The following is a 72089-nucleotide window of genomic DNA, read 5'->3' on the forward strand; positions in this document are numbered from 1 at the left end:
TCATCAAAATTCTAAGATTTCCAAAAAAAAAAAAAAAAATCATGCATTCATTTTTAAACTAGGGGCATTCGGCTCCGCCTCATTCAAGTAAGTGCAAATTCCATCAGAGCCAACCAAGATAAGTTTAAATTGGTACTATAATACCTCATCAGGTGAATTCTAAACTTGTCTCAATATGATCAAAAGTAATTCTAAAGGACAAAGAGTTAAAAGCTGAAATTAATACAAGACTATCTAAGGAACACTTCCTTTTGTTTTGCAAGAAAAATTAAAAATACAAATCAAACATCATTGGGACTCCGGGTTTGCCTGCGTGAAGACCTCCTCGACCCACCTCTAGAGGAACCACCTTCAGTATTTTCTTCTTGACTTGCATAGAATTGAGGATCATACTGATAGTTCTTAAGTTCAAGGTTTCTGATCCTTTCCTCCAAAGTTCTTCTAGTGGAACCAGCTACTACCATTTGACCCACCTAAAAATCAGCAAAGTCAAGTGTTAGGTCCATTATCAAGAAAAAGTCCAAGCAAAAGACAACCAGAAAGCATCATTGCATACCCAGCTCACCTCATTGATCACATATTGGGAAGATTGAGTATGAGCCAACAATTGCAAGCCTCTGATCATTTGCATACTTTCCTCCACAAGATCAACATCAACTTGAAGCACAAACCTACCAGATCAGGGGCCATTCAATAAGCTAAGGAGAAATAAGGACAAGGAACTAAAAAAATTCAAGAACACACCAGATCAGGCCAATGGACATTTAGGGTGTGCTCTGGCCTATCCAAAGGCATGGAACTATATGTTCCATCAAGATTCATCACTTCATATTGCCATGCCAAAAAATGGGGATAAGTCTCCATGAAAGAACCAAAAGAGCTACTAGCATGGTGAGGAGAAGGAATCTCTTCTTCTTCTTCCTCTCCCTCTTCCCTTCCTTCAGAAGATGAAGCGTGAAAGTCCAACATGCAAGTATATTCACCAAGCAGAAATATGGAAAAGGAAAATACAAGATCAAAGTTTGACTTTAGAAGGGAAGGGAAATACCGATGCCACAGAAATGCCGGCCAAACAACCTTGTAGTTGAGTTTGAATAAATTCAAAATAAGTCCCTGGTACTCCTAAAACAACATGGCCAACACAAGCCCAAGCAATCTCTTCATTAGTCATAAGGTCAGCCAACTAGATGGAAGGATAAGGAGGAACTAGAATCGTTGTAGGAGGATACACATGTTGAACTTGAGGGAACACCTGATCACCAAGATACCAATATCTCCCATGCCCACATTCAAACAATACCTGACGGCTATTTAGCTCCAAAGCCTGCTAACACTCATCATACTCCTCACATCCAACTCAAGGACTTAAACACATCTGAAAAATCACCAAAGAACCCAGAATGAGAAAAAGACCAAGCCATAATCAAACACCAAAGATCCCACAAACAAAAAGAGAAGGACTTATATCATCAACAGTCAAATTGTCAATCACCATACGCCAAATCTCCAAAGAATGCCTAGAGGGCATTGACAAACGGTATTTGGGCAACCAACGGAGATATCTAGGATAAATGTCATTAACCTCCTCCCGAATTTTAGGACCAACTCCAAAGCACTCATACATCCAGACTTGAAAAATTCACAACACCGTTACAATCTAGCCAAAATAACTTTCCAAAACCCACACATAGCCAAAAATTCCAAACCTCACTTGCCATACAAATGGAGCACCACCCAAGCTTGAGAGACTACGCTTGGAAAGTTGAGTCATGAGGTGTAAAAGGGTAGCATAGGCCATACCACCCCAATCATAATTTTTGATTTGCTCAATATTTCTCAAGCTCCACAAATAGTGTAGGTTCACTATATTGCCTAAGTTTGGACACAAGAATTTCCCAATGAAGAGAAGTATGAACATGCAGGTACCCATTGCCACTGTATCACATTTTGCAATGTTCTCATATAGCCACATCAAAGGGACATTTTTACTCCTCATTTTGGAAGGCACTATGCCCAGAAGTTTCTTGATTTCCTTTGGAGTGATGGAGTCATTGACATGGATTCTTTCACCACCCAACCTCAAGCCGGTGATGACAGAAAAGTCGTAAGGTGTCAACATCACCTCACCAATGCTTGGAAAATGGAAAGTACATGTGGTGTCCTAGAAGCATTCTGACAAGGCAAGGAGTAATTGGAGGTCCTTGTATTCATAAGTCTCCTGATTTAATAAAGTTTCAAAGAAAGTACCAAAGCCTGTATCATTAATGATATTCTTGATGTCAGGAGATAATGCTTCCCAAATGCCTTTCAACATTTGGAGACTACCTCGACTCTTGAGGCTCTGCAACACAAAAATTTAGCACATCATTCCATGCCAAAATTCTCATGCCAACAAAAAATCTCATTCCATACCAATAAAAATTTTCCATGACCAAAAAATTATATGCCTAAAAAATTGTCCCACCAAAAAATCAATGTCCCATCAAAATTTTACCATGACCAACAACCAAAAAAAAAAAAAAAAAAATTTTGTGTCCAAAATCACAACAACAAAAAAATTTTCCTACATGTCCATGACCATAAAAAATTCCTACATGTCCATGCACAACCAAAAAATCCCATCATGCCCAAAATCATAACCACAAAATTTTTCCATGATCTAACATCACATACCCAAAAAAAAAAAAAAATTCCATAGCCAAAATTTCATGCTCATAAATTTATTCCATATCCACAAAAATTTTCCGAACCCACAAATTTATCCATACTCATACCCACAAAATTTTGCCATGTTCATGAAATAAAATTTACACATGCCAACAAAATTTCCCACATGCATCATGAATATATTTGTTAGGACATATGTGATTCGATGTTAGGAACATATGTCAAATTAGAATTGGCTAATCCTTTGACAAAACACACTTTACTTGTAATTGGGTAGATCTAGGATGTGTTTAATACTTCAAGGAACAAGGTTTTAAGTTCAAGTGTTAAAGCCATGCAAATCTATCCAAGAAACAAGTGAAGAAAGTGTTGAATTTTAAAGCTCGACAGCTAGCATCTATCGAGGTTTAAAAAGCTACTAAAGCCTGAAGCTCGACAACTAGCTCGATAGTTACCCTATCTGTCGAGGTTTATGAAATTCAATTTTTTAGAGCTGATTTCACTCCAATCCGTGAGTATGTGTTTAGGATTTCTTTTCTCACAACCCTAAACATATATAAGGATTATTTTAAAGACTGTCAAAGGTTGCACAAGTGTAAAGCAAAGTTTTGTTCATGCAAATTGTGACCAGAGACAGTATTTGCCCTAGTTCATCTTTCTCTTGAAGAAGCTGTTGTGTTTGTACACCTCAGGGTTTTGTGACCAAGGAGCTTTGTGATCTTCATCGTGTGATGAACTAAAGAACTTTGCAGCCAACATCTTTCTCAAGTTGGTGATCAAGTCGCGTACTGGGATTCGTGCATCTATTGGTTAGTCACGTATTAGGAGCTGTGCATTGAAAAGGAGAGATTGCCACTACAAAACAATTCCAATTGGGTATTGGGGTAAGGGTTCAACTGTAGGTTGGTATAAGGTACTGGGATTCCTTTACTTGTAACCGCTTGTTTTGATAATAGTAGATTCTTGGGAGTGGTGACCTTAAAATTATCCAGTAGGGTTTTTGCCGTGTAGGTTTTCCCCATTCATCAACAAATCACCATGTCAATTTATTTTCCACTATATTTAGTTAATTGGCGATTTGTTTGTGCTACCACGCATTTTGTATGTTAATTGAATTAATTAATTAACTTGGCTAAATCAATTGGTTAATTTATCACAAGGGGTCAATACATTCTTGGCCTATCAATATTCATACAAGCCTACAACACAAATTTTTCACAATGTCCATGTCCCCAAAATTCATCCAACATCACAAATTACCAACATTGCCAAAATTCCATAAGCCACCAATATTGTCCAAATTACACCATGACCAAAAATACAACACTTCCAAAATGTTCCAAAGCCAAGATTAAATTCCAACAAGATCACACAATAAAATGACAATGTCTCACCATCAAACTTTCAATGAAACATGAAACAACTTTTTGGCAAACAAAGAAACCAAAGGAAAAACTCACCTTAATGTCCATGTGAGAATATGGAGCATGGGTCTTGGGGTCTTGAAGGAGCCCCTCCTCATTCAAATGATGGATGATATTTATTGCCATGAGAAGTAAGAAAAGAGGGTCCATTGGAAGAAGATGACATTTTGATGCAAAGCAAAGATGAGTTTGAAAATGGGTTTTACCAAAAATGGGTGTGTAGCAAAAGTGCTAAAGAACACAAGGATCTAAAAAATATTGAGGGGGATGAGTGAAGGAAGGTTGAGAAGCTTAGAAAAGTGTTCTTTTTTTTTTTTTTTTTGGAGAAGAAATGGTGAGGTGAAGAAGAAAATTCAAGTGGAAAAAGAAGATGAATAGTGTTAGTGGTTGGAAGAAAGGGGAGGAAGGAGAAAGAAAAAAAGAAAAAAAGGAGACAAGAAAAGAAGGGGGCCAAAGTCGGCCCCCACACTTAAAACTCAGCAAGTTGCTGAGTCAACTCAGTTTGTTAGGACATATGTGTTTCACTTGTTAGGAACATATGTCACTACTTTATGTAATTGGCTTATCCTTTGACAAAACGCACTTTACTTGTATTTGGGTAGATTTAGGATGTGTTTAAATATTTCAAGAAACCATGTTTCAAGATCAAGTGTTGAAGCCTTCAAGTCTGTCTAAGAAAACAAATTGATAGTGCAAGTTCATTAAAGCTCAACAGCTGGCTCGACAGCTGCATCTATTGAGCTTAAGAAATCTGTTCAAAGATTGGTGTGCTCGATACCTGCTTGACAGCTTCTGGACACCTCCTATCTGTCGAGGTTTAAGATTTTCAGAATTCAAATATGATTTTCTTGGGATCCGTGAATATGTCTTTGGGCCATCTTTTCTCCTAACCCTAGACATATAAAAGGATTATTTTAAGGGCCGTCAAACAGTTCACAAGTTGCACAAGTATTGAGCAAACTTTGTTTAAGCAAATTGTGACCGGAGACGAAGTTCTGGCCCTAGTTCATCTCTTTCTATTGAAGAAGTTGCTGTGTATGTGCACCGTAGGGTTTTGTGACCAAGCATCTTCTTGATCTTCATCGTGTGGATGAACTGAAGAACTTTGCAACCAACAATCTTCTTAGTTGGTGATTGAAGTTGCGTACTGGGATCCGTGCAATTGGTTAGTCACGTACTTGGGAGTCGTGCATCAGAAAGGAGAACTACAGAACAAGTCCAATTGGGTATTGGGGTAAGGGTTCAATTATAGGTTGGTAAGGTACTTGGGATTCTTTTACTTGTAACCACTTGTTGTGATAATAATGGAGTTTCAGGAGTGGTGACCTGAAAATCACCCGGTAGGGTTTTTGCCGTTAGGTTTTCCCCATTCGTAAACAAATCACCGTGTTATTATTTTCCGTTGCATAATTAGTTTATTGGTGATTTTTTTGTGCTACCACGTTTTTGCATGATAAATTGATTAATTAATAACTTGGCTAATTAATTAATTAATTTCTATCACAAGGGGTCATTCAGTTTGTGGCCTATCACAGTCAACTCCCAAAAAAAATTCTTTTCTTTTTCTTTTTCTTCTTTTCCTTTTCTTCTCTTCTTCTAAAAATAATCATGAAAAAAGAAGGGTCATATCAATTTCCAAAAAAAAAAATAAAAAGAAAAAGAAAAAAAATTGTTGGAGCGGATTAAGAATAAAAGATTGACTTTTGAATTCCAAATTTTCAAAATCCAAAATTTCAAAGTTTCAATTCAAAATTTTCATTCCTATGTTCAAAATCTCGAGTTTCAAAATTTCAAGTTGCAAATTTCCAAAATCTCAATGTTCAAAATTTCAAATTGCAAGTTTTTAAAATCTCAGGTTTCACAATGTCAAGTTGCAAATTTTCAAATTTCAAATTCCATGTTTCAAAATTCAAGATCTCAAGTTTCAAGCTTCAAAATTTCAAGTCTCAAACTTCCAAACTTTCAATTTTCAAAATTCCAAGTTTCAAATTCCAAATTTCAAGTTCCAAATTCCAAGTTTCAAATTTTAAGTTTCAAAAAAAAAAAATCTTTTTCAAGGAACCACAAAAATCCATCTAGGTTTTCATGCTAATGTAAAATAATTCAAATAAAAAAAGAACCAATGGAAATCACACATCTCAAAAATAGTGGGACCATAAAACCCTCATCATTTAAAGTCTAATCCCAAATTTTGACTTTTTGCAGGCGATAGTAGGGTCAAAGTTGAAAAGCCCTTTGATTGGCATTCCAACAGCCAAATCAAAGTTGAAAAGCCCTTTGACTGATGCTCCAGCAGCCAAATCAAAGTTGAAAAGCCTTTTGATCAACGTTCCAACAGTTAGATCAAAGTTGAAAAGCCCTTTGATTGACATTCCAACAGTCAAATCAAAGTTGAAAATCCCTTTGATCGACATTTCAGCAACCAGATCAAGGTTGAAAAGCCCCTTGGTCACCATAGCTCCGGTTCCGAGGTTGAAAAGACCCTTGGTTCCCTTTCTTTAAGATCGAGGTTGAAAAGCCCCTTGGTCGCCACAGTTTAAGATCGAGGTTGAAAAGTCCCTTGGTCACTACAGCTCTGGTTCCAAGGATGAAAAGCCCCTTGGTTCCCTTTCTTCAAGATCAAGGTTGAAAAGCCCCTTGGTTACCTTTCTTCAAGATCGAGGTTGAAAAGCCCCCTAGTTGCCACAGTTCAAGATAGAGGTTAAAAAGCCCTTTGGTCGCTACAAATCCAGTTCCAAGGTTGAAAAGCCCCTTGGTTACCTTTCTTCAGGATCAAGGTTGAAAAGCCCCTTAGTCGCTACAGCTTCGGTTGTTACCTTTCTTCAAGATTAAGGTTGAAAAGCCCCTCATTCGCCACAATTCAAGATTGAGGTTGCAAAGCCCCTTGGTTGCTGCAGCTCTGGTTCCAAGGTTGAAAAGCCCCTTGGTTCCCTTTCTTCAAGATCGAGGTTGAAAAGCCCCTTGGTTGCCTTTTCTTCAAGATTAAGGTCGAAAAGCCCCTTGGTCACCACAGCTTAGATCAAGATTGAAAAGACCTTTGGTTGTCACAACTCCAGTTCCAAGGTTGAAAAGCCCCTTGCTTACCATCCACATTCAAGATTGAGATTGAAAAGCCTCTTGGTCACCTCAATTATCAAGAATCATTTCAAAGATCATCAACTATCAAATAGGTCAAGTATTTACAATTTTTATTTTTCTTCAATAGGTAAAGCATTAGTTCTATGTTCAAAAGTTTTAGGTTCAAGGGCTAAGTAATCTTTGAAAATTCAACCTCAATTAAATTATGGCCGCTAAAATCAGTGTCTTTGTTTTACATTGACATTCGCTTTCCAAGCTCTGTGAATGAGGGGCATTCTGTAGACACTCGATTTGCACCCATGATTTAATCAAGGAAGATGACTAGAATGACTATTCATATACCCAAAAATCATGATTGCATTACATGCATTAATTTTTTTGTTGCATATCATAAAAATGATCTCGAGGTTCTAATGGTCGGGACGGTATGCCCGATTTCCAAATCGGACCGTCGGATTGAAAGATATTGCAAGATCAAGTTTGCACGGTTAGCATGCATTGTGTCGAGGTGGAGTCGACCACACATGATTAATTTAAATTAATTCTAATTGGTTAAACAATTAAAATTAATTAAAAACAATTTTGATTGGTTGATAGTTAGTGTAAAAAATAGGATTGCTTGCATGGGAATAAAGGGGTTATTAGATAATGACAAAATTGTGGATAATCTAAACTTTATCAAGATCTATTTTAGAGTATTTATCTACAAGATAATTGTTGTTGAAAAGACTTGAATTATCCAGAAAAGAGTTTAAATTTTAGAATACGAATTAAAATCGCATCTGAGTGCAAGTCCCAGCTCAAGAAAACCTAAAAAGGAGTCCAAAATGCACCCGAACTCGAAAGCAAGATCGGCACATTCAAAGTGTTGAATGGCACAGATTAGGGTTTTGGCCCAATGGCATTCGGGTGACATTAAAACACATCCTTTTCGATTTTTTAGTGATAAGGACGCATCTCGGTTCGTATTCTAATCGTCTAAGCTATTTTTTCGAGTCTCCTAGCCTCTATAAACAAGGTTTCCAGACCCAGACCATTCATTGAACCGTAAAAGGGAAAGGTTTGAGGTTTTTAAGGTCGAATCAAGGTTGAACCGGGGTCGAACCGTGATGATGTCATGATTAATTTAATAATTATTTAAATATAAATAAATATATTAAATTAGTATAAATAGAAATTTTAACTAAAATAAGGATAAATAATTTTATATGTATATACACTTAACATTTTTGTTGGAGCTCTTAAGTCATGAAAAATCTCATTTGAGTACCCAATAATTTTTATTTTTAATTTTATGAGACCCATAAAATGGTTAAGGTAGAAATTGGTCTGTCTGACCATGGCCAAGCCTATTTGACAATCCAATCAAAAAAAGTTTTATGCCCAAGCCCATTTGAATAGTTCACCATTTATGAATTAAAAAAAAAAAAAAAAAAAAAAAAAAAAAGGAATCCTATAGGAGTTAAACATAAGTTAAAGGTGCTTAACAGTAAAGCATTGGTGGTTGACAGTAAAGCAAATATTAGTGGCTGAGTTGAAGCAGCATTGGGGAAAATGCAGAAACGGTATCATCAAAAACACAGAGGGAGAAAGCAGAAAAAGTGCGAGCAAGACAAAGAAGAAGAACAGGAAGATGGGAGCGCGATCTCAAGTCTGATAGCGTCTCACGGTGGTTGAGGTTTTAGCCTTCAACAATGGCGGTAAGCCTGTAAGTACCAAAAAAAAACCTTTGACGGTCTGACCTATAAGAACCGTTTACGGTTTTGAAACCTGGAAGGTTCAATCGCGATTGGCACGGTTCACTAACTTTCTTGCATAGGCCGGTTCTTGGAGTTTAAAGAACCCTCTTGATGAATTGTTCCCGGTTAACCTGGTCGAACCATACAGTCCGGTCCGGGTTTAACAACCTTGTCTATAAATAGAGATTGGATCTCAAAATTCAATACACTTTTTCACACTCTCAAATTTCCCCTCTTTTTGACTCCCTATTCTAGTATTTTCTCTCTTATGTTAAAGAGGTTCTGGAGACTTTAGCCTTAAAATTTTCTTTTTTGTAAGCAATGATTTTTAGGTTTCAAAGATAATTGCATAAATTTCTTTGAACCATAAAATATTCTCTCAAGAAAAAAAAAAGATCGTCCATGCAAGAGGTAGCTTTCCTTTACTTCTTCTTCTTCTATCTCTTTTAATTAGGTGATGTATGAATAAATGATTGTTTAGTTTTGATTTTTTAAATGCTCATATCATGTGTTGTCGATATTTTCTCAATTGGAATATGTTTTTGATTTTTTTGTTGTCAAGATCTTTTTTTTTTTTTTTCAAAAATCTGCTTGTTATCATATCTTTTTTTCAAAAAAAAAAAAAAAAAAAAAAAAAAAAAAAAACTGATTTGCATCTTCATTAGATGCAAATCTGAATCTTTTTCAAAATCAAAAACTAATTTGCATCTTCATTAGATGCAAATTGAATTTTTCTCAATCAAAAACTAATTTGCATCTTCACTAGATGCAAATTTGAATTTTTCTCAATCAAAAAATTGATTTACATCTTCATTAGATGTAGATCTGAATTTTTCTCAATCAAAAACTGATTTGCATCTTCATTAGATGCAGATCTGAATTTTTCTCAATCAAAAAATTGATTTGCATCTTCATTAGATGTAGATCTGAATTTTTCTCAATCAAAAACTGAGTTGCATCTTCATTAGATGCAGATCTAAATTTTTTGACAAAAACTAATTTGTATCTTCCTTAGATACAAGTCTGAATTTTTTTTAAATCCAAAAAACTAATCTATATCTTCTTTAAATATAGATCTGAATTTTTAACATAGCAGATTTGAAATAAATAAAAAAGGTCATGAATAGTGTTGTTTGTTTTGTTTGATGCATGTAGCATAGGCTTATTTTAAGAATATAGTCCTTTTCTAAAAAACAGGGCTGATTTTTCTAAACCAAATCAATTTTTTTTTTTAATCACAACATAAATCTAAATTTTTTAACAAAAAAGTGGATGCATTTTATATATAGACTTATGTGGTTAAAGTGTTTCATGTGTACAACATATCATTTGTAGCATACATAAAAGGAGTACATTGGTCATAAGAGTCTAGAAGACCAGACTCTGTCTAGGCGGAATGGGTGCCTAACACCTTCCCATTCCGTAACCTAGCCTCTGAATTTAGTGTCTTTAGATAGGTAGACCTAGGCTTTATCTTTATTTTTATTTTGGATAGATTGTAACTAGGACAAAAAGCCATGTATTTTTGGTAGTTTGTAACTAGGACCTAAAGCCATGTAATATTCAATTTACCAAATGTTTGTATTTTTATTCAATCAATGAGAATGAAACAATTTAGTCATGTATGTATTTACTTTTTTTCCTTATTTTTTTGTATAAAAAAATAAGTGGCGACTCCACACCACTTACCCAAAAAAAGAGGTAACCTAAAAAAGTACCCAAATCTCTTTTTTGAGAACCCCTAATTTTGGCAGTCTCTCACAGGATTCATACATAGTAGAGGAAGCATATGCAATAGGACATTATTGGCTAAAGGATCAAGTAGGTATGAAGGTGTATAGCCCGATTAGCAGAGCTCACCTTAAGAAATATCATGCTTGATTTTGTAAAAAAAAAAAATTTTTTTTTTTTTTTTTTGTGGCCATCATGTCAAAAATGCTTTTGTATTTTGCAAAACACATACTATTATAAACAAAGATTTATATGCAGCTATTTCATATGATGTTGTTCATAATATGCATGAAAAGTCTAAATCATCTGATGAAGTAAGGAATGGTAAAGTTATAAGTACAACACCATGGCCTTTCAAGACCACAAAAAAATATTACAACTTGAAAATTAGAGAATGTTTGTTAGAAAACTAAAATTTTCAAGAGAGAAGTCTAGATCGCTCAGAGCTCCCAGCTCGCTTTCCAACTTCTCAATCTCTTTCCTTAAAGAGTTACATTCTGCGGTGACATCTTTTAGTTGAGTTTGAAGGGCAAAACTTTCTTCTTGTTAGGATGTTAATTCCACCTAAAGTTTGTTGATTGATTCCTAGAGCTGAGTGATTGAAGCGACATGCACCTGTAGGGCTGATTCTGCTTCTTTTGCTTCGTCAATACACAAGTTCTCCTTGGCTCTTAATTCATGAAGTGAGGACAAGGAAGTATGAATATAGGGTCCTGCCTTCTTTAAGTCCCTCAATGCAATGACACAGCTCTTTAGCCAGCCAATATTGACACTTAGGCTCTCAACCTTACTTAGTGTGGAAAGGAAATTATCAAAGGGGAGAGCTAGACATGCCTCTTTATCCTTTGACTGCAGTTGGGATATGATAGACCCAATTTGCTGTAAGAGAAAGCCCCTAAGTGACAATGTCCACTCTCTAGTATCCCTCATGGTTTCAGGATATTTTGAGAGCAATAAGGAACAAATTGTTCTCAAATTGGGAGAAACCAATGAGAGCAATGGATCAGGCTCTATCAAGGTGCTTTCACCCTCTTGTTCCCTGGAAGTAGCTTCTATTAAATCTTCTTTCTCTTGGGGATTTTCGGCATACATCCAATTTGAGTCCCCCCCCCCCCCCTTTCAGTGTTAGACTCTGTTTCTTCATTAGAAGTCATTTCTTGTATGGAAACCTTTGGGGTTGAAGAAGTGACTCTTTGCTTTGGGCTGAGCTTAAGGAACAAAGCTTGTAACCTGTCAAAGGTCATAAATAGAGTAAAGAAGAAAAGTTACTTGAGTTTAGGGATAAAAGAAGAGGTTACAAGAAACAGTCACTATAGAGAAAAGAATGTACATTGGGCTTCTTGATAGAAGGGGTTTTTGCTTTCTTCTGTCTCTTAGTGCTTGAAGATTTGGCTTTTGAAAGGGGCTTCAAAGTCAAATCTCCCTAAAAGATAGGTGGGACATCCACTCGTTGGGCACCACTTTCCCTAAAATTCCTAACACGCTCTTTGATGTCGGACCACCATGACTTAAACCTAGGGGAGGGTAGTCCATTTCTGGTAAGGGAAGTAAAGGGTATCTCAGGGCTTGACACCAAAATCTTGATGAAATTTTCCTTCTTAAAGGCTAGAAAGACCACAACAGCAAGCAAAGCTAGAGTAGAAAAGTGTCCCAGTATGCCTTGGTCTAAACTAAATTGGCGGGCAAACCTATGGGGATTGTAGGTTTGAGTTTCAAACTCATCTTGAAAGCATGCCTGAAGGTGAGAAGGAAAAGCACAAGCAATAAAAGAAAGTTCTTTCTCAGACCAGGGAGTATATCTATAACAAGAAACAGAGACGCTTTCTTGGGAAGTGAATAATGGAGGAAGTCCACCTTCCAACATAGAGTAAGGTCTAGCTGCCCAATCAGTAGGGTCATCTAATACTTTGAAAAGGAAACTATTTGAAAATACTGCCACTTTGTTCCAATGCCAAGAGCGTGGCATACCTTGGGGTGATAGCAGATTGGTTTTATAGGAGCTTAACACTCTAGGGACAGGAGCATAATTCCTAAAGTGTTCCCACAACCATATTTGTAAAAAAGCAACGGGGACAAAGGTTTCAACTTGGAATCTACCCCAAGAACGTTGTAGGTCAATAGTAAAATGATCCAAGTGGGAATATAAAGTTCCTAGAAAATATGGAGCAAGGGGAAAAGATTGTTCTCTAGTTTAACAACTATAGGGAAATGTCTACTTAGAATCTTTTCATGAGGATAGCCCTCAAATAGATGGCAAGAAAGTAAAAAGGCAATAAAAGCTTCAACTTCATAGGAGTTAGAGTTACCTTCCCGAACAACATAGTCGGTGCCTTCTTTCAGGGAGTCTCCATTGGCTTCCTTATCCACGCCATCAACATATTCTCTCCAAAAATATCTGATCCATCCCTAGAAGTTAGCCCTTAAACCTTTGTCTCCACCAATAGTGGTATCTTCTGGAGAATACAAGAATGGTCTCCACAAGATTTACTCTTTGTAGAATTTCCATGAAGGGAGGATGAGCCAACACTCTTCGACACCAGCTTCTCCAACCTCTGGAAACCGAGGTGTGGGATTTGAAAACTACATCTATGGTAGGGGGCAAAATCTCCCCTGCAAGTGCCAAGCCTTGGAATGTGCTTCAATTCCAGATCCATGGTTAAAAGATCATTAGGCTCCCCACATATTGTGTACAGAGAGTCTTCGGAGCAAAGAGTTGAGTCCCAATCGAGACTTTTATCAAATAGGTTATCTTCGAAGAAGGGAGGGATGATCCACTATTCTTCTATGGAAGGATTTTCCTCACCCCTTAGAAGAGGTTGGTTACCTTTTGGGGTAGAAGGTTCTACAAATTTAACGAAACTGGATCGTAGACCGCGTTTTAAACCCATGGTTTAATCTAAAAGAAAAGTTCTAGATTCCGGATTGAAGAAGGAGAAGAAGAAGATAAGGGAAAAGGAGAAAAATATGGAAGGAAAATTTTTTTTTTTTCCTTTTATACTTTGAAGGTTTAATGTTTTTCCCTCTAAAAGAGATTGATTCAAAAAAAGAGATATTTTTTCAAAATCGACACGTGTTAGCATACGGAAGAAACTGAATTTCTGACAAAGAATGGCAGTTAATGGTGCTAAAATCAAGAAAACCGCCTTTATAATCCAAGGGCAAAGGCGCAACCCTTCACCAACAAGTATAATTTAATTCGTTGCGTTTCACATTTTATTAACTGACATATTTATCCTTATGTGTTGTGTAGGAGCTTGATATATAATAAAATAAACATATAATACAACATTAAAGAAAGAAAAAATAAACATGTAATGAATAACTTTCTTTCTTTTATATATTTTTGTGTCTAAAAGTTTCTTTTTTACAAAACAGAAATGAGGGATTTACATGATTTGGCCCTTATGACCTATCACCTCTTTTCTAATTAACAAAAGAACACAAAAATTTATATCCAAAATAAGAAAGATAAAGTTTTCTTTACAACCTAAGCCAAAAGATGGCTAAACGAAACAAACATAAACATAAAAAGTAAAAATAAAAAGAGGGTTCAACAACGAGCAACTCAAGGAGACCTTGGCGCATAGGCATCCATGTCATCCCCAGAGTCTTCTTAGGGATAATCCAGAGCCAAGTACTCCATCTCTTCATCATCATCATCATCATCATTCTCTTCTTCCTCCTCCTCGCCTTCATCATCCCCTGAGTCAAAGCCATCAAAAAAACCTTTAGAAGAGCTGTCAGAAGAGTCTACCTTTTGGGAGTCAGAGAGCCCTGAAGCGCTGGACTTTAAGCTTGAGCGGCCAAGCCTTCACCTTCTCCTACAGCAAATGGGTGCTCTCAAGAATGCAACAGTTGCTACATCCTCAACTTCCTCTTCGGCTACCAACCGAAGTTCCTCAGAGTCCTCTCCTTCTTCATTGCTCTAGTTAAAAGGAGCAACCTCCTTGGGAATGAAGATTTAAGGAGGTAAAAGGTGAATGGGAAAAGGGAGAGGAGGGTGCACAGGGCTTGGCGGTGGGGAAGGAGTGTGATCAGTAGAAGCACTCTTAAAAGAGATTAAGGAATGTTGTAAGGAGTTAAAACCACTAGAAGAAGAAGAGTTGGACATAATTTTTTTTTTTTTTTTTTGTGGAGTTTAAGGTTTTTAAGAGAAAGCAAGAAAATACAAAAGGAATGAAGTTTGAAGAAGAAACATTCCCTATTTAAATCTTCAACTACAATTAAGTAAAGAGACATGACATTTATGAGGAGCAATGTTTGTCTACCAAAACGCAAGAAACAAAGAGACGCCAAAATAGCTAGGAGCACCCTTTTGAGCCACGTGTCCATTTTGAATGTTACAAGGGTATGATTACTAAAGTATTAATACCTGAACCAATGTGACTATCAAAGGCCTTTGCCATTAAACGCCATTGAAGTCAAGGGGCTAATGTACATAACACCACTAAGGCATGGGAGAATGCGTAAGTGGTTGAATCCAAACTTTACACGTGGAGCAGCTGTGAGGTAAGGGAGAGTAGGTGATGGCTAAGAGATTGTGTCTTGGTCAGTGTTAAAGGCATGACTGTCTTGGGAAGGAAGTAAGATTTAAACCTGACATGGTACTCAAGCACTCACAAAAAGGGAGATAGTGACCTTCTAAGGTCAGAGGCTATAAAGACACCCCTTATTGGCTGAGTACACCATAAGTCACCATGGAAACACGTGTACCAATCACAATAAGCCTAATGTCCCTCTCAATTTCTAAGACTTGTCTCCCAAGCAGTGGCAAAGCTACCGACCCAAAGGTCCTAGTGCCACGTTAGCACAATTCTTATCCCTTAGTCAGCAAATAGCATCATAGCTATAATATAAGCTAAGCCAAGCAAGAATGTTTTGTTCTTGCAAAAATCATGGTTTTTTATCCCTTCTCTAGGGTTTTCCACGTGCATCATGTGTTGTTTTCTTGATCAGCGTCTTCTTCTTGTTTAAATGTGCGTCTTTTTCATATCCTACCATGGCTTTCTTTATTTCTTGTTTGAGTGTCATGTCAAAGCTTGCATCTTCTCGAGCTTTCTCATGTAAATGTATTGTTGGATAACTTATTTCACTCACATAAATAAGCTCAAATCTAACTTGCACGTACAACCATGAGGACATTGAAGTTAGAAATAACTCCACCTGACGAGCAGTGATTAAATGGCCGTCTATTCCAATGGACGACCAAAAGCACATTAAAGTCAGAAATAACTCCACCAATCCAGCTAGAAATGAGCAATGGCAAGAGGGCTGTTACAGAAGCCTTCTTAAGCTACCGTTCAGACGTTATGAATTAAGAGGAGATTTCATTGCCATTAATGCTACAATTCACTTAGGTGCAACGTCCAGGGGAGATTAGTGGATAAATGCATTAACTCGAGTATTGGTTATATAAAGCCAACTAACTTAAGTAAGTAAACACACTCACACATCATACTGCAACATATGCTATAGATTCCTAAAGAAAGATTATCTAACTTAAGCATCGGAGGGCCCTTTGTTGGCACCACCCCGATGTCTTTCACCTTTACTCTCTTTGCTCTTAATAGGAAATTGGCTCCGTCCATCAAAATTGGTGAGGAACATACTGGCGAGGTGACTTTATGCTTCATCAAAGGCATTGTTTCAAGTATTGCTAAGTGGATGAACCAACTAATATCTTGCTAGTTACTATTATTTTGTGCTTCCCTAATTCATTGCCAGTTAAACTTACCTTTCCTTCTTTTTCTTATTTCTTTGTAGATATGAGCTGGAATTTATGTCCAATTCCAACCAAGAGAAGAAACAAAAATGGTGATACTATGGATGAAGAAAATGCCCAAGGTATGCTTCTTGAAGATGAGAAAAATCATCCTCGTCCATCATATAGCAAAAGAAGAAGAAATTTAGCATCATCCATCAAGCCAGCATCGTCCATATGATGAACGACTACAACATATGTTAAATGGGTTCCCCATAAATGACATGAGTAACAATGAACGCGCCAGATAGACAAATGCATAACGAACGAACCAACGAGCAAAAGACCATTGAAGTCTATAATGCCTCCACATTCATTATTGATAAGTATTAATTTATCAAGATCGTCCATCTCTCAATGGACGAATTAAATGCTATTCAATGCAAAGTGTAATGTACGGACATCAACGATAGATGAAGCTGTAAAATACATTCAATGCCCAAGATAGCTAAGGAGTAACATACAAGCACCAACAAACAAATAGACATTGACAGACAATAAAAACCAGCCATTAATACCAACGGCTCCATATCCCATAAATGCAAATATTCATTGAAGTCTATAATCCTCCGCATTCATTATTGATGAGTATTAATTTATCAAGATCATCCATCTCTCGATGAACGAATTAAATGCTATTCAATGCAAAGCATAATGTATGGACATCAATGCCAAACGAAGCCGTAAAAGACATTCAATGCCTAAGGCAACTAAGGAGTAACGTACGAGCACCAACGGATGAATAGCCGTTGGCAAACAATACCAGCCGTTAATACCAATGGCTCCATATCCCATAAATGCAAATATTCATTCAAACAATGAAGATAAGGGCTATAAAACCCACAAAAACCAAAGCACCAGAGGTAAACAATTCTCATCCCAAAAACTATTCCCTAGTTGAATTCTTTGGCAATATACTTCAATTTAATTCCATTCTAACTTAATCATTGGAGGGTGTTTGGCAAACACCACACCAGTGTATTTCTTTTTCTTTATTTCATATCTTATTGCAGGTTTGCCTTTGGACGAATCCAACGCCTTCATCCATCTGTACTGACAAGAAGTTAAATTGATGATTCTCTGCATCATTAGCTATAAAGCTAAAGAAGAACAATACCAAATGGTTCGTCTCTGGACAAAGCCAACACCTTCGTTCATCAGTATTGACGAGGAGTTTAAGTGACGATTTTTTGGCATCATCAGTTTGGCGCCATCTGTAGGGAACGTTTGCAAGGTTATACAGTTTCCCTTTTCTTGACGAAAGAATTTTTCTCGATACCAGATGGATTCCACAGTGCAGCAAATTCAAGCATTGACAACAAACATTGAAGAATTTACATGACAGAATTTGGAGTTAAGGCAAATCGCAGAAACCCAAAGTGATCAAAGAAATGAAGAAAGAAAAAAGATCAAGAGACAACTGATCTGTTGAATCATTGAAGAAGAATGCTAGAAGGAGAAAACTCCTTTAGAATGGAAGAAATTTGTCGTAAAATAGAGAGAGAAATGGACAAACTAAGAAACACAATGAAGGACAAATCTACATCCAACCTAGATGGTATGATTCGGAGAACAGATTCACCTTTCACTACAGAAGTCCCAAATTTTCCATTACCTCCCATGTTTCGGCTTCCACAACTCAAATCCTTCGATGGGTGGAAAGACCCCCTAGACCATATTGAGTCCTTCAAAACCTTAGTGCACCTATAGATGACGCCCAATAAGGTCATGTGTAGAGCATTCCCAACCACTCTAAAAGGTGCGACCAAAGTGTGGTTTAGCAAGCTATCACCAGGTACAATTGCTAACTTTGAACAACCAAACAAAACTTTGTTCATCATTTCATAGGAGGACAGCACCACAAGAAGCCCTTAGGCCATCTATTGAATATCCAATAGGTGGAAGGAGAGTCATTAAGGTAGTATGTAGATCGCTTCAACAAAGAAGTATAACAAGTGGATGAGGCTTCAGGTTATCATGACCACATTCCAGCCAGACTACTGCCTGGAGACTTCTTTTTCTCCATAAATAAGTCCCCGCCCAAGACCATGACAGAACTGCTTCAGAAGGTGTAGAAGTACATGAATGCAAAGGATGCATATGCGAGATGATCATACGAATCACCGTCCTGAAAAAAAGAAAGATCAATGGAATACACAGCATGGTTCTGAAAAGTAAAGAAGCCCTCTAGAGTAGAGGTCACAGTTCACTAATTTCACTCCTCTAGTAATGCCTATCAACCAAGTGCTGAGACAGATCAAGGACGAACTTGGTTTAAATTGGCCCAGATCAATTAAAAAACCAGCCAAATCTCGAGATAAAAGTAAGTATTGTAGATTCCATCGAGTTCATGGCCACAATACTGACGAATGAAGGCACTTGAAAGAGCAAGTAGAGTCTCTAATTCACCAAGGGAATCTTCAAAAGTTTGTATGACAAGAAGATTATTAGAGACGATCCTATAGAGAAGCAAGACCAAAGAAAAAAGAACCAAGTCCTGGTCAAGTTAAAGACCCCATTGGAGAAGTACAAACAATCTTGGGAGAAATCATGATGAGAGGACCTTCCAAATCATTAAGGAAAGCCGACATGAGGGAAGTCAACAACATCCATTATTGTCTTCCATCCTCCAAAGCACCCAGAAGAGACAATCTAGATATTTCCTTTTCTAAAAGAGATGCCAGAGGGATTAGACAGCCTCATGATGATCCCTTGGTAATTATGTTAAGGATAGAGGAGTATAACATTCACCAAATCTTGATTGACAATAGAAGTTCAATGGACATCCTCTATATGCCCACCTTCTAGAAGATGATGATACTGAAAGAATAGCTTCGTCCATTCACATCACCTCTTGTAAGTTTCACAGGTGACAAAAATATACCATAAGAGGGTTGTTACACTAACTATCATTGTAGGAACTTATCCAACCCAAATATCCAAGGATATGGAGAAGATATTGACAACCACCTGACAAGAGACACTTGATGGGTAGAAGCTACCTCACCCTTCGAACGCTAAACACTTGAGGAAGTACTACTAGTAGTTCACTTCCTACGACCATGTTTACATTTACTTGGCTTGCATTTCCTTTTCATAAATTGCTTATAAGTGTCATGTTTTGACACAACTTATATCTCCATTTGAGATGCATTGGGTAGAAGGAACTGAACTACTAAAGTCACCTATAGGTGAATTGTCTAAACACAAAGTCGCCTAAGGGTAGACGGACGACCAAAGTTGCCTACAGGTGGATGGTTTAAACACAAAGTCACCTAAGGGTGGTCAGACGACCAAAGTCGCCTACGGGTGGATGGTCTAAACATAAAGTCGCCTAAGGGTGGACACATGAACAATGTCACCTACGAGTGAATGGTCTAAAAATAAACATAAAGTCGCCTTAGGGTGGACGGACGACCAGAGTTGCCTACGAGTAGATGATCTAAACACAAAGTCGTCTAAAGGTGGATGGATGACCAAAGTCGCCTATGGGTGGACAGTCTAAACATAAAGTTGCCTAAGGGTGGATAGACAACCAAAGTCTCCTACGGGTGGACAGTCTAAACACAAAGTTGCCTAAGGGTGGACGGATGACCAAAGTCGCCTACGAGTGGATGGTCTAAACACAAAGTCACCTAAGGGTGGACACATGACTAAAGTTGCTTATGGGTGGAAGGTCTAAACATAAAGTCGCCTAATGGTGGACGGACGACCAAAGCCGCCTACGGGTGGACGGTTTAAACACAAAGTCGCCTAAGGGTGGACGAACAACCAAAGTCGCCTACAGGTGGATGATCTAAATGCAAAGTTGCCTACAAGTGGATGGATGACTAAAGTTGTCTACGGGTGGACAGTCTAAACATAAAGTCACCTAAAAGTGGACAAACAACCAAAGTCACCTATGGGTGGACGATCTAAACGCAAAGTCGCGTATGGGTGGACGGTCTAAATATAAAGTCACCTAAAGGTGGACAGATGACCAAAGTTACCTACGAGTGGACGATCTAAACACAAAGTCGCCTAAGGGTGGATGGACAACCAAAGTTGCCTATGGGTGGACAGTCTAAATATAAAGTTGCTCAAAGATGGACACATGACCAAAGTCGCCTACAGATGGACAGTCCAACGTAAAGTCATCCCTAAAGGGGAAGGACAAAAAACTAAAGTCTTCCTACCTACGAGTTAGATGGACAACCTAAGTGGCTTCATCACCTTCCATATTCCAACCGCATCTGTAAAGACAATGGTAGGAATAGGGGGGCAACTGAAGAGGAGAAAAATCACCCTTGTCCATCATATAGCAAAAGAAGAAGAAATTTAGCATCTTCCATCAAGCCAGCATTGTCCATATGATGAACGACTACAACATACGTTAAATGGGTTCCCCATAAATGACATGAGTAATGGTTAATGCGCTAGATAGAGTAACTGACGGACCAACAGGCAAAAGATCATTGAAGTCTATAACGCCTATGCATTCATTACTGATGAGTATTAATTTATCAAGATCGGCAATCTCTTGACGGACGAATTAAATGCTATTCATTGCAAAGCATAACATATGGACATCAATGGCGAACGAAGTCATAAAAGAACTTCAATGCCAAAGACAGCTAAGAAGTAATGTATGGGCACCAACAGACAAATAGCCGTTGGCAAACAATAAAGGCCAGCCATTAATACCAATGGCTCCATATCCTATAAATGCAAATATTCATTCAGACAATGAAGATAAGGGCTATAAAACCCACACAAACCAAAGAGCCAAAGGTACACAATTCTCATCCTAAAAACTATTCCTTAGTTGAATTATTTTGCAATATACTTCAATTGAATTTCAACCTAACTTAATCATCGGAGGGTGTTTGACAAACACCACACTAGTGTATTTCTTTTTCTCTATTTCATATCTTATTGCAAGTTCATCTCTGGACGAATCTAACATCTTTGTCCATCTGTATTGACAAGAAGTTAAACTAACGATTCTCTGCATCATCAACTATAAAGCCAGAGAAGAACATCACCAAAAGCTATAAAGCCAGAGAAGAAAAGCACCAAAAGGTTCGTCTCTGGATGAAGCCAATGCATTCATCCATCTGTATTGACGACGAGTTCAACTAACGATTTTTTGGCATCATCACTTCTTATGGGATAAATCGATGTCATCTATATTTTGCTATACCAAGAAGTAAAAAATGGACTTATATATATATACACACACGGATTAGAATCAAGTTAATTACAAAGTCCACAGTTCAGAAGAATTGATGGAGAAGTCATTAGGATGGTTCAATTGGCAAATTAAACACATTTTAGGAACCTTTTAATTGCTGAGTCATCAACTTTTGAGCTTAGGATCAAGAAGAGAAACAAAAGAAGCTCCGTCAGATGCAAGGAGATCAACAGCCGAAAGCGGTAAGAATCAAAATCAAAAAGAAACGAAAAAGCACCTTCCATATTGTTTTATCTTTCTCTGTTGTTGTCCAAGTAATCATCATTCGTTTCACTAGTAGGACGAAAACTGAGTTTTCTGAAAAAATGGGGTTTTCAAAAAGTGTGGTATGAAACTGGGTTTTTTATAAAGGCTGAGTGTTTGGTAAAAGTTAAGCTTAAGTGTTTGGCTAACACTTATAAAAGTGGTGGTTTGAGTGATAGATTACCAAAAAGGACAATATATATATATATATATATATATATATATATATAAGTTTATTTCATACTTAAATCAACTACATAATACTTAAATCAATTTTTCTCTTTCTAAATTTTTTTTTTCTCACCAATATTAGCTAATAATAACTTACCACTTAAGATTTATTGTGATAATTGATATTGATTTTAATTTGAACATACTATTACAATTTTTTTTCTCTTTCTAAAACATTTTTTTTTCTCACCAATATTAGCTAATAATAATCTACCACTTAAGATTTATTGTGAAAATATTATGATAATTGATACTAATTTTAATTTGAACATACTATTAAAATTATTTTTTTCTCTTTCTAAAAAAATTATTTTTTTCTCACCAATATTAGCTAATAATAACCTACCACTTAAGATTTATTATGAAAATATTGTGATAGCATTTCCTTCTTTTTTTCCTTCTTTTTTTTCTCTCTTTTTTTCTCCTCCACACATGTATCATATTTCCTTCTTTTCTCCTTTTTTTCCCCTCTTTTTTTCTCCTCCACACACGTACCCTTACTCTTTTCTTTTTCTCCTTCTTTCCTTTTTTTCCCTACCACTTCCTCCAAACTCCAAAACGTTCTTGAGAGCTCTCTTTCTTCCTCTTTTTTTTTTCTTCCTTTCTTCCTTTTCTCTTAGCACTTCATCTGAAAGTTTCTTTCCCTCTATCCCATCAAAACACACGGACTTAAAGGTCACACACAACCACACCATTGATTCTCATCAAATGAAGATAGAGAGAGGGGGAAATCGCCAAGGGAGGAATGGATTAGATCGGTGCTTGATCTTTGCCTTCACAACCACCTGTCTTTCTTAATGAAAGTTCAAAAACGTGTACAAAAACACTTTTGAACGTTTAGACCCCCAAAAACCAATTTAATCAACACATGCAATATGTTAAACAACTAGTGTGCGGAAACTTAACATATGCTATAACATGGAATTGATTAAACAACTATCTAAGCCACATCAAAATAAACCACAGCAGATTAATGTAAAGGCAGAGATAGAGAGGAAGGAAGATGCAAACACAGCGATAACACCAGATATGTTATCGAAGAGGAAACCGAAGACCTCGGCGAAAAACCTCTCCGCCGCCCTCCAAGCCGTAATCAATCCACTAGAAAATACAGTTGGGATACAAGGACAGCAATAGACCCTCCAAGCCTAATCTACCCAATGCACCTAAGCCCTCCAAGCTTCTTGCTCCAACGAGGTTGCGCCGAACCTTTTTCTTTTCTAGCTTTCCGGATTCCGCTACTACACCGTAGCATCAACCAATGAATATTGGCTCCTTCCTAACTGCTTCCCAGAACTCCAAACGTCTGTCTCACAGAGATGATAATGGTGAGAACCAGGTTTGGTATAATGGCCTCTCAAGGATTTGACAATGGAGAGGAAGAGAGTGAGGGTATTTGATGAGACTCTAAGGTAGAGATTGTGGGTGAAACAATCTGGTTTTTCTTTAGGGTTTCTCTCTCAAAATTCTCTCTGGAAGCTCTCTTTCAATCGTGGGTTAAAAGGGTATTTATACTGAAGAGGAGTGGAATGCGAAACGTCAGGTTTTTCCAAAACAGGGGTGGCTCGCGGCTTGACCTCGCGACTTGACTAAGTCGCGAGTTCCAGTCGCGAGTTAACCGTATGGCCAGTTGTCCTGTTTTGTCCTGTAGTGCTCCAGCTAGCATGACTGTTCATCTTCCAGCATGCTTGGCACGTGTGCATCTTCTGGCGGGTTGAAGCCGCGAGTCCAGCCGCGAGTCCCAGCCGCGACACTCTGTTTTCTTGCACACTCTTGAGCAATCTTCACACTATCTCACTCACTACCCTTACAACAATCCCACCTAAATACAGGGTTACTAAATGCTGAATTACAAGCAAATTTGGCACGGAATAAAGCCAATTAGATGGTTGAATAAATTCAACCTTACAATCTCCCCCTTTGGCTATTCCGTGACAAAACCCTAAAACAGACTCTAGACTTAACATGTGAGTTGGGAACAGTTGATCAAAACTCACTCACACCTAATTCTAGAAGCTGTGAAGCACTTGAATCATATGAACATAAACTCCTGAAACACAACAATACACCATGATCATTGTAAGCAGAAAATTCTAAATGCATATGAAACAGGCAAAAAGAGATCAAGCATAAGATGGAGTTAATGAACAAACCATGGCTTGATCAACCAAGTGAACACCACAAAGTAGTGATCACAGTGCTCATTCACACTTGGAATGAACACAAGGACATACAAGTTAACAAGCACAAGGCAAGACACTTGTATGTACAACACTCAACCAATGCATAGCACACAAGGCATATGCATCTAGGAACAATCCTACAAGGGCACAAGAGTGACAGTGCAACAATCACAATGCAGAACATTTAGATTAAAGTACTGATTTCAACATAGCATAAAGGCTGCACTTAAGCATGGTACATACCACAAGGCCTACAAACTATGCATAAAACATAAACCCTGAAAGCTTACATAAGCATATGGGTACAAACCAACAAATACCTGAATAACATCATCAAACATATATAAAAGTTTATCCAAGAGTATATGAAGAGAGTTAGAAACAGTTATACACCAAAACACAGTGTATCAAAACCAAAAGAACCATAAGTTTAGAAGATAAGACGAAAAACAAAACAAAAGTATGTGTGTGTGTGTACTCCCCCTATCACTATGCACACTTCCCTTTGAACTTTTCTCCCCCTTACTGAATGCTCTCCCCCTTTTTGTCACGAATAGCTAAAGACTCTCGTCCAACTTTCGTTGAATCTCATCTAGCTGATTCTCCATAGTCTCGAGGCGCATTTGGACATGGTTGTTTGTGGAGTAGAGAAGTGCCACAAGCTCATCAACGCGTTTCTGAATATGCTCAAGAACACTGCCAACTCTGTCAGTATGAGAAGCAGTTTGTGCTTGCGGAATACCAGCCGGTGAAGCTTCAGGAACATCACGAGATGCAGATGTGGTATGTGCAGGTGTCTCTGAGTCAGGAGTAAATGAAGGAACCGGAGAGATGTGAGCACTTCTTGGTGATTTGGAGGAGTGACTTCTGCTCGCTTGAAGAGTGAACAAAGAAATGGGACGTTGACGAGTCAACATTTTACCATCTGCAGGAGGAGTAATGCCAGCACTAAGGATGAGTTTCATGACGAGACTGCAAAATGGAATGATTCCTCGAGCTGTAGATCGACAAGCGGTCTTCCTCAAGTTGTAGTAGATGTGAGCACATATATCAATGGGGGCTCCGGTAATGAGATCACACAGAAATATAGCTCTCCCAAGATTGATGAATGTAGTGTTGGACAGTGGGTAGAGATTGGTGAACATGATCAACTTCAGTGTGGTCAACTCAGGTGCAAACTTTGCGGTGCTGATGGAAGTCCCTGCACTAGACACCTCATGATCGTGTCCTAGGATTTGTAGAATTTCCCCAACCTCTGGATTTCGTTCATCATAGGGAGTTAAATTCACATTCTGAGGTCTGGTGATGCTGAGAAGATCTGCGATGGAGTCTGGGGTAACACTAAACTCTGTTCCTCTGACCCAGAAAACGAGGACAGGTCCAAGATCAGATGCATTGGAGAAGCATTCTTTGACCAGCTCATCCATTGGATCATCAAAGTTTCCGAACAAGTTTGCCCAGTCTCGTTTCTCAAAGATTCGAGGGATGAATGTAGTCCCTAAGGTGTTGAACTCTACTACCCGCTCCACTATAGTTGTTGACTTGTCAAACACATTTGAGTAGGCGTGTGAGTTCAGGGGAACTCTGAATCTATCCTCATTGGGATCTTGAGATGCTTGAGATGATAGACGAGTTCTTTTAGCAACTGGGGATGCTGATTCGTCAGCAACAATGTCTTTACCCCTGGAAGATCGACGAGACATCTGCAAGAGAACAGACCAACAGAAAAGAACCAAGCGACAATACCCCACAAAAGATTGTCAACAAGATTCAGTAAGACCAATATTTCAATGTAGAAACCCAGACTGAAAAAAAATACAGACCCAACCAAACCTTCCAACAATACACAGAAACACAAACTAATCCGTGCATCAAACTTGGTAAAAGTGCACCAAGAAGAAGAAATACATCACAACTGTCAATGAGACATGTTAACATGACCATGATATGCACTAGGAAACAGCATTTGAATCATTTTGAACAGATAACATAAAACACTCCATCAGAGACATGAGCATGGAGAAAATATTTCAATCATGAAGAAACCAAACATCCACACATCAATATTCAGGCAAGCGTAATGAGTAAGTCACATAAACACCAAACCCATTTCAGAAAAGATTCTCAGATTCAATAATCAGCAAAAAATTCAGAACAATGAAAAACACATTGACTGCTCAGCATGAAAACGGGTGAGAACAATATCATAAACAGGATACTCCATACCCATTACACATAGAGATAAGAATAACGAACACAATACCAGTCCAAACAGTAACAGAAATATGCAGGAAAAAGAAACTGAGATTGAGAAAGCAAAACCCATACCTTTTCTTGATGATTTGGAGAAGAAATGAAGCACCAAAAGGGTTTGAAAAATGGATTCACGAAGAGTTTTGGGAGAAAACAGCAGTTTTAAGAGAAGATGAACAGTTACACAAGTTCGAGGGAAAACTGAAAGAGGTTTAAAAACTGCTCCTGTTTCTGCAAAACACGCGATTTTCGCGACTGGTTCAAGTCGCCACACAGTCGCCAGCTCAAGCCGCCAAAACACTCAAGAGGAAAATTTTGAAAAATTTTTCTAAGTGTTTTTCACGACTGGAAGGTCTACCCGCGAGTGAGTCGCGAGCTGAGCCGCGAAAATCTCTGAGTGAATCTCGCGACTGGACCTTCCACTCGCGAACAAGTCGCCAAAACTGACCAGCGAAGATGCGACTGAGGCTCGCGACTTGACATACCCGCGATTGAGCCGCCAAAACAGGGCAAAACTGTATTTTTGAAATTTTCAGATTTTTCCAGCAAAACACTTTCCAAAAACACCTAAAACACTCAAAAATCTTTTTGTGCTTGAATTAACAAAGATTGAGCATGTGAAAACACATTTTATCAAGTACAATCACACAAATGAATATGGCATTTATTGAACATAAACTTGTGTGTTGTGTGTGGATATCAACAATGAAATAGTCCTTTGTCTAATGTGAAGCTTCAATGATCAATTCAACCAAGGCATACACAATTAGCACTAGATCATGTGACCAATCTCAATTATAGAAATATGAATATATGACTTCCCACACAACTTGATAACATAACTTGGAGCCTTTCATTTGACTCCACTTTCAGCCATAACAATTGATCTTTTGAGGCAATCATCTCTCATTGTGAGAGGGATAGACTACACTTTTCTTTGAAGAGCAGGCCTTTGGCCTTTTTGAAAGAAATTTCACTTTTAATATAAAGTCGCTTACCCTTTTTCCTAGTCAAATACTAGAATGTGCGACAGGCTTTTGCAGCTCAATATCTCTTTTCATTTGGAGATTTACATTTAGTGAGCTCTTTTTAGCAAACAAAATAAATAAAAAATGGGAAGAGATATAGACACAAGACTATGCATGTTTCAAGATCAACATAACCATTCACTAATCATTCATGACAAGTTTGAAGATCTATTTACAACAATCACATAGATTTCAAGATTTTTCCCATAGTGATATGAGTGCATGAAGACAAGCAATGCTCGACAATGCACAAAGCCATTAGCACAAAGGTACACGGCAAAATGAGTTTTAAGACAAAACTCAACAAAGTCAAACAAGCCTTTATGATTTTCAAATTTTTATGTAATTTTTGGATTTTTGACTCAAGACACAAAAAGACTGATAAAACACAATTAAGAAATATTCACAAACAAACAACCAAAATCAAAAACAACAAGCATACCACACAAACATAGTCACAAAGCATAGGAAGTATTAATGCATGGACATGTTGTAATGCTTATGCATGAGTACCCTTTTTCACCCACACGTCACTTGCGTTTGGGGTGATTTCCGTAGAGGATTGGGTACGGGAGTTAGGGCTTTCAAACCTTCGTGAGAAGCTTTCCAAGCAGTTGGTGAATGCACCAATCATCTTCATCACGTCCATCATTCCGGAATCTCTATTTTGCTCTCTAGGTTGATTCCCTGCCCAAGTTCTCCTATCAATTCTTGGTCCTCCTGACCTTTGAGGAGTTGCACTGTTCATTGCCCTCAGCTTTTGGCAATTTGGTCGAGTGTGCCCTTGAAGTCCGCAATAATGGCACACATACATTCCTCTAGGACCTCTTTGTGGTCGTGGACGTGACTTGGCACGAGACTCGGACCTGCCCATAGACTGATTCCGATGATTCAGCATCCGTTGGTCCACCACATTCTTCTTTTTCTCCACCTCGAGGTTCACACTCGTAGAGTCAGCTACAACTGGATCTTTGGACTTCACAAACTTCACTTCTTTAGTGACATTTCCAGTTGAGCTACTTCCTCCGGTATATCCCAGTCCGGATTTGTCTGAGAAGCTCTTTTGAGATGATATAACATCATCAAGCTTCTTGGTGGTGACCCTCTCTATTTTTGCATTTGCTTGAACAACCTCATTCTCAAGGAATCTCACTTTAGTGTAGGCTTCGGACAGCTCACCATTAAGAGTTTCAATCTCGCATTTGGCCTCCCTATACCGGATTAGGAGACTTTTGTAGTCCTCCTCAGCCTTCTTCATCTTTCTCACAGCAGCCTTGGCTACCCTTGTGTATTCACCTGATTTCTCCAAAAGTGAGTTGTAATTTTCTTGAAGAGTTGCTGTGCTTTCTTCTTCTTCAGCTTCAGATTCTTCAGCAATTCCTAGTGAGTCATCCTCACTATGTTCTCCAAAGTCTTGAACAAGCAAATTCAATTCATCCGAAGACTCAAAATGAGCAATAGTCATGAAAGCTGAGTAGTTCCCTTCTCCATCACAGCTCTCTTCAGATTCTGAGTTGGACGAGTCTGAATCACTCAAGGTCGTGGCATACACCTTGCCTTTTGATTTCAAATAGTTAGGACATTCCTTCTTGAAGTGTCCATGCCCGTTGCATTCAAAACAAGTGACACCTTGTGTTGATTGTGATTCTTTTCCATCTTTCCTCTTGAAATCCCTCTTCTCCCTTCCAGAATTTTGGAAATTTCTCTTATCATCAAATTTTCCATTGTTTTTGAATTTCAAAAACTTCTTGAAATTTTTAACAAGATAGGCTACATCCTTGTCCACCATATCTTCTCCCGAAGAGCCTTGATCTTCCACCTTCTCATTGACAGTCTTTAGAGCAAGGGATTTACCCTTCCGTTGATTTGGCAGTGACATCTCATAGGTCTGTAGAGATCTAACCAGCTCCTGTACCTTGATGTCGTCAAGATCCTTGCTCTCTTCAATGGCTGTCACTTTGGCACGGAAGCTTTCCGGCAATGATCGGAGGATCTTCCTGACAATCTTAGAGTCCTCCATCTTCTCCCCCAAGTTAAACTTACTGACAACCACTTCATTTAACTTCCCATAGAACGAGTCGAACGACTCATCCTCACTCATCTTGAGCTCCTCAAACCGAGTGGTCAGCATTTGCAACTTGGTATCTTTCACCTTCTTCGTGCCTTCATAAGTTGTTTCCAGAATCTCCCATGCATCTTTGGCAATAGTAATGTGAGAAATCCTGTGAAATTCATCTGGAGACACACCACAGAAAATAGCATTTAGTGCTTTACTGTTAGCATTAGATGCAGCAAGTGCTGCCTTATCCCATGTGGATTTGGCTACTTCAGGTTTGGTCCAACCCATCTCAACAGCATCCCACACGGATTCATCAATAGAGCATAAAAAGGCTCTCATACGAACCTTCCAAAATGCATAATTACTTCCATCAAAATATGGAGGTGCATTAAGGGATTGAGACCTATCCATCTCAAAAAGAAAGGGAGTCAAGGATCACACAATGGTAATGAAACCAAACAGATGTGTACCCGCTCTGATACCAATTGAAAGTTCAAAAACGTGTACAAAAACACTTTTGAACGTTTAGACCCCCAAAAACCAATTTAATCAACACATGCAATATGTTAAACAACTAGTGTGCGGAAACTTAACATATGCTATAACATGGAATTGATTAAACAACTATCTAAGCCACATCAAAATAAACCACAGCAGATTAATGTAAAGGCAGAGATAGAGAGGAAGGAAGATGCAAACACAGCGATAACACCAGATATGCTATTGAAGAGGAAACCGAAGACCTCGGCGAAAAACCTCTCCGCCGCCCTCCAAGCGGTAATCAATCCACTAGAAAATACAGTTGGGATACAAGGACAGCAATAGACCCTCCAAGCCTAATCTACCCAATGCGCCTAAGCCCTCCAAGCTTCTTGCTCCAACGAGGTTGCGTCGAACCTTTTTCTTTTCTAGCTTTCCGGATTCCGCTACTATACCGTAGCATCAACCAATGAATATTGGCTCCTTCCTAACTGCTTCCCAGAACTCCAAACGTCTGTCTCACAGAGATGATAATGGTGAGAACCAGGTTTGGTATAATGGCCTCTCAAGGATTTGACAATGGAGAGGAAGAGAGTGAGGGTATTTGATGAGACTCTAAGGTAGAGATTGTGGGTGAAACAATCTGGTTTTTCTTTAGGGTTTCTCTCTCAAAATTCTCTCTGGAAGCTCTCTTTCAATCGTGGGTTAAAAGGGTATTTATACTGAAGAGGAGTGGAATGCGAAACGTCAGGTTTTTCCAAAACAGGGGTGGCTCGCGGCTTGACCTCGCGACTTGACTAAGTCGCGAGTTCCAGTCGCGAGTTAACCGTATGGCCAGTTGTCCTGTTTTGTCCTGTAGTGCTCCAGCTAGCATGACTGTTCATCTTCCAGCATACTTGGCACTTGTGCATCTTCTGGCGGGTTGAAGCCGCGAGTCCAGCCACGAGTCCCAGCCGCGACACTCTGTTTTCTTGCACACTCTTGAGCAATCTTCACACTATCTCACTCACTACCCTTACAACAATCCCACCTAAATACAGGGTTACTAAATGCTGAATTACAAGCAAATTTGGCACGGAATAAAGCCAATTAGATGGTTGAATAAATTCAACCTTACACTTAACATGCCTCCTTCGTCTACTAATCTGCTCTGCCTTCACCGCCGCTTGTCTTCCTCCCCACCGCTGCTTGATCTCTTCCCCACTACTAACAACATGCGGTAGAAATGGGTGAGATCATTTTTCTTAACAAAATGAAGTAATGGGATTAAGGAATCCTAATTTGCAAGGGATAGATCTTTTTTTTTTTTTTTTTTTTTTCCTTGGATGATTTGGGAATTTGCTATAGATTTTTTTGTGTTTGGATTTGGAAATTTGTTCTAGAATTGAACCTGGGCTAGAGGCTATTTTTTTGTGGTCTTTGTAGCAATTAATTTATCAAAGGGTTCTGGGGCTGCAAATGACAATCTGCCTTGATTTATCAAAGGGTAAAATTGTGTTTTTAAGAAAACACTGTGGGCAATTTGGAAAATAGCCAATGGCTTTCCAATGGTAATGTTTAAAAGCCCTTTGGATTTTGCCAAAGCAGATCAGAGCTGCCTTGTGTAAAAGTGGAGTTCCTTCACAATTCAAAAACGTAGCTTTTGTGTAAAAGCAGCTTTTAAAATCTTACCAAACGCATATATTATTTATTTGGTTTCAAAAAGTACTTTTTGCCGGAGGAAAGTGTAAACAAACAAGCACTAATATATTTCATTGGTTAATACAACAATATGGTTGAATTTAATTGGGAAATTTAAGATACAACACTTAAATAACTGTATTTAAGTTTTACCCTTTCAAACATAATTTAGATTATTACAACTTTTGCAGAGCTGGGGTATAAAACTTTATTTTTTGAGATCAATTATTCTGCGTTTGTAGTTTGTTAAGGACTCAATGCCACCACATTTCTTCGTTAAATACAACAACAGGGGCCAAACCCCGAAGGATATATTTACAGATACACACAAAGACCTTGTCAAAGATGGCAGTGAATGGCTGAGCAAAACCTAGAATCCTGCTCTGTAGTTGCAGCACTTATTGCAACAGTTGCATTTGCAACATCATCAACCGTTCCTGGTGGCTTCAAGAAGGGTATTGGTGTGCCAACTTTGGAAGGAAAGCCTGCATTCAACATTTTTTTCCATCTCATCACTTGTAGCTCTCTGTTCCTCTGTCACAGCCCTAGTGTTTTTCCTGTCAATTCTCACATCTCGACCAAGAAGAGGATTTTGCTATGGACTTGCCTAGGAAGCTTCTGCTTGGTTTGACATCACTCTTCACGTCTGTAGGATTTTAATAATGTTGATTTTATCTTTCAATGAAATATTTAGTAGTGTTATTCAAAATGGGGATTCTTTTTTGCCAATAAGTTGTTCATTTGAATTGTGGGGCTCCTTAATGTACTTTGTTCAGTGCATGAAGGGATTTCATTCATGACTTATATAGCCGTCTGTACAAGACCTTCCAAAAATGTAAGTTGTTTGGACAGCAAAACTAACTCCTACTCATACTGTACAAATCCCTAATAAGTTCAATGCTCTAAGAGCAAGCTTTTACAGTTAGTACACCTTGATGACAATGATAACGTGTCTCCACAACTTATTAGTGAAGACGTTCAGCAAGCTAGCTACAGAATAAAGTCATCATCAATGACAAGAACATAATAAACACAAAGTTCTGCATCCAAAAAAGAGCATATGTAGCCTGTTCATCTACGGAACCACTACAACGACACCTGTGGTGAAGACTAAAGCCTTCATCCACCCTTACTACCAACAAAGACCACTGAGTGGCCAACCACTGTATCGATTGAGATCCAGAAAAAGAACTTAATATATATATATATATATATATATATATATATATATATATGGGTTGGGTTTAAGTTATACCTGATATAACTCTAAGCAATGTTACACCACTCAATATTTTTTAATTAGATGCAAATATTGATAAATCCACCGTTAGATTACATTATCTTCGTATATTTTTCATGCTTGCAAAATTTCGAAGTGATCAAAAATTAATAGTCACATCATCAATCAATTGTTAAAATTCAAATTTTTGTAATTTAAAATAATGCATAAAAAATGAGTTTATAGATCAAATGATAAATAGAATCCGATTGATATGAAAATTGGCATGCATGTTAAGAACATATGAAACATGTAATTCAACGATTGGATTTTCAAAATATTAATTCAATAACAAGTTATTGAGTGATGTAACATTGCTTAGAATTACACCAGGTGTAACTTGAACCCAACCCTCTAATATATAGAGAGAGAGAGAGATTGGAAATGAAGGAAAATTGTTTGTAGGGAAAACTAAAAAACAACTTAGAGGCAAGGGTCAAGATAGGTATTTAGCAGGGACGGACCCACAGTAGGGCAGAGGGGGGCCATTGCCCCCCTACCCCCCTTCCCAAAAAAAAAAAATATATATATATATATATGCAAGACTTATATATATATGCAAGACTTAATACCAACCCCTACCAATTAAAAAAAAAAAAAAAACTGGTATAAAAAAATTAAGATTTGCACTTAAATATATATTTGTCTCTCTCCCTCTAAAATATTTAGATATTTCCCTACAAGGAAAAATAAAAAATAAAATAAAATAAAATTCATGCCCTTTTAACTATAAAAACAAAATAAAAAAATTAAATATGGACTAAACAAAAATCACTCACAAAATAAGAAACACTTATTTTGTATATTATACTTTGTTAATGTATTTTATAATATGAAATGTTTAAGAAATACTTATTTTGTATGTAGTATTTTGTTGAATATGAAATAGATGTTAGTTTTTATTTTCATAATTTTTTTTTTTTTGGTTTTAAGCTCCCCCAAGGTACGAATTTGGTTCCGTCCCTGGTATTTAGAAATGAATGAGAGTTTGAGATTCAAAAAAATGAGCTAAAAAGTTCTTGTTTAGCCCTCATCCATTACATTTTTTTTGTTATAACAAGAGAATTTGAACCTGAAATGTCTCCATCGAAAACAATAGAAGATACCGTTGAGCTACAAAGCTCTTGGCATATATAGGATACTTGGTTACAAGGAATTGGGAATATTCTTGACAATAACAGCTGGTGAGGGAAACCTCATCCCTAGGACATTTTGACTCTTCCATAAAGGTTATCACAACTGTATATACAATATAATAAACTCCTATAACAAGGTTCAATGGGCTTTTGCGTATAATGCAGTAATGAGAGCTTAGCAATTTTGATAATAGTTTTTTTGAACGTCTCCAACAACGAATTTAGCAAGGCGGTATGGCTTGCAAGTCACCAAAATAATTTGAAAACAAATAAGAACTTTATATTTTGAGCAAGAATATGCCAAAGAACAAATGTCAAGAAATAACCTAATCAGCTCCAGCTTGCAAACGTTTTTAAGTTACGCGACTCAAACTAAAAAACAAGAAGCATATCACAACGTATTCAGTTCTGATAAGCGCAGATAATATAGCCCTCACTAACTTAAATCCCTAGAAGAATGAATCAATAGGCTACAGTCACTCATTTTATTAGGTTATGTTCACCAAATGCTATAGTGCCCGTTTGTTTCAGCTTTTAGGCGCTAAAACGTGCGTTTGTTTAAAAGCTGGACAAAAATTACCGTTTGGTGAAGTAGAAACGCAACTTTTATATAAAAGTTGCGTTTTGGACGAAGGCATAAACGCGCAAGACAATTATGGACCTCTGGAGGTCTATAAACAAAAAGTCGAATGCGCGTTTGAATGGTATCCGTTGGGCTCTGTCGAAAAATACCAAATTACCCTTGATAAATGGCTTCAGTTCTCACGCGGTCCTCATTCGTCTCATCTCATCTCTCTGCTCTGCCCTCTTAATAACAAATTTCCAAATCCAAACACAAAAAAATCTATAACAAATTCCCAAATCAGTTAAGGAAAAAAAAATAATAATAAGCAATCCCTTGCATGGGTGTTACAGACGATGTTCTAAGAGGAAAAAAAAAAAAAAAAAAAAAAAAAAAGGAAGAATGACTGAAGGAGAGCTCTGTGAATCTGTGGAATGTTCAAGGAAAAACAAAGAGTAGAAAAGAGTAAAGGAAAAAAAAAAAAAAAAAAAAAAAGAAAAAAGAAAAAGAGTAAGGGTATATTTTTAGTAAAGGGAGAAAGGAAGTGCTAAGAAAAAAAAAAGGAAGGAGAGCTGGAAAGTTTTGAGTTTGGAGTAAGTGGTAGGTTGCAAAAGAGGAAAGAAGTAAAAAAAGAAAAGTGTTAAGGGTACATGTGTGGAGGAGAAAAAAAAAAGGGAAAAAAAGGAAAAAAAAAAAAGAAAAAAAAAAAAAGAAATGTGGTTTGTGTGTGGAGGACAAAAAAAAGGGAAAATGGTATCACAATATTTTCACAGTTCTTTCAAAATAAATTTTAAGTGGTAGGTTATTATTAGCTAATATTGGTAAAAAAAATAATAATTTTTTTAGAAAGAGAAAAAAATAATTTCAATAGTACGTTCAAATTAAAATCAATATCAATTTTTATCACAATATTTTCACAATACTTTCACAATAAATCTTAAGTGGTAGGTTATTATTAGCTAATATTGGTGAGAAAAAAAAAATTTAGAAAGAGAAAAAAATAATTTTAATAGCACGTTAATATAAAAATCAGTATAAATTTTTATCACAATACTTTCACAATAAATCTTAAGTGGTAGGTTATTATTAGCTAAAATTAGTGAGAAAAAAATAATTTTTTTAGAAAGAGAAAAATTGATTTAAGTATGATGAAGTAATTGATTTAAGTGTGAACCAAACTCACATCCAAAAAAAAAAGTATGAAATAAACTCTCATATATATATTCATTGTCCTTTTTGGTAATTTATCCCTCAAACGGCCACTTTTATAAGTGCTAGCCAACCACTCAGTTTTTTCAAAAAGCACTTTTTAACAGCTTTTACCAAACGCTCAGCTTTTTGAAAATGCACTTTTTCATTATACACTTTTTGAAAACTCCACTTTTTCATTATGCATTTTTACAAAAAGCTGAACCAAACTCACCCATAATCTGTCCCAAAATTTGGGAAAGGGCAAAATAAATCACAAATGAGTTGAAGCCAAAATCAGGTATATCAAACTGCTAAAATGATATAATTCTTTAGGAACTCTATATAATAAGTTTGACCAATTCTAAACTATCTTGTAGATTCTCGATAAGAACCAATTAAACCAAGTGTACTATACATCAGGCAGAAAATTGCTGCTTCTCCAGATCATTTTTCATAGTCTTAAATGTAAGATTAATCTATATGACCACCCCCTTCCAAATTTATTGGCAATGCAAGATATGATAATCTTATAAAATAATGAAATCGCCGACAAAAACTTGTCACAACAAACTTCATCTTTATTACAACTATTATCTACACAGAAACCCAAACTCGTGTGAAACAACTGTTCACGATATAGGAGATTATAGTCAACAGAAATTCTATTCTGAAGCGGCACCTAAAAGCACTAGTATGTGGTCAAAATCACCATTTCTACACTCATAAGCTAGGAAAACAGTATAGCTTCCATCCCGTTATCTCTAGCAAATTATCCAGCAGGCTGCTTCATACATACCTAATGAAAGAAACAACATCAATAACAGGCTCTAGAAGATTTTGATCATCAGGCTTTTTTTGCTTCGAAAGGAACCCAACATCACAGTTTAGATAGCTGCAGAACTTTACATTTCAAGTGCAAAGTATATAGAAAATTCAGAAAGTGGCACCCAAATATCACACTCCCAAGGAATCTATATCTAAAGAATTTCTTTTTTCTCTTTTTTTCCTTGTGGGTTCAGGGTAGTAAAAGAAAACCCCATTTTAAGTCTTTTCATTCTATCAACTTGAACTTTAATTTTCTGTGGCAAGCAACTGCTGGAAATTTGATGAAAATACAATCATATGTACCTCTGGTTGAGTGACATTTATCTTTAATTATTCTTCCCCAATTTATTATTTAGGAACACCACTGCTTAAACAAGGTGATATTATTGTAATTGTGATATTTTAGCCTTGTAGGTGAGGCAGAAAACATTATCATAAGAAGTCACCAAAATAGTCCCTTGAGGCGCACGTAACTGTTTTAAATTTGTTTTAGTTTTAGAAGTGGCAAGATGGCAAAAAGTGTAAAGTGCCACAAGTCCACTCTACACCCCCACACACCCCCCCCCCCCCCCCCCCCCCCCCCAAAAAAAAAAAACTCCTTTCTTTTTTCATTCTTTGGTGGGGGAACGTGATCAGTTTAACTGGAGCTCCATTTAAAGTATCCAAAAGCATCATAATCAAAGCCATCATGTAGGTGTGACATACCTTGTTTAAGTGCTTCCACGTAGTCCTAGAGATGCACTGCGCCAATGTCTTTTCTGTGACATAATCTGCTTATACATAAGCTGGTATCAGCAACCATATTTCAGGGAGCAATAAAATCTTCATGTGGAGCACAAAAAATTCAAAACAAAAATAATTTTTGCTAATGTGAGTGTCCAGATCTCTTCAAATACTTGACTATTCACTTAGATATGTGTAGTCCCCTCCATCTTACATACACCAAGTGTTAACAAGGAGGAATCCCTTGGTGGTGGCCCAAAGATACAAGCTAGGAGTTTTAAACCTAGAACCTTATGGACCTCACGAGGCCTCGACAACCCTAGACCAATCCATTGAGGTTTAAAAAAACAATAGTACAATTGACAAAGTAAGGAGTTGCTCTAAGAAATTTCATATCAAGAAAATATTTTCTTGGATATTTAAGGTAGGGCTTTAAAGTTTAAAAATTGGCTGACAAAATTCTCAGAGAGAACAAATCTTAGGAAAGACATGTCATTTAATTCTTGTGGCCAAGTACCTCAACACCCAGCTGAAAACCTGAAACTCTACGGATAATTGATCCTACAATCTCCCACACAAGCTACAGCAGATTATTGCACCTAGATACTGTATACAGATGATTCAATATATAATGGTAGCCTCTTCACATGCGCTACGGGTGTTCAAAGGCCTTTTTTTTTTTTTTTAAATAAAAAACAATTTTCTTAAGTGGTACCACAAGTAGATAAAGTTTAAGTATAAAACATGTGTCCAAATTTTATGAAATTTGATTTCTTTTTTCTTTTTTTTTTCACTTTTAATTACCTTTTTATTCAATCTTTTGTTTGATAATGTAGCTATATTACGTGGGTATGTGTATCTGGGGTTAGTGAGTGTAGAATTTGGTGGACACTTTAAATTTCCCAATTTTCCTTTGTGTCGTTAATTTGTCTTATTGTTAAATCACTTTTGATGAATTACTGATTTTACAAAGGATATATTTGGTAAACTGTAATAAGCCCTATAATTATAATGTAATAGTTATTCCTATGATTTAACTCTTCAATGCCTTCCAAAAAAAAAAAAAAACTCTTCAATAGTTTGATTATATTTTTATTACAACGAATAGTCATTCCTTATAAATAGATATTCTTTAAAATGAGGAATAATCATTCCATTCTAAAATGACTGTAATAGTTATTCCATAGTAGGTGTAGTAATTTCTAAAATTAATATATTTTCAAATAAATGAACTTTCTATATGCATATAACAATTATGAAAATAAAAAATATCAAAAAATAACCAATTTCTCTCTCAAATTCAAAAAAATTTATTTTTTAGGAAATATAATTATATGAGTAAGATATTTCCTAAAATATATCTTAAGTTTTATTCTAATATTACATCTCACAACCAAACTTATGAAAAAGTTTAGTTATTCCGTTACAACACATTTTATTCCTAGTAGGGGCCGAACTAAGAACCTCTTGTTTTGATACCATTATAAATAACCAATTCTTCCAAAAGTTTAAGTTATTAGGAAGTGTTGAATTTAATTGTTTAACCATAATTCTAAAACTTTCAATTGAAATTTTATCTTTTTTTCTATCATCTTAATTGGCTTGCCCACAGTTGAAAGGCTAAAAGTAAGGAAAAATTGAATTAGAGTGAAAATAGGAGTGAGGGTATCTTATTATTAGTGGGTATTGTGTTTTTCGGGCATTTTAAGATATTTTAATTTACTTTTCTATCCTCATTGTTTGATATTTCTATTTAAGTATTTTTAACTACATAATGGGAGAAATTTTAACCAAATAGAAAAATGGAAACCAAAGAGATTTAGTCTCTTACGTAATAAATATTAATGCCACTAATATAGAAGAATCTGACTGTCGGGAATAATAAGCTAGTATTGCCACTCTAACTATTTGATAAAGAAATAGCCATGAAGTGATTAATGAAAGAAAAATTTTACAACATACCTTAGAGGATGGAGGGGGCAAAGAAGCCTGACGAATGGCTTTTCCAGGCTCTGTTAACTGCCGAATCTCTCGAAGCTGGCTTGCTATATCCTCCAGAAGTTGCAACTGAAAATTTTCCCTTCCCTTGTTCCCCAAACTGAACTTTAGCTTCTCTCTTCCTTCTTGCACAATCCTTAGTCTTTCATGAAGCATCTCAACTTCGTTATCAATTTTTAACCTTTCATAATCAATTGAAGACATTGAATTTCTGCGTAAATCAATTGCAGACATAGAATTCCTCCGTAAATTAGAAACCAAAGTTTTGCCGCGCAAAGGAACTTTTGGAGGCAGTCCACTAGTTAAGTCTGACCTGCTTCTGTTGAAGCCTAGCCCAGTCTCCAACCTACTTAGGGTTAGACTATCATCTAGTCTGTGAAGGTTCGAGGAGGCATTCCTTAAAAGCTGTTCAGTCTTATTTACTCTGACTTCATTAGACATACTAGACTCATCATCAATGACATGAACATCATGAATATGAAGCTCTGTATCAGAAACTGAGTTATGTGAAACTTTGGTTTCCCGTTTTGTTTCTTTTTCAGGCATTTCTGCATAATCAACATTATGTGAAGTAACCTTATCTTCATTACGTGATTCGATTGTCGTTGTTGCCAGTCTTTGGGAGAGAATTATATTATCACTTTGCTCCCGTCCTTCCCCAGCTGGATTATTGCTTTCCACATGCAAATTAAATCCCTGAGTACCTGACTGATTTGATTGTGAGCAAGCCTCTTGTGTTTGCAATTCTCTTTGTTGAGTAAGAGAATTCTCATCCATGGAGACCATACCCTTCTCTTGAAACCCATCACAACTTACAAAATCTGGATGCTTGTCAGTACTTGGATGCCTATGACTACAAATGTCTCCTTTTGAAATGTCAGCATCTTCATCCAATTCTGGATATGGCAATTCTTTACCAAAAGCAATAGTACGATTTTGCAAATCAAAAGATTCCTCATCTCTAGAACTAGTTGTGTTTTTCACCATTTCCTTCTCATGCATGGATGAGCTAATCTGCCGCAGCATTAGCATCGGGTCTTCACTTGAATACAACAAAGATGATATTCCTTGTGTTTTTGTGGCCTCCACGTCAGCATCCAATTGATCATTTCCAAATATCATTTGCCTGCAAGCTTCAACATCCTTCTCTAAAAAGTGTTTTTCCCTTTCTCTCCTCAGTAAGATCTCTTTGAGAATGTTCATTTCCTCAGCATCATATGCAGATTTTTCTTCTATCAGCCTCTGGTATTGCTTAGCTTCCATTCCAATCAATGCCTTCTCTTCTTGTAGACGCAATATCATAGCCATGGTTTCATCTGCTGCAGTAGCAGCAGCACTTCTCTCTTTCTCAAGCTCAAGGTACAGAGCAGCATGAGCAGTGCGCTCTTCTTCAAGTGCTTGTTCCAAGACTCGGATTGTATTTGTCTCATCACTATTGCTCATGAACTCTGCAACAGGTAATGCCTCAACATATTTATTTTCGTCAACAAATTCATTCAATTCAAAACCATGTAAAACTGTTTTGTCTCCAAATTCAAGAACAAAGTTACTCTGCTTCTTCTAGGAAGCTTCAAGCCCCATTGAGCATCTACTAAGGGCTACATTCTCTTTTTCATATGCAATATGTGCATTGTGTAAGAAAATTAGTCAATTAGAATGGAAAATGTGGCAACTTCATTTTACTCTAGACGACAAAGATGTTCGGTGATAGATTCATCAAATAGGCTCATTTGAAAATGAAGTCTTCTTCTTACTTTCGTTGTTATAAATTTAGATATAATCTTATGCTTAATTAAACAGCAGATCGTTTAAAATAGGATGTTTTAAAATGTCACAATAATATATTAACGATCATTTTACTACATGGGCATCTCCTGCATTCATTAAACAGCATTTGTTATTAAAAAATAAAAACACACAGGTAAATCATAAAACTTGTAGAATCTAGTATTATTGTTTAAAATAAAAGTTGATTATAGCAAAGTAACATTAACATGAAAGACCATCACCTCCAGAATTAACAGGAACAGAGGTGCCTTCTTCAGTAATCTGAATCCCTATTTTACCAACACTAGAAGGAGTCTGAGTTGCATCCAAAGAAAAAGGCGAAGACTTGCCACAGTCAACAGCCTTTCCTTTGTGCCGGTGGCGAAGAGCAAGTCTCTTCCTCTGAACACCTCCCTTAAAATGAAACCTCCCTTGTTCCCCAGCTGGAGAGGTACCAAACACAGAAGCAGCTTCATTATTATTCCCTTCCACCAGACTTCTTCCCCCAGTAGATGATGCTTCACCGACATGCCTCTTCTTGTGATTCCTCTTGGGGTGTTCAGGATCAGAATCAGTATCAGCCCATATTGAATTGAAAGGAAATTTGTGCTTCACCAACAACAGAACCGAAGCGGTTTTCTCAGGTGGCCACTCCACTAATGCTCTTTGTCTAATGGGGTCCCCAGGCAGACACAATCCGAACAAACCCAGAAATTTGGAGGCCAAATAAGCAATTGTTGATGCAAATAGCAAGAAAAAGGCTATACCCAGATCAAGAAATGCACCCACTAGTCCACCGAACGTCCAACAATGTATTATTGCATCGCAACTCATTTTCTCTCACTATTATTATTATTATATAATAACATATATACAATCCCACAAACCAATTTTATTGAACGCTCTCTCTCTCTCTCTTCAGTAATCAATTGCACAGAGATATATCTGAAAAAAAACAAACCATTTTCTTTATTTAACAATAAAATTGAAGCTTTGTTTATTTGGTTACTAATAAAGAAATGAAACTGGAAAGTGTTTTACATAATACTATTTTACTAAGGTGGTATGGGTCATACTCGTAATATAATATGAAGTCGAAAAAAATAATTGAGATGTGACAGAAGAAAAGGAATGAGAAAAAAAACAAATACCAGTGGCGGTGGAGAAATTGGAAATGGATTGAGGTTGAGGAAGGTGAGATTGATTTTACTCTTCCTACCCTATATCTTCTTCTTCTTCGGTGCTAACAGCCAACTCTCCACGAAAAAAAAATAAAAAAGTGGATTTCGATTTAAAACTAAAATGCCCCGATATTATCGTGACGAAAGCTGTTTACGTTTCCCAATACCAATACAGATACGATTCTCTAGCCATAATAGTCAAATGCAAAAATAGTCAAATACCATGTTTTGACAAAATTTATAATAAATTAGTACTGTTTTAAAAATACATAGCAATTTATCATTTTTTTAATAAAAAAAGTATAAGAAAAACAAAATACTCGATTTAAGTGAAATTGAGTATTGTCTCAATTTCCCTACATTAGTTTTTTTTTTTTTTTTTGGCACATTTTCTATGTTAGCATTGTCACACTCACAACTCACCTAGGAACTCGAGTTCACTAAACTCGAATACTATTTAGAACTCGATTTTAGGAAACTCGAGTACTAAAAAAGTGGTACACTGTTATATATTTCTGAAACAATGCTAGTTTATCACAAATTTTACCAAAACGTAATATTTGCCTATTTTCTCCCGATTCTCTCTCATCACCTCAATTCTTTATTTTACCTATTTTGGGCAAAATGTAAAATCACCCCTGCCCCTGCCTTCATTCTGCAGAGGCTGAAGAATTGGTCAAATTACTCCTTTCTTTTTTTAATCTTAATTAGTTTCCTTAACTATAATAATAATTCACATAATGTTTACTTATAAAAAAAAACTATAATAATAATTGACTACTAAAAAGTAAAAACAGGGATGTGTTGTACATGTATTATTATTTTAAAATTAGTTTTATTTTTTATATACTAAGGTAGACAATTCTTAAATCTCTAATATCACATGTCAATACTCAATATAATAATACAAAATTAATAATATAGTGGTCAATTTGCAACTGACCTAAACCTAGACATGGCAAAACGGGCGGGGTGGGTTCGGGTTGGGTCAATCGGGTTGTGGGTCAAACGGGTCACGGGTCATTTTAAGCAGGTTAAAAAGGGGTTCGGGTCAATTGAGTTGTGGGTCGGGTCGGGTTGACCCGTATTTTTCACATAATTTTTTTTTTTTTTTTTTTATAAAGAAAACAACAAGTATTTGCTATTTGGAAAAGCTATGCAACAAATTACTTAATGTAAAATGCATTATTTTGAATTCAACACTTATATTAAAAATGAACTCAATTAAACTTATTAATACTTATTCAATAATTTTAAAATTATACAAATCCTAACATTGCTATCTAAAACAAAATAATACAAAGATAAGTAAAACAAATACATAAGTTTTATTTCTGCATAATATCAACATTCCAAAATATAAAACAAAATTACAAATGACTTATTGGATAACTCATTTGATAAAGAATAAAAACATATAAGAAATTTACAATCTTGAAAATTAATTTTATAATTTATTATCAACTGTGGCTGGCACTCTATTTCAATTGAGATATAAATTAAAGTTTGATTGCTTACTTATTTATACATGGTCTCTTTTATGAATATCATATCATTGTTAAGCAACGCACAGTCTAGGAAATATCATAATTTTTTTTGAAAAGTCGTTTATTTTGGACATAAATTATTTAAAAAATAGGTCTAAGCATTCATAATTTATGCTAATTTGATACTTTAGCTTCACTATTTTCACACTAGTGAATATTTCTCACACATGTCTATAATTTTAAATCTATGTTTTTAACTCTACTGTAACTAGATTATCTTGGCATGTACTTTACTATTTGATATCTAAAAATCTTTACTCATTACAGAATGCTCAACCATTTATCTTTCAATTAATTTACATACAGTTATGTAAATATATCAATTGTTTCCTTAAAGCTCACAATAAACAATTAAACCAATGTTGTCTTAATTTTACTATTTTTTTTACCAAAATTTTTTTTTTTAAAAATGGTTCGGGTCGGGTCACGGGTTAACCTGTTTTTGCTTCGGGTTAAAAAAATCAAGTTCGGGTCGGGTCAGGTCAGAAAATTCTAACACGTTTTGCCATGTCTACCTAAACCCCGAGGGGTCTTCTTTTTACACTTTAGCTTTTAAAGGCCAATTAATTAAAACTTCTATCTATTCCATTTAACATTTAATTTTATTATTTTAATCATCCGGCTTCCTCTTTCCATCACTTTTTTTTTTTTTTTGGCTGAAAGGAGAAAATTATATTAAGTTAAACTTCGAGAACAGGTATAAAGAAATTCCTTTAAATAACTTTCTAATTTTTATTAAATTAATAACTTTCATAAAGGAGCTGAATGAAACCAAAGTTTCACGTTCAGTTTTGAATTAGAGATGTTAAAAATGATGACTCAACGTCGACTATAACCCCTAGCCTTCCAAGCTAATGATGTGGGTTCAATTCTCGCTACCCACTTATGTCTCTATATTATATATATATATATATAAATATATATATATATATATATATTAATTTATTCTCTATATTTCTAAAATTCTATATTATATTTAGAATATGCTTAAATATTTAGAACATGCTTAAATATTTAGAATATGTTCAAAAGTAAAAGTTATATTTTTTTATCTATTATAAAATAATATATTATTTAAATTCTATATTAAATAATCTCTAATATAGAGGATCTAATTATAATTATTCATGTAATGAATCTAATTTAATGTAATTATTTATGATATCTATCTAGTGTGATGTATGGAATATATAACAAGGGTATTTCTATTGATTGGTCATGTCATATAGGCTCGAGTCGGGCATCCAATTACTTCGATTTGAATTATCCGGAGGATGCCTTATATCAAAAAGATAGACAATCAAACCTATTTCTCAATTCAATAGAAGCCCAAAGAGATGAATAGGGTCCTAAATAACGAGAGAGATGTAAAAGGCAAGTCCAATTATGCCTATTCCTAATCCTAAATGGAATGTAACAACGTAGGGATCCATATGTAAACATAGTATCTATTTAGATACACTCGAATAACCCCTTCTCATAATTCAAATGTATATAACCTAACCCTATCCCGGTATGTCCTGGTATGGAATGAACTTAGTTCAAGATCCCTTTTAACCTAACTGGAATATTTGTAGATCTATTCCACTCAAAATGGGAATGGGCTAGGGTTATGAACTTATAATCATGGAATCGACTTGATCATCAAATTAGCTGTGGAATAAGGGTCGCAACCTCAAAGTGGAGATGCTTACCATGAGTGAGTATAGCATACATGTGCTGGTTAAGGTACCTTCTCAATCCCATAATTTTCTTCTCACTGCTATTTATGCTTCTCCTAATTTTAATAAGAGGAAAATGTTATGGGAATATTTAAAAAATCTAGCTCCATCGGTTAATTTACCTTGGGTTTTATTAGGAGATTTTAATGAAATGCTTGCTGAGGATAAAAAAATGGGAGGTTTACCTTTAAATAGAAATAGAATTTCAGCTTTTTAGAGAGTGTATTAATCAATGTGGGTTGATGGATTTAGGTTTTCATGGACCCCGATTTATGTGGACAAAAGAAATCTGATTTGGTATCGTAATATAAAAGAACATTTAGATAGAGGTCTAGGAAATGCGGAATGGAAAATTCATTTCCCCACATTGGAAATTCATCATCTTCCTCGTACTAAATCTGACCATTTCCCCATATTGCTAGATACTGATCCCTCGAATTGTAGATTGCCTAAGCCTTTTAAATTCAAGCAAATGTGGCTCACAGACCCCTCCTTCTCACACCTTGTGAAATAGAGTTGGACTTCCTCGAAAGCTATCCCGTCCTCCTCCTCTTCCTTATCTACATTTCCACAACGCCTAAAATTGTTAACAAGTAGTAGTATCGATTGGAATAAAAATATCTTTGGAAATTTATTTTAGCGAAAGAATCATCTTTTAGCCAAGCTTCAAGGTATCCAAGTGGCTTTATCAAGCAAATCATCTACCTTTTTATTTTCTTTAGAACAACAACTTTTCTAGAAATACAATGATACCCTTCACCAAGAATATTTGTTTTGGAAACTTAAATCTAGAATCTTGTGGTTAAATTATGGTGACGCTAATGCAAAATTCTTTCACCTAAAAATGTTACAGAATCAAAGCCAGTCTCGTATTGTCAACCTTAAAGATGGAATTGGGATATGGATGTCAAGCGAAGAATTAACACTACATATTCGAGACGCATTTAAAACGTTGTTTACATCCACCTCGTCTCATCATAGATCTAAAGCCTCCTTAGGTCAGCAACATAGTCAAAATAGTCCTTTCTTATTGCATTACCAATGGCTCACTAGCATTCCCCAACCTGAGGAGATAGCTAGGAACATGTTCTCTCTTCCTCCCTTGAAGGCCCCCGGGCTGGATGGATATCATGCAGTTTTTTTCCAAAAAGGTTGGCATATAGTAGGCTCGAGTGTGATTTAGGTCATTCAAGAAAATTTTGAAAATATGATGATCCCGGTAGATTGGGGTCTCACCAATCTCATACTTATCCCGAAGGTGTCCCACCTGGAGATGATCACTCAATTTCGGCCAATGTGTTTATGCAATACTTTATATAATTTGGTCTCTAAAATTATCCTTAAAATACTCAAACCCTATATTGCAAATATTATTAATCCTTGTCAGGCAGGGTTTGTCTCGGGTAGTAGAACTAGTGACAATATTATTTTGGTTCAAGAGATTATTAGTATGTTGGTCTGTAGAGGCAGACAAAGGGGTTATGTAGCTCTAAAGCTTGATCTGGATAAAGCCTATGATCACCTAGAATGGTCATTTTATCCAAGAATCGCTTGAGTTCTTCCAAGTCCTGCCAACATTAATTTCACTTATTATGAACATGGTCTCCTCTACTTGATATTCTATTCAGTGGAATGGATCTCCACTTTCGAAAGTGATCCCTAGTAGGTGAGTGCATCAAGGAGATCCTTTATCCCCGTATCTCTTTATTTTGTGTTTAGAACGCCTCTCCATTCTGCTGGAAGTGGCGGTAAGGGACAATACGATCCATCCCATTGTGTTCAGAGGGCAAATTCGGATATCACATTTATTCTTTGCAGATGATATATTTCTCTTCACCAAAGCCAAGTTAACGGTATACCAGAACCTTAGAAACATTTTACAGAAATTTTGCTAGTGCTCGGGCCAAATTATTAGTACTCATAAATCACGTATTTGGTTCTCACCTAATACCCCTCGAAGAACGAAGGATTTGATTGCAGGAACATTTGATATCCCAACCACGATGCAAATAGGAACCTATTTAGGAACCCCTATTTTTTCCACATGCCATATGGCCAACGCATACCAATATCTTGTCGATAAAATCCAAAAGAAAATTCAAGGTTGGCAAGCCAAATATCTGTCTATGGCCGGTCATGTCACATTGAGCAAATCCTCGACAGCTTCCATTCCCCTCTGTGCTATGCAAACAACGCTACTCCCGCAGAAAGTAAGCCGAAATTTAGATAAAATTAATTGCCAATTCTTATGGGGAGATACAACACAGCATAAAAGTTGACATACTATTAGCTGGGATACTATCGTGTCCCCGTAGGTGGCCAGGGGACTAAGCTTAAAAATGAGTCGACACATGAATATGGCTATGCTTATGAATCAGGCTTGGAGACATCAACAACAGCCAAATATGTTATGGGCACAAGTTTTAAAAGCCAAATATTTTCCCCACATGAACCTTTTTCAAAGTGTTAGGACTCCTCAAGGGTCCCACATTTGGAAAGCCCTACATGAAGGAATACAATGGTTACGACGAGGGATGAGATGGATCCTAGGGGATGGTCAAACTATTCAGGTATGGGAGGATCATTGGATCCCTAAGGGCTCGTTGCAGAGTCATATTGTAGGGCCATTAATGCCAAATGAGGTGCAACGATTAGTGTGCTCTTTGCAAAACAATCATGCTTGGACATTAGATTTCCTTCAAGTCCTCTTCCCTGTGCAACTCAAGCAACTTATTAAAGGTATCCCTGTGGTGCAACTTACTAGGATATTTGATTTCTTTGTGTGGCCTCACAATAATGGTATCTGCTCGATTAGGTCAGCCTTGGAATATTTATACCAACAAGCTAAGGTCCCTATAAATAAACAATTGTGGAATTGGATCTGGAAGCTCCATTGTCACTAAAAAATCCAAGTTTTTCGTTTGGAAAGTTATGCGAAATCAGGTTCCTACAAGGCAGCATTTAGCCTTTTGTCATCCAAATGAGAATAATATATGTCCTAGATGTAACTCTCCTGATGGGATCATTCCCCGGGCATCTTGCCATTATCTTTTTTTCAAACACCCTTACAATCCTGGCTACAAACCAATGCCATTTCCAATTGAGTCATACTTGCACCAGCAACTTCCTTGGAATATATACTTTCCATTCCTATGTTGGCATTTATGGTTATCTAGAAACGAGCATATTTTTAAAAACCAATCTAGATCCTAGCATGGAATTGCCCACAAAACGATTCAAGTTGCGATCGAATTCTTTTACTTGGCCAGCCCTTTTAAACCCGTTAGGAATAGTATTCCTCAAACTATCAAGTGGATTGCCCTAGTTGACCCATTCACTAAGCTAAACACGAATGGTAGTGCTTTAGACAACCTAAATAGGGCCGGGGCAGGGGGTCTGCTACGAGATTGCTTAGGTTTATGGATATCAGGATTTTCTTTAAGTATGGGTATTACTACTAACAATATGGCCGAATTGGGAGCTATGCATCAAGGTCTCATGTTGGCGTGGGTAGGAATGGCAACAAGTCGGGTTCAGGCCAGGTTTCTTTATACTCGAACCCGACCTGCAGGCCTATGCCTGTTACCTGAACCTGGCTCGTTTAATAAACGGGTTTTTTTTGTTGCACCCAAACTCGCCCCATCGGAGCTCGCAAGGCCCGTGGGCCCCAGCTCAAAATCACAAACAATGAAATTGATACAAACCCAAAATCACAAATCATCACAGAACAATATTATCTTGGCATCCAAACGGATGCCAAGATCTAACAAACCAATCTGTACCAAAAAAAAAAAAAAAAAATCCAACAAATCCCAAGAATTTTACAAATCTAGAAATAAAATTAGCAAATCTGAAAGTCCCACCAACAAAACACCAAAAAAAAAAAAAAAAAACCAACAAATTTGGCTCACAAAAACAAAACCCAAACCCAAATTTTGCTCACAAAAACATGAGAAGAGAAAAAAACCCAAACCCATCCAGTTGTGGGTCTGTAACAGGTGAAGGGTAGTTCACGGTACTTGTATGAGATTTTCGTGATTGTTGAGAGTTTCGACTTGCCGGCGAGGTGCTTGATGCTTGATTATGGCTAGGCTTGTCGGCAAGGATTTTCTTGGTCCCTTGAGGGAGGGCTTGGGGCTTGATTGTTGAGTTAAGATTGAAAGTGGAAACTGGAAACTGAGTAAGGTTGAGGCGTGAGAGGGGTGGCTGCTGAATCAAAGAGTGAGGTTTAGAATGAGAATGAGACTTAGGGTTAGATATAAGGTAATATATATAGTTAGGTTTTTTGGTAAATTTAGCTAAACTAAGTGGGTCGGGTCTGAGTCCGGGTTTGGGCCAAGTATTGGAAAAACCTGACTCGGACCCGTTTCGAGTTTTATTTTAAAAACCTAGACTCGACCCTACTGTTTATTGCGTTGGGTAAAACCCGACCGATTAGGGTTGGGTAAAACCCGACCCATTAGGGTCGAGTCTAGTCAGGTCAGGCCAGGTACCCGCGGGTTGGGTCACAATTGCCATCCCTGGGCGTGGGATTTGGGTTTCAAATTTATCCAACTAGAGCTTGATTCTGTGATAGTATTATCCTGGTTAACTGCTACAATTGACAATTTCCCTCCTAATGTATTTCCTTTAATCTGTGATTGCAAGAGTCTTATGGAACGGGCATGGGTGGTCTAGGTGCGCCACGTCTACCGTGAGGCCAATGAATGCGTAGATGCTTTAGCAAAACGGGGAAACCACCAGCAGTAACTTTTGACCATCTACGACACCTGTCCCAATTTTGTATTCCATTGTTTTGTAAGGGATATGGCAAGCCTAAGGATTAGTAGAATATGTCCCATAAGGCCGAATATAGTTGTGTCTGTATAAACTTTGTTATAATTAAATAAGACTTTCCTGTTTCTACCCAAAAAAAAAAAATCCATAATATACATATCATATATAACAAAAGTGGTGGAGAGGACATTTGTTTGGACCTCCCAATCCCACTATACATTTTAAGATGAAGGGCAAAGGCAATATAAACACAAAAAAGCTAAAGCATCATCAACACATATATTGGTTTGTTGATATATGTGCCAGATAATAGCCTACCGATCTCTAGTGGGTAATTCTTAAGGGAAAATACTTCGGTATTCTCGAAATATAGTGAAATAGTGCTCATTCCTCTCACATTTATAGTGGGGTTCACTATTCACCATGCTTCGAGAGTACTTAAAAATTACTCATTTTTAAGAGGTGAAAAGGGTGATAAAGTCTTAGTAGGAAAAATTAAATATACTTGTATAGAATATTATGTTTCAAGTAGTATAATTAAGATTTTGATAAGCTAAATTTAAACCATCACGAATGGCCCATAATCCAGTAGCTAAGCTAGCCTGTTGGTTATAGCCTATAATATTACGAGATAATTATAATCCTACTATCCAATTGCCAAAGTGGTCCTTTATTATATTTCTAGCTCCCAATTCCAAAGGGGACGATGGGATTACCTTTAATCAGAGTTGAGTTTAATAAGAGATGGAGATTATTGAAAGGGGATTTTCAACCTGGTAGTAAGCATGTAGTAGATTTTGGTGATTTGATCTTTGATGGATGATTGAGTGAAGTAGTTCAAAGATGGAGATTATTGTGTACTGATCGATGGAAGATATCCATAACAGCTAGCCAAAATGGTACAGGTGAAAAGTAGAGTCCAGGGAAGTCCTAAATGAACAATATGACAAGACATATGTTTGAGCGACAGCCCAAGAAAATATGAGGTTTTGAAAAAAAAAAGAAAAAAAGATGGAGACTAGATCTGGGGAAGGGGGTTGAAACTGATGCCAAACAACTTGAGACAAACGAAAAAGATGAATAGGTGATAGTGACAGGGAATGAGGAAAGATTATATATAGTGTTACCCTTGCAATGCACGGGAAGGCTGTTGGGTTAATCAATTGACACATAACTTCCCTAATATGAAAATAAAAATTCAATATCAAGCTATAAATTATATACCAAAGCAATAAAATTTCAATGTAATCTCCCTCCCTCCCTCCCTTAGCCCCATCATTCCATACTCATTCAAATATAATTCATACATTACATTAATCATTCTTGACGTCCAAGATGTATCTAAATTCTAACATTGTCAGTAAATAAATATGCTACACCATAGTGGGATTGAAAAGGCAACACAACGCCAGTTTACATAATTGTTGTAATCATCACTTTTCACTTTAATGTGTGTGTGTGAGAGAGAAAGAGAGGTGGTTGTTGTGTTGCATCTCTTAAGATGATTTTGCTCTGTACATTTTTCCTTTTGATAAGTAATTGATTCGAAATAAAATAGATGTACCACTTTTCAGAGTACGCACATTTGGGAGATTATAGGCAAAGAAAAATGAGGAAATGAGCCCACCTAAAGATTTCTTGCTCTTCTCTTGATGTTAACTTCTTCAACATCATCCAGAATCAAATTCATGTACTCCTCGAAGCCCTGTAGAGCATAAAAATTAACATTTGAAGAAATTTACACGTATTCAATTAAAATTGTGTAAGATGCTAGTAATTATGTTGATATCAACCTTTTAACGGTCCGAGTTCGGATTTGTTTATGAATAGGAAAAACCTACACGGTAAAAACCCCACTGGGTGATTTGATGGTCCCTACTCCCGAGAATTCACTATTATCATAACAAGCGGTTACAAGTAAAGGAATCCCAGTACCTTATACCAACCTACAATTGAACCCTTACCCCAATACCCAATTGGACTTGTTCTGTAGTGACAATCTCTCATTTCAATGCACGGCTCTCAGTACATGACTAACCAATTCGATACGCAGATCCCAGTACGCGGCTTACACACCAACTTGAGAAAGATGTTGGCTGCAAAGTTCTTCAGTTCATCCACACGATGAAGATCATGAAACTCCTTGGTTACAAAATCCTATGGTGTACAAACATAGCAGCTTCTTGAAGAAAAAGATGAACTAGGGCATATGTCTCCAGTTCACAATATGCTTGTGAAAAACTTTTACATTGAGGTGCATCAGTTGTGATGACCCTTAAAACAATCCTTATATATGTTTAGGGTTGTGAGAAAAGAAAGCCAAAATATCTATACACGGATTGGATTGAAATCAAATCTGAAAAAACTGATTTTCTTCGATAGATACCCTATCTATCGAGCAGCTGTCGAGCATTGGGCTTAAATAGCCTTTTAAACCTCGATAGATACTAGCTGCCAAACTTTAAAATTCAGCACTTCTTCACTTGATTCTTGGACAAACTTGCATGGTTTTAACACTTGAACTTGAAACCTTATTCCTTGAAGCATTAAACACATCATAGATCTACCCAATTACAAGTAAAGTGCGTTTTGTCAAAGGATTAGCTAAATCTATATTAACATATGTTCCTAACATGATTCACATTTGTCCTAACATCCACAAATGGACGAGTCCATCCCATTGAGATGCCCTTTAAATTACCAAGTTCACAAGTGGACGAGTTCATCCCATAAGGATGCATTAAAATTATTAAGTTCACAAACGGACGAGTTCATTATTAGGTCCACAAATGGACGATTTCGTCCCATGGGGATACCATTTAAATTATCAAGTCAACAAGTGGACGAGTTCATTATTAATTCCACAAGTGGACGAGTTTATTCCATGGGGATGCCTTGAAACTATAAAATCCACAAGTGGATGGGTTTATTATTAGGTACTCAAGTGGACGAGTTTATCCCATGGGGATCCCTTGAAATTACAAAATCCACAAGTGGACAGGTTCATTATCAGGTCCATAAGTGGTGAGTTCATCCCATAGGGATGCCCATAAATTATTAAGTCCACAAGTGGACGAGTTCATTATTTAGTCCAAGTGGACGAGTTCATCATTAAGTCTATAGGTGGATGAGTTCATCATTAAGTCTATAGGTGGACGAGTACACCAAAGTAGACGGGTCCATCCTAGTTATTTACCAAGTCCTTTTAGAGAACAAGTACATCCTAACATATATGCACAAAGATGGACGAACATATGCATATAAAAAAAATGATCAAACACATAGCAAAAAACATGCTAAAAGCGACGGATGTAAAATAAAAACTAAAGAACTAAAGCTAGACATTTGGGGAGTCATGGGCGGTTAGGTTCTAGGCATCTTGAGCAGAGTTTGGGGCATCCTATGCACCGAAGTTCAGGCCGTTAGGGGCAGAAGGGTCTTCAGCAGACGGAGCCAAGGGAGTGATGGGCCCTTTGATTGCAAGTTGGGCAAGGACAACACCGTCATCTTTTGGATCCTGCTCTGACTGAGTAGAGTTGTCGGTCTCCTCACTGACGGTGTCGCCACCTACAGGGGTTATTGGCAGAGGGTTGTCCGTGGTGACTTTGGATAAATCCAAGTTTGGGTAGACGGACCTGACCTGCTTCAGGCAGTCCTCAAACCCGTCACCAAAGTAGAATGCGTAGGCATCAATGAAAGGCTGGGAAGCCTTGAACTCTGTTATGGCGTCAGCCCTGGCTGTCTCGACCTCCCCACAAATGGCCGCCAGCTCCGCCTCTAGATTCTCCTTAGCCTCCTGCGCCTTCTCTTGGAGAATGGATTCTTGCTTTAGTTTTTTAGTGATAGCTGTTAGCTCCTTGTTAAGGGTGCGAATGGCCTCCTTGTACTGATCCTTCTCCTTGTTTTGGATTTCTTGACGCTTTCGGAGCCGATAGATCACTCCCTCTTTGGCAACGCACCTGTCCTGGAATGCCTTCATGCGCACCGACACCTAGAAGCAAAAACAACCGTCCGTAAGAGAAGAAAATACGAAATAAAAACAAAGTATGAGGAAAACATACCCTAGTCAAAAAGACCCAATGCCTCTAGGTCCTCTGTCAACTACTCAGCACAAGGGTCCAAGTTCGTCTCCTTGATGATTGACTCAATCATCTCAGTGGCATGTTCCTTGTGCATGAGAGGAAGACATTCAATTCCCTGGATGACGGGACTAGCCAAGGTCATTGGATTCTTACCGACTCCATGGCTGGGCTTTGGAGGTGATGGGTGCTTTGACTGTTTTTCAACAGTAGGAACGCCCGGTCCTTTCTTGAGCGGATGGTCATCCTTCCCATCGCTCTTCTGCTTGGACGTTCCCTTCCCGACACCCTTTGAAGCTGACGAGGAGGCCCCCTCCTTCTTTTGTGCCGCAACTGACACCCTTACCAAGGCTCTTTGCCTTACTGCCTCCATTTCTGCAAAGGGTAAGAAACGAACGTTAGATAAGCAAAAGAAAATAAGAACAACGTAAAGAAAGAAGCTAAGGAAAAGGAACTTACATCGACGGGAGTATGTATTTAATTTACGAGCTGCAGGCGTCGACACAGAACCACCGTAATAGGCGTGCAGTGTATCAAGGGTGATCAAGTCCCTGCACTTCCTCTCATCAAAGGGTATCTCAAGCACCCGACGGATGAAAGCCTCCTGCTCATTGATTATACATGGATGAACGCTAGCTGAAAGAGAAAAAGCAGACGACGTTAAAAACTTAGACAAATAAATAAAGAAAAAGTAAAAGGATAGACGGTGCTAGACCTGAATCCTTGACAATACCCCAAGTGTTGCCAAAACCATGAGGCATCTTCACACACTCTTCCTGATGGCATACCCAGTCCGTCCCTTTAACAAAAAAGTATATGCCCTTCCAATTTCTATTGGAGTCGGGCATGTCTAACACTAGCCTAAGTGTCTTCTTCCTTGTTGCAAAATGATATATCCCCTGAGACGAGGAGATATGTTGGGGTTTGTAACACCAAAAGAACTCGTCTAGTGTAAGTTGACGGTTCCCCCCATTAAGACGACCCCAAAGGATTTCAGCCCCTATGAATATCCTCCAAGCATTTTGGGTGATTTGGCTGATGGACAGACCAAGGAAAATGGCCAACTAACGGTGTAGTGTCGTTAAAGGCAATCTCAATCCTACCACGAACATGGCATTATACATGCTACCATCCACGGTCTTCTTAGAATAGTACTTTTCATACTTTCCAGGCAGACAGATTGGTATGTTATCAAGGATTTGGTAATGGTCCCTTCAGTTGTTAAAAATTTTGGTTGTCATTGTCGTCTTGAAGTCGTTGACGGTCCACATGGCAAGAAAAATGAAGGGACGGGTATGACCATCCCTTGGGCTTCCTGAACTTCTCTCCACAGAAGCTCCCCCGTTGCTCTCATCCTCATCTTCATCATCTTCTTCCTCTGACTCCCCCTCGTTCTCTCCTCCACCCTCGTCGTATTCATCTTCATCTCTCTCTCTTTCCTCTACTTCCTCTTCGTCATAGTCTTCCTCCTCGTCTACAGGAGAATGGGTAGACGGTTCCCCCCCCCCCCCCGGATGACTAGGATAAGCCCTCCTCGGGCCCATGACCTGACGGGAAGACTTCATCGTAGCCCGCTCCCTCACGGACTAACGACTGCTCACTTGTCGCTTCACTATCTCCTGACATCTATTCACCTACAAGCGACGGAGGTATTATAAGAACCTAAGTTGACAGGTCTCTCTATAGAAGTAATGACCAACTAGAAAAAAGGAAATAGAAAAGGAATGAAAAAGAGAAGAGGACTTACAAGGTTAGTAGACGAGTCTGTAGAGGTGATGAGATCAGCAAGTAGACAACAGCAAAAATGACGAAATGACAACTCTCTCTCTCTCAAGATTTGCAAAAGATGAAATAAGGAAAAATGAGAAGAGGAGGTGAACAATTTATAGGACAAAAATACACGGGAAACGAAGCAACACTCTTGTTTAGAAACAAGGCCAACCAACTTGTGCCACGTGTCCTTGCATTTAATGATAGCTGCTCGAGAAACCATTAATGAGCACCCCTTTTTTCTGAATAAATAAAAATAAGAAAAAAACTACAAATTAAACTCCATAACCCATCAGCTAAAGCCGACGAAGCCATGGAGTAGAGGGCAGCTGTTAAGGGTAATTTTGGAAGAACGATAAACTCATTCACGTATGAGGAGGCCGACAGTCCCAAATGAACCCACCAGCTTTTGTTGTACATTCAGTAAGACGAAAACAACGATATCATAAGCTGAAGACTCCATCTCAACGTCCGACGACATCTATGTGAGACGATGGGAACGCCTAGACGGGATAAGAGGCCGATGGGAAGAAGCTGACAGGGAGAAAGAGGCCTATGACGGGTGCAGCGTGGCCCTGCTCAGCCTCCACGAATATGTATGTAAGGAAAAATCTTGTGCCCCATGGTTAACCCTAATCGAGAGGATCTCTACAAGGAAAGGATCCCGCAAGATACGCGTACTAATGAGAATATTCCCTACAAGGAAAGACCCTCTCTGCCAAGAAATAGATGTCAACTCTACACTACTATAAAAACTCCAAAGCCCTCACAAACCAAGGTACGCATAATTTACCCCAGCTCTAGCCCTCTAGAGTTGTGAAAGTTCTCTAACTTGACATTCAGAGGGTATTTGGTCGGTACCACATCAATACTCTTTACAAGGTCTTCTTTGTTTCTGTTTCGCAGATGTTGTCTAGAGCACTTGAGGACTGTGCAATTTACTAACGATTTTTGACATCATCTGGTTAAGAAACATAAAACATGGCACAAAGAGAAATCATTGTTTCTATGAAGAAGAAAAAAAAGTAATTACAAAATCATATAATTAAGCAACCCAGATTCTCAAATTTCTAATTGTCCTTATTGTTATTCAACTTTTCCTTTGGAATTTGGATCAATTTGTAGAGCATTAAGTGAACTATACATGTAAAAATTTTAAGAGACATAATGATATGTATGTAGAACATATCACAGGCGTAAGGAAGAAGAAGGGTAATATTGTTTTTTAATGTTAAAAAAGAAACCTTATACATCCAAGTCCTGCCAAACGCTTCCACTAAGTTTATAGATTTAATAAAGAAGTGCCAACTACATTGCGGTATCCTATGAGATTTTACTAATACCAATCAATGATTGTTGTTAAGATAAATCCACACACGTTAGGAATCTTAACATGAGTCTCTTTCTTTTTTCTTTTTAATCCTAACGCGAGTGAAATAACGTGCGTTATGTAGATATAATTAATAGAGTTTTACTTAAACTAAACTATTGTAACACTTGATAAGATAATTACACGTTGATGAGAAATAATAAATATATAAGATATAAAACCTAAAATAAAAGAATCTAAAATAAAAAGAAAAAGAAAATAGTGGTGACGTGGAAAATTGTGGAACTTCCAGAGGTTTCGGTTTTTTATATATACTAGTTGTTAACCCGTGCAATGCACGGTAAAGATATTGAAAAATAGATTTAATCTTTCTTTTATTCTATTATATGTCATGAATATATAAGTGTGTTTAGGTCTATTGATAGAGAGCAATCATTGTGTAGCGTACTCCATAAATTAATATTATACTAAAATTAAAAAATAAAAAGAAGAAAAGAGATAACACCCTCTTCTTGAATTATCAAATTATTAAAAAAAACTAACCCTCTTCTTCACTTTTTACTCAAACTTGTTTTCATGGCTCATTTAAACAATCCCAGTAGAAAATTTTCTATTAATACTAAAATTTGTGTATACACAAATTACAGTTTCATGTAAAGTGTACATACACATGCTCTATACCTCTAAGGAAGGAAACATCACAAACCCTTTACATATGTGGGTTAGATTTAAAACAAACTACATATATTCCAAGTTTGATAAGCCAACTCAATGGTAGAAAAATGTTCTTTATAAAATTAGATAGTAACATATTTTACAAAAGGAGGCAATTCTTTGTAACTCTATCTTGCTGCTCATATTCTACAATATACAATAAAGTGATTTATCTATCTAGGTGCAATGGGCAATAGCATTGGCTGTTCTTAAGCACAATTCAATACAAACAAATGAGATAGAAAAGGGGAAAAAAAAAAAAAAAAAAAAGTAACATAACAAATACAAAAAGTACCACTGTTCTAGCCCTCCAAAACTCCATAAACAAAACCCTTTCCTAGCCCAAAAATACAGAATGTTCCCTCATTTCCCACAAATCCAAGAGGGCTGAGACCACCAACAACTCCCCACACTAGTCAGACAAACCTCTCAAAGAAACCCGAAGAAAGCATGACCAAAAACATATAAAGCTTCCTCCTTTTTCTTATTGAACCAAAAAACCCAGCAAAGGCAGTTCCTTTTCCCATTCACTCTCAAAAACCAACAAAACAAAACAGCAAGAATATATACAACAAAGCAAGCAGCAAGGCATGGGAGAAAAAGTAAAAAAGGAGATATGAACAAAAAGCAAGGCAAAGAAAAGAAAAGAGAAAGAAGCAAAGATGAATCAATAACATTTCCCCACTTCGTTCTTACTTACTTTCTTTTGTTTCTTCTCTAAATTCAGCTATTGATGATTTAGGAACTAATTTATGTGGGAAAACAAATCATGCCATATGAACACTATTTAGGAATTCTATCAAACTCTTGTGAGAAGCCAATAACAAATTCAGAAAAGACTTCCAGTTTGAATTCTTTCAAACTCAGGTTTATTTGCCTCCATCTAAAACAACCTTTTCTAACAAAAACTTAGTAGTCTCAATTTTCAAAAGAGAAACGAATACTTATCCCAATGAAGAAAAAATTGGAAACAACTCGAGCTTTTCATAGGAGTATATTGTTCTCAACAAAATATATTTTGCCAAAAAAAAAAAAAAAAGGAATCCAAAATATTTTGGGGTTTATGTGATTTGTGACTGCTTGAAACCAAAACAATATGAGCCATACTATAGTATTTCCAACCACCATAGGGACTTGTTTTGTGGAAGGTACTTATTATTGCACCAAGCCCAACCTCTAAATCCTACCCTTATGTTCAATTATAAACTACATCTAATCCATATTGGCTTTTATGTTTAGAATTATATGCAAAACTAAATCAATTAGGCTCGAGAAATAAATATATAAATTCTAATAAAAAGTTAAAATTTTATAAAACAAACATGAATTCTAATATCAAACTCCAAATAAATTATATAACATGCAACAAAGAAACGCAAAAAAGAAAAAAAAAAAAAAAAGAAAAAAAAGAAAAGAAACTATAGTAGCTAAATATGCAAATAAAATAGTAATTAAAAGACATTGACATGCAGAAATTAATATCTAAAACTAAAGAAGCATACCTTGCTCAAAAACTTTTTTATTTTGATAAGATCAAACTTGGCTCAAAAAACTTTAAATTAAAAGAACACAATTTAAATAGATTAGTAAACCCAATGGCCAAATAAAGAAAATAGGTAAGAGGGAAAATCATAAAATTATATTAAAAACATCACTAACCATTTTAAAAACTCCAAGCAACGAAAAATGGCAACCCCCCAACTCAACAACATCTTTGCCAAAGAATGCGTACTATGACACATCTCCAAACCTACAATTTAAAAAAAAAAAAAAAAAGCTCCATATATAAGAAAGACATTTAATGAAATTAATTATTCCCAATGAGAAAAATACACACACAGCCTTGCATGCTTATATACATACAGGGCAGGATAATAGCTAATCATAGCCTCACTCTTAAGCCATTTTTGAATTCAAACATGTCCCAATTTTCTATAACAAAATTAAAAATATTTTGCTAAAATCCACATCATAAAACACAAATAAGTCATTCTATCCACTATAGTGACAATTCGTGAATGTAGTATTATACAAAATACAAATGGTTTTGATTCATGGGCAACTAAACAAGCCTAAGAGATGTGCCTAATGACGGAAACATGTAAAGAAGAATCCATTATCAGGTCTAATGTTATTTGCCTTAGTCAAATAGTTCGATAGTCAATAGATTCATAATTTCTGAACAACTAAAAGTAATGGCTTATAGGTATTTATCGTGAACAACTCTAGAACATGACAAAGACTAATTTTACAACAAAAGGCTTGCATTTCTTCTCAGCGTCAAAACAAAGGTTATTGTTTCAAATTTGTTGTTAACTAATATAACACCATGGTATCATCCAAACTCACTCAAGCCCCTAATAGGTGGATTTCACACAAGTTAGGAGAAGTGTTCAGTTGGTGAATGGTTTATATGTAGGCTCTATAAAGTTAGAGGAAGCACTAAACATCATATTCCTGTATTCATAAATAGCAAGGACTTCACATACCGTGAAAATACTAGAATTGTTTTTCTCAAGAGAAATACCTGTTGGGGAATGAGTCGTGGGCAACTCATTCCCTTCGTGGCCTAAACAAAACCTAAAAACTCCTGAATAACAATAAAAAATTAAGCTATAATCAAATCAAGTAATACAACTTTGACTAAAACAATCAAATTGGGGAGAAGTAAAATAAAAATCAGATAATGATTCATAGATATAAAACCCAAATCACCCAGATTATAAACCAACCAATCAAATCTTCATTAATTTTGACCCCTTTTTTCAAGTAGAGAAATCCCTTGATAGGATTAAAATCAAAAGCACATTGAAAGTTCAAAAAACGTGTACAAAAACACTTTTGAACGTTTAGACCCCCAAAAACCAATTTAATCAACACACGCAATATGTTAAACAATAGTGTGCGGAAACTTAACATATGCTATAACATGGTATTGATTAAACAACTATCTAAGCCACAACAAAATAAACCACAGCAGATAATGTAAAGGCAGAGATAGAGAGGAAGGAAGATGCAAACACAGCGATAACACCAAATATGTTATCGAAGAGGAAACCGAAGACCTCGGCGAAAAACCTCTCCGCCGCCCTCCAAGCGGTAATCAATCCACTAGAAAATACAGTTGGGATACAAGGACAGCAATAGACCCTCCAAGCCTAATCTACCCAATGCACCTAAGCCCTCCAAGCTTCTTGCTCCAACGAGGTTGCGCCGAACCTTTTTCTTTTCTAGCTTTCCGGATTCCGCTACTACACCGTAGCATCAACCAATGAATATTGGCTCCTTCCTAACTGCTTCCCAGAACTCCAAACGTCTGTCTCACAGAGATGATAATGGTGAGAACCAGGTTTGGTATAAAGGCCTCTCAAGGATTTGACAATGGAGAGGAAGAGAGTGAGGGATTTTGATGAGACTCTAAGGTAGAGATTGTGGGTAAAACAATCTGGTTTTTCTTTAGGGTTTCTCTCTCAAAATTCTCTCTGGAAGCTCTCTTTCAATTGTGGGTTAAAAGGGTATTTATACTAAAGAGGAGTGGAATGCGAAACGTCAGGTTTTTCCAAAACAGGGGTGGCTCGCGGCTTGACCTCGCGGCTTGACTAAGTCGCGAGTTCCAGTCGCGAGTTAACCGTATTGCCAGTTGTCCTGTTTTGTCCTGTAGTGCTCCAGCTAGCATGACTGTTCATCTTCCAGCATGCTTGGCACGTGTGCAGATTCTGGCGGGTTGAAGCCGCGAGTCCAGCCGCGACTCTCTGTTTTCTTGCACACTCTTGAGCAATCTTCACACTATCTCACTCACTACCCTTACAACAATCCCACCTAAATACAGGGTTACTAAATGCTGAATTACAAGCAAATTTGGCACGGAATAAAGCCAATTAGATGGTTGAATAAATTCAACCTTACAATCTCCCCCTTTGGCTATTCCGTGACAAAACCCTAAAACAGACTCTAGACTTAACATGTGAGTTGGGAACAGTTGATCAAAACTCACTCACACCTAATTCTAGAAGCTGTGAAGCACTTGAATCATATGAACATAAACTCCTGAAACACAACAATACACCATGATCATTGTAAGCAGAAAATTATTAATGCATATGAAACAGGCAAAAAGAGATCAAGCATAAGATGGAGTTAATGAACAAACCATGGCTTGATCAACCAAGTGAACACCACAAGGTAGTGATCACAGTGCTCATTCACACTTGGAATGAACACAAGGACATACAAGTTAACATGCACAAGGCAAGACACTTGTATGTACAACACTCAACCAATGCATAGCACACAAGGCATATGCATCTAGGAACAATCCTACAAGGGCACAAGAGTGACAGTACATAAACCACAATGCTGAACATTTAGATTTAAAATACTGATTTCACATAGCATAAAGGCTGCACTTAAGCATGGTACATACCACAAGGCCTACAAACTATGCATAAAACATAAACCCTCAAAGCTTACAAAAGCATATGGGTACAAACCAACAAATACCTGAATAACAACATCAAACATATATAAAAGTTTATCCAAGAGTATATGAAGAAAGTTAGAAACAGTTATACACCAAAACACAGTGTATCAAAACCAAAATAACCATTAGTTTAGAAGATGAGACGAAAGCAAAAATATGTGTGTGTGTGTACTCCCCCTATCACTATGCACACTTCCCTTTGAACTTTTTCTCCCCCTTACTGAATGCTCTCCCCCTTTTTGTCACGAATAGCTAAAGACTCTCATCCAACTTCCGTTGAATCTCATCTAGCTGAGTCTCCATAGTCTCGAGGCGCATTTGGACATGGTTGTTTGTGGAATAGAGAAGTGCCACAAGCTCATCAACTCGTTTCTGAATATGCTCAAGAACACTGCCAACTCTGTCAGTATGAGAAGCAGTTTGTGCTTGCGGAATACCAGCCTGTGAAGCTTCAGGAACATCACGAGATGTAGAGGTGGTATGTGCAGGTGTCTCTGAGTCAGGGGCAAATGAAGGACCCGGAGAGATGTGAGCATATCTTGGTGATTTGGAGGAGTGACTTCTGCTTGCTTGAAGAGTGAACAAAGAAATGGGACGTTGACGAGTCAACATTTTACCATCTGCAGGAGGAGTAATGCCTGCATTAAGGATGAGCTTCATGACGAGACTGCAAAATGGAATGATTCCTCGAGCTGTAGATCGACAAGCGGTCTTCCTCAGGTTGTAGTAGATGTGAGCACATATATCAATGGGGGCTCCGGTAATGAGATCACACAGAAATATAGCTCTCCCAAGATTGATGAATGTAGTGTTGGACAGTGGGTAGAGGTTGGTGAACATGATCAACTTCAGTGTGGTCAACTCAGGTGCAAACTTTGCGGTGCTGATGGAAGTTCCTGCACTAGACACCTCATGATCGTGTCCTAGGATTTGTAGAATTTCCCCAACCTCTGGATTTCGTTCATCATAGGGAGTTAAGTTCACATTCTGAGGTCTGGTGATGCCGAGAAGATCTGCGATGGAGTCTGGGGTAACACTAAACTCTGTTCCTCTGACCCAGAAAATGAGGATAGGTCCAAGATCAGATGCATTGGAGAAGCATTCCTTGACCAGCTCATCCATTGGATCATCAAAGTTTCCGAACAAGTTTGCCCAGTCTTGTTTCTCAAAGATTCGAGGGATGAAAGTAGTCCCTAAGGTGTTGAACTCTACGACCCGCTCCACTATAGTTGTTGACTTGTCAAACACATTTGAGTAGGCGTGTGAGTTCAGGGGAACTCTGAATCTATCCTCATTGGGATCTTGAGATGCTTGAGATGAAAGACGAGTCCTTTTAGCAACTGGGGTTGCTGGTTCGTCAGAAACAATGTCTTTACCCCTGGAAGATCGACGAGACATCTGCAAGAAAACAGGCCAACAGAAAAGAACCAAGCAACAATACCCCACAAAAGATTGTCAACAAGAGTCAGTATAAACAATATGTCAATAAAAAAAAAAAAACTGAATATAGTGCAGACCCAAACAATCCTTCCAACAAAAGACGCACAAACTAATACGTGTATCAAACTTGGTGAAAGTGCACCAAGACAAAGAAAGGCATCACAACTGACAATGAGACACGTTAACATGACCAGGATATGCAATAAGAAACAGCATATGAACATTTAGAACAGATAACATGAATCACTCCATCAGAGACATGAACATGGGGAAAATATTGCAATCATGAAGAAACCAATCATTCACACATCAATATTCATGTAAGAGTAATGAGTAAGTCACATGGACACCAAACCCATTTCAGAAAAGATTCTCAGATTCAATAATCAGCAAAATTTCAGAACAATGAAAAACACATTGACTGCTCAGCATGAAAACAGGTGAGAACAATATCAAAAACAGGATACTCCATACCCATTACACATAGAGAAAAGAATAAAGAAAACAATACCAGTCCAAACAGTAACAGAAATATGCAGGAAAAAAAAAGAAACTGAGATTGAGAAAGCAAAAACCCATACCTTTTCTTGATGATTTGGAGAAGAGATGAAGCACCAAAAGGTTTTGAAAAATGGATTCACGAAGAGTTTTGGGAGAAAACAGCAGTTTTAAGAAAGGATGAACAGTTACAAAAGTTCGAGGGAAAACTGAAAGAGGTTTAAAAACTGCTCCTGTTTCTGCAAAACACGCGATTTTCGCGACTGGTTCAAGTCGCCACACAGTCGCCAGCTCAAGCCGCCAAAACACTCAAGAAGAAAATTTTGAAAAATTTTTCTAAGTGTTTTTCGCGACTGGAAGGTCTACCCGCGAGAGAGTCGCGAGCTGAGCCGCGAAAATCTCTGAGTGAAACTCGCGACTGGACCTTCCACTCGCGAACAAGTCGCCAAAACTGACCAGCGAAGATGCGACTGAGGCTCGCGACTTGACATACCCGCGACTGAGCCGCCAAAACAGGGCAAAAACTGGATTTTTGAAATTTTCAGATTTTTCAACAAAATACTTTCCAAAACCACCTAAAACACTCAAAAATCGTTTTGTGCTTGAATTTACAAAGATTGAGCATGTGAAAACACATTTCATCAAGTACAATCACACAAATGAATATGGCATTTATCAAACATAAACTTGTGTGTTGTGTGTGGATATCAACAATGAAATAGTCCTTTGTCTAATGTGAAGCTTCAATGATCAATTCAACCAAGGCATACACAGTTAGCACTAGATCATGTGACCAATCTCAATTATAGAAATATGAATATATGACTTCCCACACAACTTGATAACATAACTAGGAGTCTTTCATTTGACTCCACTTTCAGCCACAACATTTGATCTTTTGAGGCAATCATCTCTCATTGTGAGAGGGATATATAACATTTTTCTTTGAAGAATAGGCCTTTGGCCTTTTTTGAAAGAAGTTTCACTTTTAATATAAAGTCGCTTACCCTTTTTCCTAGTCAAATACTAGAATGTGCGACAGGCTTTTGCAGCTCAATATCTCTTTTCATTTGGAGATTTACATTTAGTGAGCTCTTTTTAGCAAAAAAATAAAAAGTGGGAAGAGATATAGACACAAGTCTATGCATGTTTCAAGATCAACATAACCATTCACTAATCATTCATGACAAGTTTGAAGATCTATTTACAACAATCACATAGATTTCAAGATTTTTCCCAAAGTGATATGAGTGCATGAAAACAAGCAATGCTCGACAATGCACAAAGCCATTAGCACAAAGGTACAAGGCAAAACGAGTTTTAAGACAAAAACTCAACAAAGTCAATCAAGTGTTTTGATTTTCAAATTCTTTATGTGATTTTTGGATTTTTGACTCAAGAAGCAAAAAGAATGATAAAACACAATTAAGAAATATTCACAAACAAACAACCAAAATCAAAAAACAACAAGCATACCAAACAAACATAGTCACAAAGCATAGGAAGTATTAATGCATGGACATGTTGTAATGCTTATGCATGAGTACCCCTTTTCACCCACACGACACTTGCGTTTGGGGTGATTTCCTTAGAGGATTGGGTACGGGAGTTAGGGCTTTCAAACCTTCGTGAGAAGCTTTCCAAGCAGTTGGTGAATGCACCAATCATCTTCATCACGTTCATCATTCCGGGATCTCCGTTTTGCTCTCTAGGTTGATCCCCTGCCCACGTTCTCCTATCAACTCTTGGTCCTCCTGACCTTTGAGGAGTAGCACTGTTCTTTGCTCTCAGCTTTTGGCAATTTGGTCGAGTGTGCCCTTGAAGTCCACAGTAATGGCACACATACATTCCTCTAGGACCTCTTTGTGGTCGAGGACGTGACTTGGCACGAGACTCAGACCTGCCCACATGCTGATTATGATGATTCAGCATCCGTTGGTCCACCACATTCTTCTTCTCCTCCACCTCGAGGTTCACACTAGTAGAGTCAGCTACAACTGGATCTTTGGACTTCACAAACTTCACTTCTTTAGTGACATTTCCAGTTGAGCTACTTCCTCCGGTATATCCCAGTCCGGATTTGTCTGAGAAGCTCTTTTGAGATGATATAACATCATCAAGCTTCTTGGTGGTGACCCTCTCTATTTTTGCATTTGCTTGAACAACCTCATTCTCAAGGAATCTCACTTTAGTGTAGGCTTCGAACAGCTCACCATTAAGGGTTTCAATCTCGCATTTGGCCTCCCTATACCGGATTAGGAGACTTTTGTAGTCCTCCTCAGCCTTCTTCATCTTTCTCACAGCAGCCTTGGCCACCCTTGTGTATTCGCCAGATTTCTCCAACAGTGAATTGTAATTTTCTTGAAGAGTTGCTGTGCTTTCTTCTTCTTCAGCTTCTGATTCTTCAACAATTCCTAGTGAGTCATCCTCACTATGTTCTCCAAGGTCTTGAACAAGCAAATTCAATTCATCCGAAGACTCAACATGAGCAATAGTCATGAAAGCTGAGTAGTTCCCTTCTCCATCACAGCTCTCCTCAGATTCTGAGTTGGACGAATCTGAATCACTCAAAGTCGTGGCGTACACCTTGCCTTTTGATTTCAAATAGTTAGGACATTCCCTCTTGAAGTGTCCATGCCCGTTGCATTCAAAACAAGTAACACCTTGTGTGGATTGGGATTCTTTTCCATCTTTCCTCTTGAAATCCCTCTTCTCCCTTCCAGAATTTTGGAAATTTCTCTTATCATCAAATTTTCCATTGTTTTTGAATTTCAAAAACTTCTTGAAATTTTTAACAAGATAGGCTACATCCTTGTCAACCATATCTTCTCCTGACGAGCCTTGATCTTCCACCTTCTCATTAACGGTCTTTAGAGCAATGGATTTACCCTTCCGTTGATTTGGCAGCGACATTTCATAGGTCTGTAAAGAACCAACCAGCTCCTGCACCTTGATGTCGTCAAGATCCTTGCTCTCTTCAATGGCTGTCACTTTGGCACGGAAGCTTTCCGGCAATGATCGAAGGATCTTCCTTACAATCTTAGAATCCTCCATCTTCTCCCCCAAGTTAAACTTGCTGACAACCACTTCATTTAACTTCCCATAGAACGAGTCGAAAGACTCATCCTCACTCATCTTGAGCTCCTCAAACCGAGTGGTCAGCATTTGTAACTTGGTATCTTTCACCTTCTTCGTGCCTTCATAAGTTGTTTCCAGAATCTCCCATGCATCTTTGGCAATAATAATGTGAGAAATCCTGTGAAATTCATCTGGAGACACACCACAGAAAATAGCATTTAGTGCTTTACTGTTAGCATTAGATGCAGTAAGTGCTGCCTTATCCCATGTGGATTTGGCTGCTTCAGGTTTGGTCCAACCTATCTCAACAGCATCCCACACGGATTCATCAATAGAGCATAAAACGGCTCTCATACGAACCTTCCAAAATGCATAGTTACTTCCATCAAAATATGGAGGTGCATTAAGGGATTGAGACCTATCCATCTCAAAAAGAAAGGGAGTCAAGGATCACACAATGGTAATAAAACCAAACAGATGTGTACCCGCTCTGATACCAATTGAAAGTTCAAAAAACGTGTACAAAAACACTTTTGAACGTTTAGACCCCCAAAAACCAATTTAATCAACACACGCAATATGTTAAACAATAGTGTGCGGAAACTTAACATATGCTATAACATGGTATTGATTAAACAACTATCTAAGCCACAACAAAATAAACCACAGCAGATAATGTAAAGGCAGAGATAGAGAGGAAGGAAGATGCAAACACAGCGATAACACCAGATATGTTATCGAAGAGGAAACCGAAGACCTCGGCGAAAAACCTCTCCGCCGCCCTCCAAGCGGTAATCAATCCACTAGAAAATACAGTTGGGATACAAGGACAGCAATAGACCCTCCAAGCCTAATCTACCCAATGCACCTAAGCCCTCCAAGCTTCTTGCTCCAACGAGGTTGCGCCGAACCTTTTTCTTTTCTAGCTTTCCGGATTCCGCTACTACACCGTAGCATCAACCAATGAATATTGGCTCCTTCCTAACTGCTTCCCAGAACTCCAAACGTCTGTCTCACAGAGATAATAATGGTGAGAACCAGGTTTGGTATAAAGGCCTCTCAAGGATTTGACAATGGAGAGGAAGAGAGTGAGGGATTTTGATGAGACTCTAAGGTAGAGATTGTGGGTAAAACAATCTGGTTTTTCTTTAGGGTTTCTCTCTCAAAATTCTCTCTGGAAGCTCTCTTTCAATCGTGGGTTAAAAGGGTATTTATACTAAAGAGGAGTGGAATGCGAAACGTCAGGTTTTTCCAAAACAGGGGTGGCTCGCGGCTTGACCTCGCGGCTTGACTAAGTCGCGAGTTCCAGTCGCGAGTTAACCGTATTGCCAGTTGTCCTGTTTTGTCCTGTAGTGCTCCAGCTAGCATGACTGTTCATCTTCCAGCATGCTTGGCACGTGTGCAGATTCTGGCGGGTTGAAGCCGCGAGTCCAGCCGCGAGTCCCAGCCGCGACTCTCTGTTTTCTTGCACACTCTTGAGCAATCTTCACACTATCTCACTCACTACCCTTACAACAATCCCACCTAAATACAGGGTTACTAAATGCTGAATTACAAGCAAATTTGGCACGGAATAAAGCCAATTAGATGGTTGAATAAATTCAACCTTACACACATTAAATTATCAAGTGGATTATAAAGTTAGCCTAAAAAAAAACACAAAACCCCTTAGTAACAATCAAAAATTAAGTGAAAATTAAAATTTGTAAATATATCTTTGACTAAAAAAATCAAAATAGGACGGAGGAAAACAAAAATCAAATAATAAGTCATAGATTAAAACCTAAATTGCCCAACAAAAACAACGAAATTTCCCATTTTTTAATCAAATGAAAGCAAACCCAGATTATAAATCAATCAGGACTGCCCAAATTTTGATTGCATAAACACAATAAACTAAAAACCGTAGAATATGAAACTAAGATCAAAAACCGAAAAATAAAAGGCAAATAATAGAAAGATTCAAAGAGAGAGAGAGAGAGTAGAAACATTGTGGATTTGAAATATCTTTTCCCTTTGTGGCCTGTGTTTGCTCCACTACGTTCTTGTCTAATAACCCAGATATCAAGCCAAATAAATAAAACAAAAAACAAAAAACAAAATAGAATAGAACAGAACATGAAACTGAAACATACCGACAACTGTGTGGAACCGGAAGATGGAGGGAGATTGGTCTAGCAGCAGTGAAGAGGCCTCCCTCAGGTTTCTCTCTCCAACACTCTCTGCATCTTATAAGATTTCTAACTCTGTGTTACACGGTCACAAATGCTCTCTATTCTTTTATATATATATATATATATATATATATATATCTCTCTCTCTCTCTCTCTCTCTCTCGTCGTTTTTTTATTTAATACAGAGAAGCAGAGCATCGGGCTTAGCGTTTAGGGTTTAGAAAAGTTTTATTATTATTATTATTATTATTATTATTATTTTTAAATATTGTGCTGACGTGGAAAATTGTAGGTGCTTCAAAAGTTTTGGTTTTATATATATATATATAGATGATACTTGGATCATAATTGGGTCTAATTAGATACCCAGTTAAAACCCAATAAATATTAATGTTAATTTAATTTAATTGGGTTAATACCCATTTAACCCAATTAATAATTTAGTGGATTTTGGACTTATTTAAGTGGATGGATTTGGGTGGGCAAATGAGTTTGAGTTGATTTTGCCACCCCTAATACTATTCCATGTGGAAATCAATATATTCTGATAGAACGGTCTGAGTTTTGATGATATCTTGGTCAAACTTCAATCAATCTTGATCAAATTTGGTTAACCTTGGTCATGGGGACTCTCTAATTTTATCAACAAAAAGAGAAAACATGAGTTTTGAATTAATTGGACCTTGGGTCAAGCCCAGTTGGACTTTGTTGATTGTAGTAAAGTTGATTGAAAAATCACCTAAGTTACGGTTTTGGGCTTTTTGATCCTTGATATGAGTTTCGTTCAATTTCATTGTCTTAAATTGATTTCACTGAATCCATTTGAAATGGTTTTGAGGAAAATTCCACTCAAAGTTATCAGGTCAAATTAAAAATTTTGAATAGAATTCTAGGGTAGACAAAATACAATATCGACAGTGTTGTTGCATTATTTTTTAGTTTTTTGCTTCAAATAGTGTTGCGGCATTATTATTTTTCTATTGATGGATATGAGATATTTGTCATTATTGAGTTTATATCTTACATGGATTCTACTGTTGGAAGTTGAGACGCGTCGGCTATCAGAACTTTTTTGAGCTGTCTATCACTAGACTTTTCTTATACACTGACTTATGGCTGGGATTCTTTTGTGTTGAGTCATTTGTTGCAGGGTGATAATCTAGGCCATATTAAAATCATATTAAGGCCTTGCAAAGAGTAATTCTACAACAAGTTAGGCCTTGAGCTGGTACTTTGTTTTGAGGTAAGGATGTCATCACTGACATCAGTAGGGGGTACTTCTTTTGGCCCAACATTGAGTTATGGGCTAAACTCCCAAATCTATTCCCCCCCTCTCCCCTCAAAACAATGGATATAATAGCTGTCATCCTATTTCTGACTTCTGAGAAGATATTTTATTTCTTCTTAAAGTTTTTACATTAAATTAAAATTAAAATCCTATATTTTATGAGTAATTTCAAATTAAACCCTATAGTCTTAAAATATTCAAAATAAACTCTCTCTTTTTTCCTAAATTATTCAAAATAAACTCTGAAGTTTAAGATAACCTTTATTTATTTATATATAGATAAATACTGTGGGAGACACCTATAAAAAATAATGAGTTGATTCAATTTTTTATTTATTTTTATTTTAAAGAAATAAACCAACTGCTAAACACATGCACTCAATTACACTTTCTCCCCCAAACTCAAACATATTACTTAACCTAAAGTACCATTACAAAATGGCCTAAAGTTGATTCAAGTTTTTTTTTTTTTTTTTTTTTTGAGAATAAAGTTGATTCAAGTTGATGGTAAAAAAAAAAAAAAAAAAAGAATGTAAAGGAATATAAAAAATAACATTAATTGTAGTAAAAATTGACATGTCAATTAAAAAAATAACAAAGAGTGTGACTTCAAAAAGAATAAAATGAAATAAAATAATACATATGATTGACTTTGACTAATTTGTTGAGCATCTATAGTTGACTCCAAAAAAATTGAAATTAAGACTTTATTGTTGTTGTTGTAAGTAATGAGGGAGAAAAA

The 72089-nt window shown here is 37.1% G+C and overlaps 1 protein-coding gene and 1 long non-coding RNA gene across 2 annotated transcripts; one reads left to right on the forward strand and one right to left on the reverse strand.

The window, feature by feature from the left end:
• The first annotated feature begins 31228 nt into the window (after positions 1 to 31228).
• On the forward strand, positions 31229 to 32715 carry LOC126689689 (uncharacterized). The gene is made up of 2 exons (XR_007644580.1): positions 31229 to 31339; positions 32033 to 32715. It is a non-coding gene; the product is annotated as an uncharacterized LOC126689689 (long non-coding RNA).
• Positions 32716 to 36457: 3742 nt separating this feature from the next.
• LOC126688424 (uncharacterized) lies at positions 36458 to 42579 on the reverse strand. The gene is made up of 5 exons (XM_050383108.1): positions 42423 to 42579; positions 41514 to 42216; positions 39469 to 40952; positions 37489 to 37553; positions 36458 to 36754 (listed from the first exon to the last, which is right to left on the reverse strand). The coding sequence occupies exons 2-4, from the start codon at positions 42103 to 42105 to the stop codon at positions 37494 to 37496; spliced, it is 2136 nt and encodes a 711-aa protein (XP_050239065.1). The 5' UTR covers positions 42106 to 42216; positions 42423 to 42579; the 3' UTR covers positions 36458 to 36754; positions 37489 to 37493.
• Between the last annotated feature and the right edge of the window lie 29510 nt (positions 42580 to 72089).

This window comes from Quercus robur, chromosome 6 (genome assembly GCF_932294415.1).
Source record: "Quercus robur chromosome 6, dhQueRobu3.1, whole genome shotgun sequence".
In the NCBI taxonomy this organism is placed as follows: domain Eukaryota; kingdom Viridiplantae; phylum Streptophyta; class Magnoliopsida; order Fagales; family Fagaceae; genus Quercus; species Quercus robur.

Coding starts and splice junctions, on each gene's coding strand:
- LOC126688424 (XM_050383108.1), bottom strand. CDS start 42,105: ATGAGTTGCGATGCAATAATACATTGTTGGACGTTCGGTGGACTAGTG. Junction 40,953..41,513: donor TGTTCCTGTTAATTCTGGAG/GTGATGGTCTTT, acceptor TACCTGTTGCAG/AGTTCATGAGCAATAGTGAT. Junction 37,554..39,468: donor TGCCCCCTCCATCCTCTAAG/GTATGTTGTAAA, acceptor ATGTATAAGCAG/ATTATGTCACAGAAAAGACA.